Source organism: Zingiber officinale, chromosome 1A (assembly GCF_018446385.1).
Source record: "Zingiber officinale cultivar Zhangliang chromosome 1A, Zo_v1.1, whole genome shotgun sequence".
Lineage (NCBI taxonomy): Eukaryota > Viridiplantae > Streptophyta > Magnoliopsida > Zingiberales > Zingiberaceae > Zingiber > Zingiber officinale.
Window position 1 is genome coordinate 153,354,428 of NC_055987.1, and position 70,518 is coordinate 153,424,945.

A 70,518-nucleotide genomic window follows, 5' to 3' on the forward strand; every position below is an offset into this window, starting at 1 on the left:
ATCTAATATACAATGTGGAACACAAGAAAGTACCTACCGATTTACTCTCCTTGAGCAAGGCAAACAAAAACATAATATACCTTCCTATGCATTGACCAGCAAATTCAAGGTCTTCCTTCATCTTGCAAGATATTGCATCGGCTTACAATGGTTCAAAAATCATCCAAACTTAGCTGTAAGAAAACCAAATCAGACTAAATTAGTCAGCTTGCATATGTTGCATGGCAAAGCCAAATACCTACGAATAGATTAAGTGAATACATTCCAATAAAAGATGGACAGGAAGTTTGTTAAAGTCTACAACCTAAATGATCTACTAAAATGATCATCTAAAACATAATTAGCAACTTAAACAAATTGCACAAGTAACCGTCATTACTTCTTTCAAAAATTATTTTGGATAGAAACTTTCATTTAATGACACCTCCGTCAATATCATCCATAGAACGTAGAAGTAACTATAACCACCTCAATCAAACAAGCATACTAGGGGAAATGATTTGATTATATTAAATTTATGAGCTTCAAAACTAAATCATCATTACTTTTATACACTAAAAATGTTAACTGAAGTTCTTTCTGTTGGGGCAATTTCCCTAGGTCATGTTTGACCAGTTTGACTAAGTTTGAGTTGAGTCAAGTTTGAGTCGGGAATTGAGTTTTGATGTTTGACAATGTATGGAGATTGCTGGAGCAATTGTCCGATTGTGGAGATGATCAAGAGATTGACCAGATTGATGAAAGGACAAGTCAAGTGGTCAGTTTTGACTGGAGACTTGACTGGATAAGTCCTAATTGGAGTTTAGGCAATGGGAAAGTCCTAACTGGAGTTTAGGCATCTGGGAAAGTCCAAACTAGAGGTTAGGCAAGAGAGAAGTCAAGTAGGTCAAGATTGACAGGAGACTTGACTGGGAAAGTCCTAATTGGAGAGTAGGCAAAGGTAAGTCCAACAGGAAGGTTGGCAAGAGTGAAAATCCAAGTAGATCAGTGTTGACCAGACTTGGTGGTGAAAGTCCTGATAAGTGAGATTAGGCAATTGGAAAGTCCTAGTATAGCTAGGCAAAGGGAAAGTCCTGGTGAGGAGCCAGGCAACTGGAAAGTCCAAGTGTGATCTTGGCAAAAGGAAAGTCCTGGTAAGGAGCCAGGCAATTGGAAAGTCCAAGTGTGATCTTGGCAAAAGGAAAGTCCTGGTGAGGAGCCAGACAATTGGAAAGTCCAAGTGTGATCTTGACAAAGGTTGTAAGTCCAAGCATATAGTCTTGGCAAGGTAAGTCCTAGTGTGACTTGGCGAGGAGAACTCGACAACTAGGATGAGGCCGATGGAAGCTCCAGAAGGCAAGGCGTGAAGGATGAGGAGATATCCGAGGGATGCAAGGCTGATGGAGGAGGCTAGAAGGTTAGTTCGAGGTTGGTCAGGAGTGGCCAAATACTAGGCATGGAGACCCAATAGATCACGGTTGACCGAGAGTTTGGTTTGGAAGTTTGGACTTGAGTTTGAGTCAAGTCCAGGCTGGTCAATCGATCAGGCGATCGATTGAACCAGGGACCAATCGATCAGTGGATCGATTTGAGTGTGCTGCGAAGGAAGGAATGACCCAATCGATTGGTTGATCGATTGGGACCATATTTCATGAGCACAGAGTCCTTCCCAATCGATCGGGCGATCGATTGGGGAGCTGCCAATCGATCGGTCGATCGATTGGGCAGAGGTGTTCTCGCGCGATCGCGAGAAGCACAAAATGCTTCTGGATCGATCCACCGATCGATCCAGATGTTTCCAATCGATTGGTCGATTGATTGGGATTCGACCGTTACGCAGGATGCAGGTGGTGGACGACTGGGATTGTCCGGATGTGACGTGGCGATCGATTGGGGATGAATTCAATCGATTGGAGCTACTGTATAAAGCCCAGGCGGAGCTTTTTCTCAGCAGATCTTTTGTGTCGTTCTTCAGCGATTAACAGCGAGCTTCTCCGATCTACTCACTCCAGTTTTTGAAGGCACTTGGGGAGTTTCTCCAATGTTTAAGAGGCGACGACCAGCACAAGTAAGCAAGAAGAGGAGTGTGTTGCATTGTATTTTTGTTTCCTCTTGTTGTATTTGTGTTGTGTTGTGTGTGAGTGTTGTACGAGGCTTCTCCGCCTCCGGCTGCGACTGAGAAGGAGGTTTTCATAGTGGAGTGAGCGTGTCGTGTGGATCCTTGGATTAGTCACCTCATCTTGAGGTGGATACCAAGTAAACCCTAGGTGTTAGCATTGGTTGTTTTTGTCTTTGTATTCCGCTGCATATCATCAAGATGCAACCAACAAACACCCGACGAGATGCTATTCACCCCCCTCTAGCGGACATCAAGGTCCTAACAATTGGTATCAGAGCGTCTACGGACTAACCGCCAAGAGAGCAAGAAGCTAGAGGAAGAAGATGGACTTGGGAGGCCCATTTGGATGGGACATCCGGATTCCTCCTCCATACGACAAGAAAAACTTGGCCTTTTGGAGGAATCGGCTGGAGACATGGTTTCAAATGGATTGGAACCAATAAGTTAGTTTGAGTGACCCATTTGAAGCTCCTACAGACAAGAAGGGTAAATACCTCCGACCTCGGCATTGGACCGAAGAGCAACGAGAGCAATCAGAGGCGGATAAGGAGGTAACGAGAATTTTGCATAATTGACTACCTTCTAATATTTTATTGAGTGTAGGTGAAACCACAAATGCAAGTGATCTTTGGAAAAAGATCATTATGTTGGACCCCGTGGTAGTTTTGATGTGATCAACCAAGTTGGTTAGGTCCTGCTGTGTTTGATCCCTGTGTCTGAGTGTGCAGGAGCTTAGGAACACATGAATTCGAGCGGAAGATGCAGCTAGCGAGAAGGACGGCACGGGGAGGGAGCCGACGAGCTCGGTGCGTCCGAAGGACGAGAGAGCTGCGGAAGAGTACTCCGGTGGACGTGAAGAGCGTGCGCGGCGTTCGAGGGACGTGAAGCCAGGATGAAAGGCTGCTCGAGGAGAAGGCCGGGAATTGGGTTCAGGTGAGCCCTATTCCAGTTGGCCGCAATCACCCAAAAGAACGGAGCGTCGGAAGCTGGAAAAACCAAGCTGGAATCTGTGCTGCCAGCTTGGAGGCGCCTCCAGCAGGATTGGAGGTGCCCTTGAAGGTGCCTTCAACCCTGTTGAAGGCGCCCTCAACAGGTTAGAATTGACCGTTTGCGTGCGGATAAAGTTTTATCCCCTGACCGAGCTGGAGGCGCCTTGAACCTTGTTGGAGGCGCCTTGGACCCTTGGGATAGACTTTCTAGGAGCTATATAAAAGCCCCTGGAGCTAGGAATTTAACAACAACTCAAGCAATCAATCTGTAAGCAATTCCTAGCAGTAGTTCTGAGCAATTAAGAGTGTAAAAGGCTTCTCCGCCTTCAGACAAGGGAATTTTCTTAGTACGTTTTTCACTGCCCTGGATTAACAACCTCTTTGGTTGTAACCAGGTTAAATTTCTGTTTCTGTTTTTAATTTTCTGTCTCTACTTTTTACTACTGCATTTATTCTGATTTGAAATCCGAGGAGGGTATTTTTAATTTTTGTTTTCAGCAATTCACCCCTCTCTTGCCAGTCTCCGCTGCACCGACACATTGCCTATCATGAAGACCCTACATAAGTCCAAGGAGTGGAAGAGCTCATCATTGGTCCAAGAAGAGAAGGACCAATCCAATGTTGACACGAGGTCAACATCCGAAGAAGAGGAGGAAGAAAAAATACAATTCGATGTTGACGAGAGATCAACATTTGAGGATGAAAAGGAAGAGGAGGTAGAGAATGAGAAGGAAGAGGTGGAAGAGGAGAGGTCTTCCATATCCTCAAGAGATGAAGAAGTGGAAGAGTTCACATCCTCAAGTGAAGAGGAAGAAATAGAAGATGATGTCATCTCTACATTGCAAGAAAAATCAAATGGAGGATCAAGCATCAACCCTACAAGCAAAGGTATAAAGATTTTAATTATTAAAGATAAAAATCATATCATTTACTTTAAGTGTAGGGAACATAAGCACTATAAAAGTAAGTGCCCCAAATTGGCTAAGAAGAAGAGCCCAACGACACTAAAGGCTAAGGAGAAGCCTAAAGTGGTTGGTCCCACGAAACACAAGAGCAAGGAGCATATTGTGTTCTTCTCATATAATCAAAGAGAACATTATAGAAGTCAATGTCCTAAAGGGAAGAAGCCAACTAAAGTCAAAGTAGGAAGCACAAGTCTAGGGGGAGCTTCCAAGGTAAAAACTAAGGTATCATTTAATTAACCTATTCCTTTGACACATGATAAGAAGCATGCTAGAAATAATTCTTATTATTTTAATGCTAATTATCATGAAAGTAGGAAGCATGATGGCACTAAGGGTATATACATTCCTCCTCATGCTAGAACTACCATGCCTAAGGTTAAGAAGGTAGATAATAACTTAGGCAATAACTTTAAAGACTTTAGATATATGCCTAAAAATAGAAATGCTCATAGGGGTCAAGAAAAATCCAAATCTATGGATTTAATGACGGAAAACCAAGTCTTGAAATTAAGACTTGATAACTTAGAAAGAACCCTAGCAAGAATGGAAAATATTCTTAAGGGTCAAAATGAGCAAACTCTAGTGAGAACTAGGCAAGTGTCATCCAATGGCTATAGAGGTTTGGGATACAAACCTAAAGTCAAGAAGGATGTGACTTTCTTTCATAGAGTTCCATATAGCTATGGGACCAACCCTAGGTTTAGAGGTCAAGTCAAAGATACAAGGGAAGTTGTCCCTAAGAGTACTTTTGCAAATACTAATGTGACTAAGACTTATAAGAAGTCTAATAATCTCACAAAGAAGGTCACAAGGGAGGCCATCCCTAGAGTTGACCTAGTAAAGGTGACTAAGGCTCCAAAAAGGCTAAACAAAGTCACAAATAAGGTTACAAGGGGAGTTAGCCCTAGGAGTGACCTAGTAGAAGTGGCCAAGGCTTCTAAGAAGCCTAGAAAGGTCCTTAGGAAGGTATCTAGGGAAATTATCCCTAGTGAGTACCTAGAGCATCTAAGGAGCACCAATAGGTTTTGGGTTCCTAGGAGCATATTCTCTACACCCTAAATGAGTTTAGAGAGTGCCAACTCTATTTAGAAGGGTAGTTAACCCAACCTTGTTAAGGTTGACACTTGAGAGCTTTTTCAAGGTTATTGTTAACCTTTGAAAATGAAAAGGATTATAATATTACTCTCTGAAAGAGTAAAATGTGTCACAATTTGAGGAGTTGAATCTAATTTAAATTGACACACTTGAGAGAAGCAAAAGAAATGCCAAATTTGGAATTCGACATTCTCTTATGGAATTAAGGGAAATGTAAACCTTAATCCAAATTGTCACTCTTGGAAAGAGTAACATGTGTCAAATCTTAAGGAATTATGTTTGAATTAAATTGACACAATGTAGAAAAGGATAAGAAATGTCAAGTTGGGGTTTTGACATTTTCTTAGAAGGTTAAAGGCAAATCCAAGCCTTAATTTGATTTCATTTACTCTTTTGGAGGAGTAAAATGTGCCAAGTTTTGAGGATTTGGACTTAGATTTAAATTAGCACAAATGCAAAAAGAAATACCAAGTTAGAAATGTGGTATTTTCTTAAGGGGTTAAGGGAAAATTTAAACCTTAATCAAATTAATTACTCCTTGGAAGAGTAAGTTGTGTCAAACTTTGAGGAATCACATCTAATGTAAGTTGGCACACTTGGAAACAGGATAAGGAATTGTCTAGTTGAGATATTAGTATGTTCTTAAGGGATTAAGGGCAAATTTAAGTCTCAATCTAAACATTTAATCCTTAAAAGGAGTAATATGTGCCAAACAAATACTTGAGTATTGAAGTCTTAATTTCAATTGGCACAAATAGAATAAAGGCAAAAGAAATGCCAAGTTAGGTTTTGACATTCTCTTAAGGAAGGCATAGGCAATCTAGGATTAAATTAAGGCTTAGCTAAGGTTTAAGGATACTTAGATAGATTATCTAGATATATTTTATTTATGCTAAAATGTCATGATTGCTTGCTCTTCATATGTCATGACATCATGTGTTGCATTCATATTTATTATGAAAAATACAAAAATAGCATGTCATGTCATACATATATCATGTAGTTATAGCATGCTTTTCTTTTGAAAATTACTTATTTTGATGTATGCCATGTAGCATCATGCATTAAGTTAATTTTCTTGTGATTAAGGACAAAGACATTTATTATGAATGGTGAATATCTCAACAAGTGGGATTCTACTAAAATGACATTCTAGGTGGATGATCATAAGTCTCATAATGCCTAGATAAATATGCATGATCCCTTAGTTTAGGCCAAAACCAAATTTACATCTCACAAAGAATCATAAGGTGACTTGTATGTGTTTTAGTACACATTAGATACAAGTAAGATGTTAAGATGGTGAACAAAACTCAAGTTGTTGATTTAGTGCATCTTGTTGAGTTTTAGGTTCATCAAAACACATAGTTATGTGTTTTCCAATCATTGGGAAAGCTAATGTACAAGTTATGTGAATTGAGTCCAAAGAATATGATTAGATATTAGTTTTGAAGATGATTTTAAATGTACTTTGGAAAACCTTGATGAAGGTTATCTTTTGATAGTAATCATCATTGAATAGTTGAACACAAACTTAGAAGAAAACACTAGAGTTTCTACAAGTTTCAAAGTTTGTGTCAATCTTTGAAAATAGGAAGTATTTTCATAGAAAACTATTTTTCCTTGATAGTATATACCCTAAGTAGTGTCTACATGAATTTTCATGATTTTTAGATTTTTGGGAAGTTTCTGAAGTTCGCTGAAATTGAATTTCAGGAAATCAGAAACCCAATCGATCAGCCGATCGATTGGATTGGGTTCAATCGATCATCCGATCGATTGGGAAGCCAATTCCCGCGAACAGAAGGGTAGTGAATCGATCAGCCGATCGATTGACCCAGTCTGGATCGATTAGTCGATCGATTCAGAGGAAATTTTTGCGAGCAGTAGCTTGCGGAATCGATTAATGGATCGATTGAAGTGATTTCAATCGATTGAGTCCCAACTTCAATCGATTGGGAAGGCTGATTTTGGCTGGAAAAGCCGGATTTCAGCACTTCAAGTCACTTCGAGTCCCGTTAACCATTCCAAACCCCTTGGAATATATTTGTATACATTTAGGGGGAGTTTTCATGTGAAAACAAGTGTGGATTGGTTAAGAAATACCAAAATAAAGTTTAGGATAAGGTTTAGTTTCAATTCTGAATTTTGGAACCTTAAAACTTCAAGTTTTGATTTTCAAGGGTCATTAACCATTCCCAACCCTTTGGAATATATTTGTATACACTTAGGGGGAGTTTTCATGATGAAAACAAGCTTGGTTTGGTTAATGTCGACTTAGGTGAAGTTTAGGTTGAGGTTAGTTTCATTATTGAATTTTACACCTCAAAACTTTGAGTTTTGATTTTCCTAATTATTTAGGAACCCCAAGTCATTGTTGGTGCAATGATAGAAGTTTGACCATATTTTTAGGGGGGGTTACTCTTTGAGAACATAAAAATATTTTCAAAGACCTTGGAAGGTGGGTTAAACCTTCGTGATGAATTAATACTCAGAGTCGAGTATTGGAGAGCAATGGAAGGTTGGTTATCTTCATTGCTAGGATGTTAAATGCTCTTGGATGAGCATTTTGGAGTAGATGTTTGCTCAAGGGGGAGCATTGGGTTCAATGAAGGGGATCATACCTTCATTGGTAAAGTGAAACATGCTCGTGGATGAGCATTGAGAAGAAGATCACTGCTCAAGGGGTAGCATTGAATACAATGAATAGGGAGTTCATTGGGAAGTTGATGAATGCTCTAGGATGAGCATTGTAAAGTGAAGTAGAGCTCAAGGGGGAGCTTTGGAGACAATGAAGAATATGAGACCTTCATTGTGGGGTTGTTAACAACATATGAGGTTGTAAACAATGAAGAGTTAACTCTTATGGAGAAGAGTTTATTTTCTGATTTGATGTATGACAAAGGGAGAGAATGGAAGGTTAAGTTAGGTCTTCATCCCAAGCAGAGGGAGTTTGCCTTCTAGGAAAGGGAGAGAATGAAGGAAACCTTCATTCATGCTTTGTCATGAGAGGATTAAGGCTATGAGATTTAGCCTTGGTATAGAGAAGAGATTAAGGCTATGAGATTTAGCCTTGGTACAGAGAAGAGATTAAGGCTAAGGGATTTAGCATTGGTATAGAGAAGAGATTAAGGCTATGTGATTTAACCTTGGCACAGAGAAGAGATTAAGACTATGAGATTTAGCCTTGTGATAAAGAAGAGGTTAAGGCTATGAGATTTAGCCTAACTTAGAGGAATTGTCAAACATCAAAAAGGGAGAGATTGTTGGGGTAATTTCCCTAAGTCATGTTTGACTAGTTTGACTAAGCTTGAGTTGAGTCAAGTTTGAGTCGGGAATTGAGTTTTGATGTTTGACAATGTACGGAGATTGCTGGAGCAATCGTCCGATTGTGGAGATGATCAAGGGATTGACCAGGTTGATGAAAAGACAAGTCAAGTGGTTAGTGTTGACCGGAGACTTGACTGGGTAAGTCCTAATTGGAGTTTAGGCAATGGGAAAGTCCTAACTGGAGTTTAGGCATCTGGGAAAGTCCTAACTGGAGGTTAGGCAAGAGAGAAGTCAAGTAGGTCAAGATTGACAGGAGACTTGACTGAGAAAGTCCTAATTGGAGAGTAGGCAAAGGTAAGTCCAACAGGAAGGTTGGCAAGAGTGAAAATCCAAGTAGGTCAGTGTTGACCAGACTTGGTGGTGAAAGTCCTGATAAGTGAGATTAGACAATTGGAAAGTCCTAGTATAGCTAGGCAAAGGGAAAGTCCTGGTGAGGAGCCAGGCAACTGGAAAGTCCAAGTGTGATCTTGGCAAAAGGAAAGTCCTGGTAAGGAGTCAGGCAATTGGAAAGTCCAAGTGTGGTCTTGGCAAAAGGAAAGTCCTAGTGAGGAGCCAGACAATTGGAAAGTCCAAGTGTGATCTTAGCAAAGGTTGTAAGTCCAAGCATGTGGTCTTGGCAAGGTAAGTCCTAGTGTGACTTGGCGAGGAGAACTCGACAACTAGGATGAGGTCGATGGAAGCTCCAGAAGGCAAGGCGTGAAGGATGGGGAGATATCCGAGGGATGCAAGGCTGATGGAGGAGGCTAGAAGGTTAGTTCGAGGTTGGTCAGGAGTGGCCAAATACTAGGCATGGAGACCCAATAGGTCACGGTTAACCGAGAGTTGGATTTGGGAGTTTGGACTTGAGTTTGAGTCAAGTCCAGGCTGGTCAATCGATCAGGCGATCGATTGAACCAGGGATCAATCTATCAGTGGATCGATTTGAGTGTGCTGCGAAGGAAGGAGTGGCCCAATCGATTGGTTGATCGATTGGGACCATATTTCGTGAGCACAGAGCCCTTCCCAATCGATCGGGCGATCGATTGGGGAGCTGCCAATCGATCGGTCGATCGATTGGGCAGAGGTGTTCTCGCACGATCGCGAGAAGCACAGAATGCTTCTGGATCGATCCACCGATCGATCCAGATGTTTCCAATCGATTGGTCGATTGATTGGAATTCGACCGTTACACAGGATACAGGTGGTGGACGACTGGGATTGTCCGGATGTGACGTGGCGATCGATTGGGGATGAATTCAATCGATTGGAGCTACTGTATAAAGCCCAGGCGGAGCTTTTTCTCAGCAGATCTCTTGCGATCTTTTGCGTCGTTCTTCAGCGATTCACAGCGAGCTTCTCTGATCTACTCACGCCAGTTTTTGAAGGCACTTGGGGAGTTTCTCCAAGGTTCAAGAGGCGACGACAAGCACAAGTAAGTAAGAAGAGGAGTGTGTTGCATTGTATTTTTGTTTCCTCTTGATGTATTTGTGTTGTGTTGTGTTGTGTGTGAGTGTTGTACGAGGCTTCTCCGCCTCCGGCTGCGACCGAGAAGGAGGTTTTCATAGTGAAGTGAGCGTGTCGTGTGGATTCTTGGATTAGTCACCTTATCTTGAGGTGGATATCAAGTAAACCCTAGGTGTTAGCATTGGTTGTTTTTGTCATTGTATTCCACTGCATATCATCAAGACACAACCGACGAACACCTGACGAGACGCTATTCACCCCCCCTCTAGCGGACATCAAGGTCCCAACACTTTCTACAATCTATTAGCAAGCATACAAAAAATTTGAAGATAATAGTTTCATGTATGATATTTATACCAAACACAGGAATTGTTATTCCATGCCAGCATTATTATATCCAATAGGAAATCACTCAAGGAATCCCTTTTAGAAAAGTATTGGTCAAATATACTATGATTTTTTGCAAATAAGACAATCAAATTCCCAATTCACATTGGCTATCTTATCCAAGTTTGTTACTTTTCTTTACATGTATACATAACATTGGTTTGTGCAATGTTACTTATCCTCAAAAAATTCAAATGGTTTAAGCAGCTTTTTCATTCCCCATATAAGAAATCTAGGTAGCTCTGATGGCATGACCTGCTATGATTGCTGGAATTGTAGCTCCTAGTAATGACCACCATGCATCCACCATTTTACTCTGAATTGTTTAACATGTTGCTATGACTGCTCTTCTTCCCTTTAGTTACATGAAGCGAAAATGTGGTAAAAAGTTTTATCGTCCTGTACATTTCTCAATAAGTTTAAAAAGCAAGACAGATAATAATTGAGCAAGGATGCATCAAAATTATGCTCAGAATAACTGATCAGAATAATAGATAAAAAGGAATAGAATTATAAATCACATAACCCTCGACCATTGTTACACCAAATCTCATTTAATAGAAATCCAATGATTTTGATGGAACATACCTTGAACATTTCAAAATAGAAATGCATTCAGATGAACTTTTAGGGCTGGGAATCATCCTTGCCACAATGAATTCATTAAGACATAAAGCAGCTTGACAATGAGATTTGGACAAAACTCATTAAGCTAAAGAATGCTATTAGGAATACGATAAACCTCTGAAACATTCATCAATGAATGTACCACAGAGTGATCGAAGACATGAATCAACTTGGAATGACAGAACAAAAGAGAGTTAAGAGTTTTGAGAAACATTTAGATATGATTAGATTTCTAAGCCAAATAGTAGTGAAGCAAGCAATAGAAAGAAATGAGGTTTCAGGTTGTTTGGATTCGACATTAGATGATAATAACATAGTGTTTACTTAGCATAATTTGTTCATTGAGATGAAAATACAAAATAGTAAATACCGACATGTTCTAAACACTCTAAAACCGAGTTCATACATAGGGATTCAACGGAATCACTCTCCTCAACAACCTTTTGAAGTAAAACATCATGTAAACAAACACAAGTTAAATAGAAAAAAAATCAAACCTTTCTCTGCCTACATAGGGCTTCAAAAGGTGACAAAAAATAAAACATTTCTCTACATGCATAGGATCGATGGTAGACAAGGAAAACAAAAGATCCCAACGATATACAATGACAACATAATACAAGAAAAACAAAACAAAATAAAATAAAAGAAGATACAACTTGAGAAAGACAAGGATTGCGAGAGCGCCAAAAAGGGATCCCGACGAAGATGTTCAATTCGGTGGAGACGATTTCGGCAAAGAGGGCTTTGGCAGCGAAGCGAGGGCTTTAGTGGCAAAGCGAGGGCTTCAATGGAGAGGCCTTCAGCGGCGAAGCGAGGGCTTCGGCGGAGAGGGCTTCGCCTGAGAGAGGATGGGCGGAGAGGAGTTTAGGGTTGGCGGCAGAGAGGTTTCGCTGGAGGGAGTTCGCGTGAGGAGGTTGCAATTTTGGTTTCTGCTTCGCGTGAGGGTTTCCACGCGTGAGGAGTATGGTTTGCGGGAGGGTTTGCGGTGCGAGGAGGTTTGGTTGGAAAATAATTACGGTATGCATGAAAATTTTCAGCGAAAAATAATTAGGGAGACTAGGTGTTTTGGTGAGATGTATTAGAAAATTTTGAAGATTATTAACAGCGCACATTGCACGCCTTTAAAATTGTATAATATTTATTGACAACGTATATTTTTGCACGTTGTAATTTATATATGTGTAACAAGTATTAATAGCGCACTCCGCACACCATTACTATTAAGTTTTAACCGCGCACTCTGCATGTCGTAGAAAAGTTTATTGACAGCATATTTTTTTTTGCACGCCATCGTTTGTATAAGTATTATATTATCCACAACGCACATAATTAGGTGTGCCGTAAAAACTATTATTAACGGCGTGCTCTAATTGTGCACCATTAATGATGTACTGCGGAAAGTCACTTTTGTTGTAGTGATTGTCACATCGATTCTAATAGTTACCTATCACATCAGACATTTGGTGGCACGAAAGTGTGACATGTGGTAGTCAATCACAGGTGGTATTAATGAGGAATGGAAATGATCAGTAGGCACATGATGAAAAGGCATGCTCGGCATGCTTTGCATTAATGACAAAAGATTTGAACGATTTCCTAGAAATCAGGATGACGTTAGTAAAAATTAAAAGGCACTATGAGCATGGGAAACCACTCAGGAAAAGGATCAGAAAAGATCTAACAAATAGCTAAATGTCGACCACATTCGATCCGAGCGACGTCAACCTCGGAGTCTCCTGACCGATAAGTAATAAGTTTCCTTAGGATCTGTTAGGGAAGTAATCGTTCAAGCTGAGCAACAGCTCAGATAGCAAAGCGCTCGGTCGGGAAGGAGAGTTACAAAAAATACTAAGTGTTCAGTCAGTCGGACTTACAGCCTCCTTCGACTAGATTTTAGGAGAAAGCTTGTGATATGATGATAAAGAGGGGCCTAGCCAAGAGAGGGGCAAAGCAGCAAGGACCAGTTGATGTGGAAGTCAATGTCAAATGGTCAAAGTCGCAGGGTTGGATGAACGATGAGACTGCAGATTGTGTATCAGACAAGGTTGGCCGAGCAAGCCTTCAGTGACGGTCGGATGTGAAAGGCCAACCAGACCGTCCTTCACAACTTGTAGTTGAGGTTTAAGAGCCAAATACTAAGTTACCCGACCCACCGTCCTTGCTGATCAGACTTTAGATCCGATCGGACACAGTGTGCCTCTCCTACAACATAAAAGTTAAGTGAAGAATAAGTCAGTAGCTTCACTCTATATAGCCGACCTGGCATACCCGCAAGTGGTCGCAGGTCGACCTATAGCGGAACTTAGATACCTGTTATACCAACCCCTTTTGGAAGTTTATGCCGAAAAGGACAGAGAATATCTTGCCTGTTAGGATGTATACTAAAAGCCTAGCTTTTGGTATAAATATTTATCTAGAAATAAGAATGACATTGGTCAAATGTCTACATTTATGATAAATGTAGTTGTTCAATTAATTTATATTGTAGATAACATGATGTGTGGTGTCACACACAGAGGATCATGTTATCAGTACCTTATAAATTATAAACAGTAGCTCACGACCATGATAGAAAGGAGCAAACCATTGGAAGGTCGTAGTGTAATTAGGTATTAGTTTATCTTAACTATATAATTACACTAGTACACTTAGAGTGTATTGAGTAGGACCATTAGAGGTCGTTTCTTTTATACTGATTTTATAAAGGAACAAATACCTCAGTTATTATAGAAGTGTGTGCTCTTAATCCTAATATAATAACAAGCACATATATTTGATATTTATTGCTTTAATTTATCAATGGGTGAGATTTAGTTCGATAAATCAATAAGCCCGATAAGTTGGAAAATGATATCACTTATAGTGTGTGTTGTTGATTATAGAAGGAAACTGTGCCCTAGTGATCTAGGTTGAGAATGCCCCCAAGAGGAGCTCATAAGGATTGTCATGTTAAACCCTGCAGGTGGACTTAGTCCGACATGACGATGAAGTTGAGTGGTACTACTCTTGGACTAAGATATTAATTAAATGAGTTGTCAGTAACTCACTTAATTAGTGGGCATTCGACATCTTAAACACAGGGAGACTAACACACTCATAATAAGAAGGAGCCTAAAATGTAATTTGGGATTGGTGCGGTAGTTCAATAATAGTTCTCTAGTGGAATGAATTGTTATTGATAAAATTAAGTTGTGTGTTCGGGGCGAACACGGGATGCTTAATTTTATCGGGAGACCAAAACCAATTCCTCCTCTCGGTCCTTATCGTAGCCTCTTAATTATAGAGTACTATACCCACCTATACCCACCTTCTTACCCATCCCATAGGGGCCGGCCAAGCTAGCTTGGAGACCAAGCTAGGGCCGGCCAAAGTTTGGTTCATGGGTGCTTCAAGGTGGCCGGCCCTAGCTTGGGTTCAAGCTTGGTGTGGCCGGCCTAAATTAAAATAAAAGGAATTTTATTTTTAAAATTTTTCTTATGTGGATAACATGATTTAAAAGAGAGTTTAAAAATTTAAATCTTTCCTTTTATAAGATTCTACAAAAGATTAAGAGAAGAGTTAAAATATCTTTCCTTATTTGTAGATTAAAAGGTTGATTTTAATTTTGGTAAAAACTTTCCTTTTAAATATGTTCATGATTTAAAAGAAAGTTTAAAAATTAAAAATTCTCTTTTATTAGTTTCTACAAAAGATTAAGAAAAGATTTAATATCTTTCCTTATTTGTAGATTGAAAGGATATTTTAATTTTTAGAGATAACTTTCCTTTTTGGAAATTATCCACATGTTTAAAAGAAAGATTTTAATTTATAAAATTTCTTTTTATTAACCAATCATGAAGGGATTAAAATTATTGGAGAAATTTTTATAAATTTCTAGAAACAAATTAGGAAGTTTTAATTTTTGTTTTAATTAAAACTCTCCTTGTTTTGGGGAAAGAGGTGGCCGGCCAAATAAATTGAAGAGAAAATTATTTTTAATTAAATAAATTTTCCTTTTCATGGCAAAAGAATTAAGGAAGTTTTTATTTAAATTTCCTTATTTGCTAAGGCCAAGAATTATAAAAGAGGGGGTAGAGGAGGCTTCATGGTGAATAACTCTATTCTTTTTCTTCCTCTCTTTTCTTCCTTGGTGTGGTCGGCCCCTAGAGGTTCCCCTTCTCCTTCTCTCTTCTCCTTCTTGTGGCTGAGACTTCATATCTCTTGGAGGCATAGAAGTGGCCGGATCTAGCTTGGAGAAAAGGAGAGAAAGGAGTCTTGTTTCTTGCATCCCTTGGAGCTTGGTTGGTGGAAAAAGATCTTCATCTTTTGGAAGCTTTGTGCTTGGCCGAAACTTGAAGAAAGGAGAAGAAGGTGCTTTGGTGGTTTCTCATCTTGGAAGATTGTTGCCCACACAACGTCCGAGGTTAGAAGAGAATACGGTAGAAGATCAAGATGTTTTTCTAAAAGGTATAACTAGTATTTTTCCTTTTCGCATCATACTAGTTATTTTTTGAAATAATACCAAATACAAGAGGCATACGATTCTAGTATTTCGAATTTGTTTTCGATGTTGTGTTCTTTTGTTTTTTCTTTTCCTTGTGATTTGATTGTTCTTTTCGGTTGACCTAAAGTTATTTAAGGAAATTAAATATTAACTTTCCTTAAAAGGCTTTGTCTAGTCGGTGGTGGTTGTTCCCATATCCAAGAAGGCCATGTGCCTCGCCACGTCAGTACTGGGAGCTAATTTTGGAAACTAATATTTAATGAAATTAATAACCTAGGTAATTTGGATCGAACGTGTTAAGTCCCGAGTCTGAACCTAAAAGAACAAATAGATTAAACTTTGGATCAAATGTGTTAAGTTCCGCAAGCGATCCAAGTTTAATTTAAAAGAACACATGGTAGCTAGGAAAAGGTTCAGACCTTTGTACAAAATTTTTGTACAGTGGAACCATTAGGTTTTCCGAGTAGCAACCAACATTGTCGACAAATAGTCCTTTAAAAGCTTCTAGCTTATCAACTCACAGCGATTTGCGGGCTCATTTAAGAAAAAGTGTCAGAGGCACTTTATGACCTATCCTTTCTTAGGAAAGCTTTGGGAAACATGTTAATACTTTGAGATGCGTGCACAATGCAACAAGGATACTATAAAAATGGTCTCCATCTATAGGTGGATGTATGCGATGCTTCTTATTTTCACACGTCATTCGCTACAGTTCACTACTTCCCTCTCTGAGACTGAGCGTTGACTTGAGTGTCGAAGGGCCAACGTCGGGACCCATTACTTGACCCGGTACTAACACTCTTGTGTTGCAGGTAGGGTTGTAAACGAACCAAATCGAGCTGAATATGTTGAAAAATTTAAGGCTTAAATTCGCCTCGAAATAGGTATATTCGAGTTCGAGCTCGATTCGAAGCTCGAAAAATTTAAAATTTTGTATTCGAGTTTGGTTTGAATTAGAACTTGAGTTCGAGTTCGGCTTGAAAGATTTGAACATGTTCGCGAACTATTCGAATTATTGCTAAAAATTAGGTACTCAAAAGGCTCGAAATTTATTTATTTAATATATATTTAACTTATATTAATAAAATATTAAGGCTCGTGAGTGACTCGTGAACTATCGGATAATATAATTTGGGCTCGAGTTCGGCTAAAAAAAAAGTTCGAACATGTTCGAGTTCGGCTCGAATTCGATAAATTCAAATATGAATCGAATATTTTCAAGTCGGCTTGATTCGTTTGCAGCCCTAGTTGCAGGGTAGCATGGATTTTTCGCTGAGTTAATAGTAGAGCCACATCCTAACTTACCGCCTTCATCGATTTCGGACAAGATCAAATGCTATTAAGTTGGTCTAATCTGATTCTTCTAAGTTTGATTTCAAGGATGACTCTAGGATTTAGACTCAGATTTGATCTCGAATTCGACTTGATCTTCTAGCTTCGACGGGATCTCGTGAAGCTTGATCAACTGAATTCAAAGTTCGTATGCATTCTCGAACTTGTCTAATCTGCACAACACATTGTTAGGTAAAATACAACAAATTAACTCAATTACCTTTCTATTCAACTTTGAGTCCTGAGAAGGTTTTACCAATATTAGAAAATTGTCTATATTTTCACTTTCCAATAACCATTCCATTCCTCGTCTCTAATAATTTAAATCTTCTTAATCGTATGGTGGAGGTTTGTGGATGTTTCACCCTTCTAGATGAGACATCGGCATACTTGCAAGAAATATTTTATAGAAAATTTCCAAGACTAGGTCTTAGGGTCAATAATGTGGGAGAAAAGAAAAAAAAAATAAGGCTTGAGTGGTTTTGCACTAATTACGAGTAATCCGAACAATTCGCAATTTAAAAACTTATCTGTACCAATTCAAATAGATTCGAAAAATTTAAAACTAAAATGAAAAAAAAAAATGAGGTAAAAATAAAAAATTAACCCCCTGCTCTATTAGTGGTTGAACCAAATCAAAGCGGCCTCGCTCTGATACCACTTGTAATATCAGTGTATGTGAGAAAGGGGGTGAATCATGTGTGTTTTAAAATAGAGTCCTTTTTTTAAAATGAGTCGGTTACACATGCTTGGAGTTTACTCCTCCAAGACTTCTCATTACCTAGGGTTACCCCCTCCCCCTAGGGTTGCCTAGCTTCACTCAATAGAACTTTCATTACTTTGCTTCACTCATCAGGAATTCCACCACCTAACTTTATGCACTAGGACCTAGCTTCACTCACAAGGACTTCCATTGACTAGTTTCACTCACTAGGACTTTCACCACCTAATTTCACTTACTAGGACCTGATTTTACTTATTAGAATTTCCATTACCCAGCTTCACTCACTAGAGCCTGACTTCACTTACCAGAACTTTAACCACCTAGCTTCATTCACTAGGGTCTGACTTCACTCAACAGAACTTCAATCACCTAGCTTCACTCATTAGGATCTGACTTCACTCACCAAGACTTCCTCTTACCTAACCTCCAGTTAGGATTAGTCACTTAGTAGGCTTCTCACCTCCCTAACTTTCGGTTAGGATTTATCCTTGCTAGTCATCTAATCCTAACTAAACTTCTCTCTTTTAAATATCAATCCTGTTTAAATTAATCTTTAATCAATCTGACTATACTTGAGTACATTGTAAAATATTAAAATTTTAGAAGTTAATTGCACCCATCCAAATTAGATTTGTCACTGAAAGTTAGAATATGAAGAGAAAACACTAAAGGATAATGCTAACATTGGGAGAAATAGGTGGCATCACATCATTAAATGAGGGATTGAGATAAGAAATTAAAAGGGTGTTATATTTACTCTTTCTAAAGACAAAAACAAAAATATAAAAGATTTGGAAGAGAGATAATAGTTGAAGCGGATGAATAATGATTCTTTGAATAGTTTGTTGTTTTTGGGGGTCAACCCCTATCAAGAATCAGCTAAATCAGATGAAATATATCAGGACCCATATTTTCACTTTTATTTTTAACTAATCCTTTGCTTAATTAGGCCGGCACCAAACCCTCAGAAGTCAGACCTCAAATGAGACAAAGTTGCCTGCACGATCGGTCATGCTGATTCTGCTCTTTTGTCTTTACACCTCCATCAAGGGAAAAGGGTGATGGTGCAGGGTAATTAACCACATGCTCATCCCCCTTGCTGCACAATTTTCTTGGCTTTGCTTCATTCTATCTAAATAAGACAGCACCAGCAGCTAGATCTGATGCATCCCTTTCCAGTATGAAGGCTCCGTAGTTCATTATATACCCCTTTACTTTCCATAGGACAAGACATAATCTGCACTGAGATGCATGAACACAGATCACTCATTGTGTTGTCTTTTCCTTTATTCCAATCTATCTGAAAGATCTCTAGCCATCTCTTCAGACGACTATGCTCTGAGTTATAGAAATTGACGTTATGCATGCTTGCTTCCATGACGAAGACGATGACTGAGCCTGCCTTATTAAGTGATCGACTCCTCAAGTGGACTATAAACTGAATGAGTAGAAACTGGAATGTCTTTGATCAGTGCGACTTCATCTCTGGCTCTTTGTTATCTGTGGATTATATTCATACCCGAAACATGTCGTGAAAGTTGTTTATGCATAGTTTTTGTATAAATATTTGTGTAATATTACTAATAACTAGTACAGAGCGTAAAGTAGAAACTAAAAGAAAAAAATGTGCAAGCTGACATAAGCCTGGTATGAGACGAACGTGATGTAGATAGTCTTTTCTTTCAGTTTTTTCTTTGTGGCTTTTTTAATGCATCCCAAGACCTGTAAAGACTGCTCTTGTATTCATTTTAATGACCTCTCTTCGAATTCACTCATGAAAAGTTAGAGACATCATTAACCAAAAAAGAAAAGGGAGCTAGGCTTCTCAAGATTGAAAGTAAAAGGAGTTAAAGCTGCGTCAGCCTTAGTTTTCTCCTTCTTCTTCTTCACGATTTCTAAAGTTGTAAGACACGAGTTCATATATACAACTAGTTATTTATCACTAGAATTAAGTTGTGGCAATGATTCATTTATGCTTAGGATAACCATTGAAGTAGCTATGCATGATGTTCCTCATCCCTAGCTAAGTGAATTTCTTTTTATCATTAATTACACACAATAAATTATCACACATTAAAAGAATGGTTTGCTTTGTTTTCTTAAAACAAAAGGGCCGGGAACAAAGAGAGAAAAAAATGAGGTTATTACACTAACGTCTAGTGAATTTCTTTTTATCACTAGTTATACATGTTCCGGTCAAATACTGTGAATGACCAAACTACTAGTTAATGAACGGGCTGACACACATTTTTACTCGAAGGTCGTCGGTCCAGAGGATGAAAGAACCTAAGAAGCACTCGAAAAGAGGATTAGACTAGCTAGGGTATGGATCTTGGACCACTCCAACTCTCAAATTAGGATTTTCTTAAGGTAATATGTGAGAAGATGTATAAAGAGAAAACTTGGTGGAGAGTTTAGAATTGGAGATCAGTATCTCTTATTATTACATTCTTGAGTGCTTATATAGTTATCAGGAGAGCATCTCCACGTTAGTTGCAATGTCATCATTGTATGAGCTGGCTAGGAAACTAAATCTGACAATCGTTAATTAGCTGCATTTCCATTCATGATATACACGTGTTTGTAAGAGAACATCTAGGAGATCTATTCTGACAACCTAATAACTGTCTCTCCATTCATTTAGCACCACATGCCCTAGAATATTCACGGACGAATGCTCTTTAATGATGAGGAGGTTACCTTATCTAGGGGTGAGTATTCGGTTAATTCGATTAATTTGATATTAATTTTGTATAAATTCTTTTTATTATTATTTTAAACAAATTTAGTTAATTCAGTGTTAACTGAAATAACTAATTCGGTTAATTCAGTTTTAGTAAAACTTTGATATGATTTGGTTAGCCAACACTAAATCGGTTTTCGGTTAATTCGGTTAATTTATGGATCGAATTAACCGAATGCTCACCCCTAACCTTATCCTTCACATGCTTCAAGCAAGCCACGTGAGGTATACACTGGATCTGAGGATGAGGAAATGAAGTCAGGACCCGAGATTGAGCCACGGGGAGTGCTGGCTATTGAGTTCGAGGTAGACAGACGCAGCCGAGATCAGTCGCTAAGATTGAGATGGAGACGGAGTTTGGGTTAGTCGTTGAGACTGAGATGTAGGAGTCGAAGTTAGAATCAGTCGCTAAGACTGAGATAGAAGGATACTAGTTGCTAAGGCCGAGACTAAGGAAGAATCGGTAGTTGAAACCGAAACTGAGAGAATATTTGAATCCGATACTGATGTAAGGACCCAAGACTGAAATGAGAGGACAACTGTTGTTGAGGCCTAGACTGAGAGGGAGTCAATAGTTGAAATTGAAATTGATAGGACAGCGGGATTCGAGACTAAGATAATGTCAAGACCCAAGACTGAGATGAGAGGACGATGTATGACTATCAAGACTGAGAGGGAGTCGATAGTTGAAACCAAGATTGAGATGGAGTTGAGCCGCGACAAGAGTCATTGCAGTGGACCTGTACTTAATCAAACTTTGAGTCTTTGGGGATGAGTGTATGGGGCTGAGTGGGTTAGCCCTGAGTCCTTAGGATGTGTTTCACCCCCCGTGTATCTCCATCTCATCTTAATTTTAACTGACAACTCAGTGTGATTTTTGACCTATGAGACACGTGAGGATTAAAGGAAACCGCGCGCTGCATCACTACACAATAAATTATCACACATTAGAAAAATGGTTTGCTTTGTTTTCTTAAAACAAAAGGGCCGGGAAAAAAGAGAAAAAAAATGAGGTCATTACGCTAATGTGTGAATGCATGAAACTTTTCAAATAAGACTCAAGTCAAACAAATAGTAAGCTGAGACAAGTAGACATATGAGAAAGCAAAAGTGTAGGAATCCAATAGAGTGTGCTTTGAATCTTCTAAATGTGGACAAAAGGCACAGCCCACAGCATTAATTGAGGGGGAGAGGTGGGCTTAGCTTGCACAAGTCATTGCAGAGGAGCTAGGATAGAGGAATTGAGGCAACTGAGAGGAATAGATAGAGATCCAGGGATGGCTCCAGTGGGTTTACCACCTGGTTTTAGGTTTCACCCGACCGACGAGGAGCTCGTAAACTACTACCTCAAGAGGAAGATCCACGGTCTCAAGATCGAACTCGATATCATCCCTGAGGTGGACTTGTATAAGTGCGAACCCTGGGAACTTGCAGGTTATTTTATATCTGTTCATATCTCTTTATGTGTCCATTTTTATGTGTGTTCTCAACTTAATTATATATCGCCATTTTCATTAATTTCCCACAGAGAAATCATTTTTACCAAGTAGAGATCCTGAATGGTACTTCTTTGGCCCAAGAGATCGAAAGTATCCGAACGGATTTCGCACAAATCGTGCAACTCAAGCAGGCTACTGGAAGTCGACTGGAAAAGATCGACGAGTTTGCCATCAGAATCGAGCTATAGGAATGAAGAAAACCCTAGTCTACTACAGAGGTCGAGCACCACAAGGCAGAAGGACTGACTGGGTCATGCATGAGTATCGCCTCGACGACAAGGAGTGCGAGGATACGATGGGGCTTCAGGTGCATAAATAATTAATGCTCATTCTCCTTAATTCGTATGTTAATCATCATCATCAATCTTAATTACAGGTAGATTTTAGGTATATTAATTAAGAATTTGTTTCTCTAATTTCAGTTTAATGCATTTAATTAAGTGAGAGGGTACGTGGGTTATGCATGAAGTGCATGCAAAGTTAAAGATGGTGCGGTGGTTGCTTGGCTTTGGTCCGTGTCGTATAATATAGAAGACAAGATTTAGCATACTCTTAATCCTAAACTATATGTAATTGTCAGACATTAGATTTACTTTGTCCTAAGTTATCATAATTAATTATATAATAATTCAATCTACATAGAAATTAATGCATTAAAGGAAGGCACAATGTTGTCGGTGCAGGGTGGCTAGCTAGCTTTCCGCTTTATTCCTTGCTGCATTCCAACCAGGCTTCCTTCCTCTTCCCATAACTAAAGCACTTCTATATATTTTAATACTAATAATAATAATAATAATATTTATTTTAATGAAATATATTTTATATTATATTGACTATGGCTCCTGTTGCTCACTTGTTCTTGTCAAGGATTCTTATGCATTATGTCGAGTGTTCAAGAAGAATGTGATAACTGGCGACGTCGAGGAGCCTCATGGCCAGTGCAGCTTAACGAGCATGGCTGAAACCTCCGTCGCCCTCACCGCCGCCGCCGTTGCCGGGTACGAGACTACATCGTCGTCTCCGATCGACATGCCGGTCGGATCGCCCTCGTGCGCCGATGACGACGACAAGGACGATGCCTGGATGCAGTTCATCACCGACGACGCTTGGTGCTCAAATCTATCAACCAACGAGGCGGCCCAAGAACAAACACCCTCTTCCTGCGCGGCTACTGTTAACTAATATAGCGAAATTAATTGCCGCATAAACTCTGATTTTAATTATATTATACTCTATTATTAACTATTAATATCAAGATTTGGGGAACTATTCTAAATAAGTAATGGAATCAGTATAAGTTATTGTATTAAATCTCCTGTGGATTGATGCACTTCAGTACTCAGCTTGTTTTGAGTCTATGGGTCACTTTATTTTCTGTAATTTTCTCTTTTGTTTATTTTTCCCCCCTTTTGTGTAACTAATAAATCCAGTTAAATTCTTCTTTACGGGTTGTGTTTCAAAGAACACTCCACAATTCTAATTAAGGACTAAGACAAAAATAATAAGACATGATTTTATCAAAATTAAAGCAGAAAATTACTTACCAAATTACGGACATAATTAAGCTTAATTGAAGCTGGTTAATCCATGTCGCGTGGCCAAGACTGGTCAAGACTGGTCCGGTTAATCCAAATTACGGACATAATCTCCCTCGGATTTCCATTCTCTTCTTCGATGGCCACCAGGAAGGACCCCACGGGCTGGATCAGCTGGTCAGATGTCTGCAGCTTGCCAATAAAATCGTGGGGTCGAAGATCGCCAGTTGCACTCGACGATAAAACTCTGATCTACTGTGCCAAAAATTCCTTTGACCCCCTACCATCTATCCTACCCAGCATTAATAGCATTAATAGTGATTTACTCCTTCTGGAATCTTGTGGGGCCGAGGCCAAGGGACCACTAGGGTGGCGGTTCCACCTTTATGCGTCCAAGTCGATCTGCAAGCGGAAGCTGGTGGCGAAGGAGGACCAGGAGGACGTGCGGCGGGAGATCCAGATCATGCACCACCTCTCCGGCCACAAGAACGTGGTGGCCATCAAGGGCGCGTACGAGGACGCGCTCTACGTGCACATAGTGATGGAGCTGTCTCTTCGACCGCATTATCCAACGCGGCCAATACAGCGAGCGCAAGGCGGCCGAGCTCACCAGGATCATCGTCGGCGTCGTCGAGGCGTGCCACTCTCTCGGCGTCATGCACAGAGACCTCAAGCCGGAGAACTTCTTGTTGGCCAATGAGGACGATGACTCCTCGCTCAAGGCCATAGATTTTGGCCTCTCAATCTTCTTCAAGACAGGTACTTTCGTCACTGAAACAGATCGATCCCAAACTACAGTTATTTATAAATTTTAAAGTTTGATTGAATTTGTGTGTAATTGTTCTAACTTTCTTACATCTGCATCATTTGGAGGATAAATATATAATTATCTGAGCGGGTATAAATTGGGTTTCTTGCTAGTTCAGGTCAGATTTTCACTGATGTAGTTGGCAGCCCATATTATGTAGCTCCTGAAGTACTAGGGAAGCATTATGGACCAGAAGCTGGTGTTTGGACAGCAGGAGTGATCTTATACATATTACTATGTGGCGTACCACCCTTGTGAGGTACAATTCTGATTTAATTTCCTTCAGTGATCGTGTTAATTCTTATAGTAGTTTCAGTCTTGTTTATTTTCATGCAGAAACACAACAAGGGATATTTGATGCAGTTCTAAAGGGAGTCATGGATTTCGATTCTGATCCATGGCCAATGATCTCTGATAGTGCCAAAGTATCTCATAAGGAGGACGCTTTGTTCCCGTCCCTCAGAACGTCTTATTGTTCACGACGTACTCTGTATGTCATCTTCTAACCCAGATTGTCAATGAATGTTGGTGGCAATCGTTTGATTGCCCTCAGGTCATCCCTAGATTTGAGAAAATGGGGTAGCTAGCTCCAGACCGTGCACTAGATCCTGCTGTACTCTCTCAGACTCAAGCAGTTCTCGGCAATGAAGAAGATGAAGATAGAATTAGATGGCTGGACTTAAAAGAGATTGCTGGACTTAAAGAAGAAGAAGAGATTGCTGGACTTAAAGAAATGTTCCATGCGATGGACACCGACAACAGCGGCGCAATCACATTTGATGAACTAAAAGAAGGTCTAGAAAATACGGTTCGAATTTGAAAGAATGCGAGATTCGTTGCAGCAAGAATGCGAGATTCGTGCTCTCGTGGATGCTGTAAGTGAAATAGCATCCCAAAAATAATAAATGATGCGATGGTAAAAGGGACATATTGAAGACGGGTGGAAAATATGATCGGCGTGAAAGTTAAAGTTAAGTCGATCAAAGGAAGAAAATTGTCGGCTTACTAAAGTCAGCCGACCGGGTGACAATATGCTGAGCGGGCATGAATGTTCTGATCGGCCTGAGGGCTTATCTAAGCAGATCGCTTATCCGACTAGGACGACTATAAGAAGATATTAGATGCTTATAACTGTGACCAAGTGAATGCTAATCCGATCGAATCGCCTGTCCGGTCGAGTAAGGGATGACCTACTGGGTTGAGTGACCGTGGAAAAGAATAACCTTGAGCCATCGGGCGGGGAATCCTGATCAAGCGGCTCTCCTACTCGGCCAAACAGCGGGACCCCTTACATAGATCAACATATCCTTCTCGGAATCAGTGCCGCTGACAATAGGGCATGGTCAATAGACAAATCGTACGACGGAAGATTCCACTGTCATGTCAGGATTTGCACGTTCTATTAAGGAATAGTGTCAGATACATTTTTCGGGTGTGTCTTTTTCATAGAAAAGTTAGGAAAATATGCACGCGCATTGAGAAGCATACACGTTTGATACTGGGAAAAATGATTAACCAGGTTGGGTAACGCCGAGTCTGGGGTGAGCGACCCAGCTCATGGAAATTTCCCATCAGCCACTAGGGTAAATCAGCGTGCCGCCCAGGAGCCCAACAATCCTTTAGTTGCATGCCTCATTTGGAGGAAAAATTTCTGTAAATTTGTCATAACTGAGGCACGAATCGTGGGTACCTGGGTGACAACCTAGATGTCCTACTGCTGCACCATAGCCCCGGGGGTACACGTTTGATACTAGAGCACTATATAAAGAGAGTCAATGAACTAGTAAAAGCATGCGTTATTTATGATTGAGCTCTCATTGTTGCTATATTTCTCCACTATTTTTTTACTATTCCAGTAATTGACTTAAACATCGGAGAACCAACACGGGGGCCCTTCCCCTAATTCGACACTAACGTTCTTTATATTACAAAGTATAACAGAGACTTTATACAATCAACAGAAGAGTCACATATCAACCAACCGTCTTCACTATTTTCAGTCAGCATCAATAAACTTTTGTAACGCTTTCTCATTTGGAATGACATTCTTCTGATAAAACATGCAGATATCGACAACAGTGGCACCATTGACTACAGGGAATTCATAGCTGCTACGATACACCTTAACAAACTGGAGCGGGAAGAGCATTTGGCTGCTGCATTTTCTTACTTTTGACAAGGATGGTAGTCGCTATATCATATCACAGTTGATGAACTTCAGCAAGCTTGCAAGGAGCACAACCTCACTGATGTTCTCATTGATGATATTATCGGAGAAGTTGATCAGGACAATGTGAGCAATCAATTATATCCTGTATATCTCTTTGCGTGTTTAGCTTCCATGGCTAATCTGTTACTGATTTCCTGACCTTCCTGTCTCAGGACGGTCGCATCGACTTCGGCGAGTTTGTCGCCGACTCGCCGTGATGCAGAAAGGGAACATGGGACATTGGAGACTAACCATGAGGAGCATGATAAATAGTTTGAACATGAGCATGAGATTCTCCAGGAGCTCACTGATCACTTCACTACTAACCACACTCAGTTGTTTAGTCCCAAACGGAATATTTTCTAGGGAAAATTAGGATTTTCTATACAAATATGAAGAATGCTGCCAGGGAGAATGATGATCTTCCAGAAGTGAAGTTACAAGAATATCCTTCTCCGTGGAGCAAAAGTTTTATATTTATTTACTCTCCTCAGGATTTTTCAGGCCTTGTTTTTTCTCATTTATGATATCTATTCTCATAAAATCATAAAACTAGATTAAATTTGTTAATGATTGTAAGTTTGTAACATGTTGATATTTGTTGAATATCTGCTGTAGAATTTTATAAATATTATATATACCAATAGAAAACAAAATGATATATTTTTTTATATGATAATAGTCCAATATTTGATATATCTATGTGAAAAAAATAGATTTCTAAAAGATCTCTCGCTGAATTTACCAATTATCCATTAAATTTATTTAATTTAAAAAGCCGCGTGGAAAAGTCTGCCCGACGGTTCCTCTCTTTGCTCAACGGCTATATTTGGTGCATTGATTTCAAATCAAAAGGGTTTCCGTTTGCCCTTGTTGAAACACTTTTCCTTCATCGCCGCTGGCCTTCCTAGGGTTTCTCTTCTCCGCCGCTCCGTCTGCCCGATAGCCGCCGGTAGCTGCGATACCTTCGTCGTTGGTGGGGTTTTATTTCCGTTTCTGGCTCCGCTCTCGCCGAAGACGATGGATCTCTCCCCCCGCACTGAGAATTACATCAAAGAATCCATCGAGAGCTCGCTGGGTCTCCCGGTCTCCGTCAAGAGTCTCAGCCTGAAACTGATCGCCTCGGAGGACGCCCGGCACCGCCTCCAAGATCAAGTATTTGTCTTGGAAGAGCGCCTCAAGGAGTCGGACAAGAGAATGGAGCAGTATAGGGTTTGTATTCTTTGTTACCTGCTCTCATATTTCCTTGATTGGAAACCTTTTTTTTTCGTTGTTTACGCTTTTTATTTTGATCGATAGGCGGAGGCGAGCATGAACGCCCAGGGAGTGAGGAGATGCGTGGAGGAGAAGGAGATGTATGTGGCAAAGTACGGTGATTTGTTGAATCACTCCCGCAAGCTGGAGGAGGAATGCTCTTTATATGAGCGTGACTTGGAGAGAATCATGGATTCGTGCGACGAGTTTGGGAAGGAGAATGAGGAGCTACGATTGAGGCTGCAAGGTGCTTCTAACGTAAGTGTTGAATCCTTGCGCGTTATTTATCTTCTTCAGTAAAAAAATACCTCAGATTACATGTTGCATCATATTCATATGCATTGCCATTCAAGAAAGTTTCTGGAGTACTTATCCCAAAAGAAAAAAAAAGGAATTTTCACTGTGGTATTATGTACTAGGAAAATTAAAGATTTGTTTTTATGGATGTGAAAACTAGAAAACAAAATCTAAGCACTGACGAAATCAAATTTTTTTATTTCATTCAAATACATAAATTTTCTGGGGAAATGTTTTTGCAGATGTTTTCAGATTGTTTTCCAGGTTATGAGAACTAGAGTGGAAAAAACCTAAATATGCACAAAATTACAATTATATCTTCTTTATAAAAAACTCCCATGTGCAATTTTTGGATGGGGTAAATTTTGGTTTGGTCATGTCGTTGAGTATAGTCATAGTGTATTCAACCTATGGTTTGCTTGGTGAAGCTAATGTATCAAACATTGTTGATGAACGAACTTCACACAGACCTTGTATCATAGACTGTTTGGATTGCGCTGCAACTCCAAATAATTGAGGATGACTTGTCACAGAGGAAGCAGATTCATTCTTGATATATTGGAAAAACACTACTAGTATTGCTGGATCTGGACGGGTAATGGGTGCATCATTCAATAATACTGTCCAAAAATATATATGATTAGCTTCAACACTCATCAAATAAGGAGGAAAGAATCAAGTTCTTTTGTTTGACTTCATTCGAGCATTCAATTCCGGGGAAGGGCATGTTTAATCTGTTCAGTTTGAACCTACTTCGTGTTGCCTTCTTCATGTGTGTAGGAAAACATCAAAAGCTTTGAAAAAGAGTATTTTTTTCATAATGGGGATATTAATGTTTATAGGTTGTGATTTTTAGGGAATTTTCTTTGAATTACTAATCTAATCTCATAAAATTAACAAGCATGGATATGTAATGCAACTTAGTATAAGACTGTCATTGGTTCATATCTGCATATATTGACTGGAGCTTGCATGCAATGGTTCAAGTAAAAACTGCAGTTTCATTGTGAAAGCTTGATCATGCTTGGTTAGGCACAATAAAATCATCTGATAGCAATAGTATGTATTTATATTGTTCTCCTTTATGGGCCAATTGTCCAAGCCTTTCTCTGAATCATGTAACATTAACTTGATTTCTGTGTGTGATTTTACTGTCCATAGCCATGCTGACATACAGACAGTTAACTGGTTATAGTATGTATTTATGCAATTCTGCTTGAGAGACCAACTAGTCTATTGTTTCATCTGATCCGTTGTCATTTGTTTCATTTTTATGCAAGAAAAGACCTCCATTGCTTGGCTGCTTTACAGCAACTGATCTTCTATTATTATCTTCAGTTTTGCTTGTAAAAATTTCACAGGATGCTTGATGTTGCTTCTTATGTTACATTCATCTGAAGATTTTGTTCTGTTCATGTTTGTGATTATTATGCTAGTGGACACTTCCTGGCTCTCTTGACAGCCTTTGAAATAGACTTTTTTTTCATAATTAATAATTTCAATATTTTGATTTGAAATGCCATGTTCTCTATTTTGATGATTGCTTTTGTTTTATTGGGGAAAACCCCCTTCAAGTTAAATAAAGAATAATAGGATGTAATTTCGTTCACTAGTTCTTTGCAGCCAGTAAGCTGCCTATCGATTCACTAGATACCATCTGAATTCCTTAAATACAATTCTATTGAAATTTTACTCATCAGTCACTATCTTATCAGTGACCTAATTCTTAATATTTCTGGGTTCTCTGCCCTTGAAATCAATGATTTGTTAAATTAATGTTTGTATGCCTAACATAACTGGTGGCGTCTTGAACCATTTAGAGATATATTGACTCAGTTTCTACATATACGTTTGTTTCTTTTGATAATCTATGTAATCCTTTTTAATAGCTGGAGTCGTTGGCTACCGAAATTGAGTCCCTGAACATGGACAAGGAACATTTAAGGATAAATCTTCACAGAGCTGAAGAGGAGGTTTTAAATCCATTTCATCCTTATTCTGCCTATTCACAGTCTGCATGACAAGTAATCTTGTGTTTTACATATCATTCAAGGTCAAGGTTCTTTTCCAAGAGAACAAAATGCTGGATGAAGAGAACAAGAGGCTGCTAGAATTACTGAAAAGAGAGAGGCAGCAACAAGGATCCAACAGCCACAAGCGTTCCGCAAGCGCTTCTGCTAAAGTGAGGATAACATAAATCAGAATTTTCAGTTATCTTGAGAATAGGCACTGTTTCTTGATTAGAATGCCAATTTGTGAGTCCGGGTGATTCTGTTTTGAGAATAGGCACTGTTTCTTGTCCCAGATAATCCGGAGGATATAATATTATATATAGAGAGAGTTTTGATAGCTTATATATATATCAAGAATGCTAATGCATCTTTTTCGATTTGTTCAGGGTAAACGCAAGTCAAGCGCGAATGATGAAAGTCCTTTCGGACGAAGGATTGATTTTGAATCTGCAGATTCGTCAAGACTGCCTTTGTCACCAATCCATCAGAACTCTCCCGAGTCTAGAATGCATAAGAAGTGAGAAACCACTAGCGTTCTCTTGACCTCATGTTAAAGCAATGTTCTCTAAATTTGACAACCTGCTTGGTGTGCCCTTGTTGAGTTCAACAATTGCTGTTCTTGTCCTACTAAGAACTGATCGTTTTGATTGCTCATATATATCAAGTACAGTAAAATAGTTTGGTAGCTTTGTGGCTGTTAACAAAAGTAAAAGTTCCTTAGAATTTGAGGTCTTTGTAAAGATTGAACAAACGTACTGATTGCATCATGCTAGTCTCCGTTAATTGACTAGATGCTGAACATCCAACATGTATGTGTATTAAGCCAAATATGAGTGAATAAGGCTGTTGAATGTTGACTCGAAGTATTGAGTGTCAAAGCACTAGAGGTTTTGAGAATTGTTATTTACAATACGGTGATCTTACCATATACTTTGTTCGATGATATCCATCCATTCATTAGGTCAAACTATGAATATTTAATTTGTCAACTTATTTCACTAAATAGTTTGATAAACAACATTTTGCGTCAACATTGTTCTAAATTATTTGACAAAACAATTTGAGTAGCTAAAAAATAGTGTGCGAAGGAACTTGAATTAGGTAACTAAATAGGGAACTGGAATTTAGAATTCTAACACTTGTTAGGAGGAATTTGATATGCATGTATTGCTCAACATTGTTTTTTTTTTCAGTTAATAAAATATTTGAAAAATCTTAGTATAAAATGAAAATTCAGAATCATAAAGTCAGAATTTGATTTTACTAAATATTTAAATCTTAAATTCATATTTTTCAAAAGTTACAAAATTAGGATTCATACAATTTTTATGAAAATTTGTTTAAATTCTATCTGTCCTCACAAACTTTAGTAAACTACGAAAAGGATCAAATATCACTGCATCCAAATTTTAGTTGAACTATGCTGGGAAGATCAATTAGTTAACTCTCTATTTCTCTCATTTTTATTTGTTCAAAACATAATCAATAGAAAAACTTTAATAGCTCGAAATGAAACTACCATAACTTTAGCACCAAAAATACTGGATGCCGCCCCCCATTAAGTTCAAGCGATATTGCTTTTACTTAGATCCCGAATGTCTTGAACATGACGGCCATTGATTCCTCTACTGAGATAAGCCTTGATCATGGTGCTGTAGGTGATCTTGTCAGGGGTACAACCTTGGGCCTTCATCATCTCCAGCACTTCCTTCATCTCAGCCAAAAGCCCTGCTCTGCCATATGCATCCACCAAGCAGTTGAAGAACACTACGTCTAGCATCACATCAGAGTTCTCAATGAATCTCACTACAGCCTTTATTTTACTCCCAGCACCTACCCTTCCATATGCTCTGATAAGTGAACATAGCGTAACACAATTTGGCTTGATCCCTTCCGACTTCATTAAACGAAAGATGTATTCCATTTGTTTTAGATCCCCTGCCCTCCCGAATGCATCAATGACAACATTGTAGGTCACCAGTGTCCAGGAAAAGTAGTACTTCTGCATGTACTCCATGACCGCGCCCATCTTCTCATACCTTTTGGATTTGCCATAGGAATCGAGAAGTATGTTGAAGGTTTTGATATCAGGTGATATACCAGAACTTTGAAACTTGTCATAGCACTTCTCCATCATCTCAAGCTGCCCACTGCCTCCAAACGCTCGAAGTGTTGCATTCATCGTCCAAACATCAGGTGTGCATTCTTTGTGGGAGAGCATTCCCATAAGTGTGGATTCCATCTCCACAAACCTATCACGCAAGGGGAAAAGAACCAGAGAGCTGAGTGTTTGTCTTCCTTCTCAAAGACCAAACAAAACTATAAAGAAAAACTGCAGTCAGCTAAATGTGGTGTTAAGTAGTTTTAGTTTTATTTAGCATATTGTTTCTACACCATAATGCTTACAAGCTCTGACACGTTTTCTGATTAAAACAACCAAAGTTCAGTGATAGATAGTCTTTGGCAAAGAGAGAGTTCGCCCAGACAGTCAAGAGCCAACAGCCTCAGGTTAATTAGGGTGATGAAAAGAGAAAGCAAGCATTCAAGTATAGAATTTCTACAGAAGATATGACTGCCTAACAAAACAAAAGCATTTGATGAGTCATTTCACATTCCCTCCAATTTTGATTCCATTCTAGATTACCAAATAGGCCCTAAGTATTTACCTTCCTGCTTTTCCATAAGCATCAATCAGAGTGTTGTATGTTATGGTGTTTGGCTTTATACCCTGGCTCTCCATATCAGATAGAAGAAGCTGAACTTTATCAAATGCAAAGACTTGAAGACACGATTTTATAAGAATGGAATACGTAAAAACATCAGGCTGGCAGCCATCGGTAACCTTCATCTTGTTAAGCAGCGCAAATGCTTGGTCAAGCAGGCCACTTCTACTGTATGCAGATACGAGAGCAGTATATGTCTCATGGTTTATGATGCAACCTTCGTCAACCATATCTTGGAAAAGTGCATGGGCTCTTTCAGGCTGTTTGCATTTCCCTAACATGACAATGAGTTTTATGTATATGCTGGAATTAGGCCTATACCATAATTGCTCGCGAAGAAGTTCAAACACCTATAGCAAATGAAAATTAGTAGTACACTAAGAACTATTGTATTAAGAGAAGAGGAAGTAGAAGAAGTAGAAACTATTGTGATTCTATGAGTTTCAGATTTTGAAGACAAGACCTAGGTCATGTAGCTTCTAGTTTGTCTCATAGTCATCATGAAGCATTAGATGAATAATAAAGGGCAGCCCGGTGCACGAAGCTCCCGCCATACGGGGTCCGGGAAGAATCCATTATACGCAGCCTTACCCTGCTTTTAGCAAGAGGCTATTTCCAAAATTCGAACATGTGACCTTTAGGTCACAAAGCAACAACTTTACTGTTGCGCCAAAGCAACAACTTTCTCATTAGATGGATAATGAGAAAAGATAATGAAATCAATTGAACTACAAGCATACATGGAAAACTACATCTTACACTTAAATTCACAATCAAACTTTAATGTACATAGCAGTCCTCACAAAACCATACTCGAACTATGAAGCCTGGTCGGGTATGAAACTCAATATTTTTTTTAGAGTGGAAATGGGAGAAGGCATCATGTACAACTTTTTCATGCATCAATAACTAAGTCAAGATATACAAAATTAGCATGATTGGCAAAATCCAAAAGACTACTATTTCTTTCCATACAACTCATTTATGGTGATACATGGAGAAAAGTATAATCCTTGATACAAGAATGAATCTACTCGACAACCCTAAAAGCATTTGTTCTTACAACCAGAAGCCTTGTGCTCAGTCACATAACCCACGACAAAATCATGGGAGCGCAAGATTCTTTAAGAGTTCTGAGCTGAAACTTTAGACTATTAAATGATCAACTATCGCACTGTAGACCCAGCATATTTTAGTGCAGAAGAATGGAATAGCACTCACGACAGGTGGGTACAAAGGGGTCTTAGAACTTATAATTTAAAAACATAGTTAATAGGGGCAATCCTAATAAGCACAAATAGCTATATTAGATTTCACCTGAGAAATGATGAACAAAAAGTAGAGGTTCACTAATATCTCAGCAAAATCATGAAACATCCATGAACTCAGTGTTTTCTTGGCAGAAGACTAATAGCACAGCAAAATCATCAATATCGTGAACTCCTTGGAAGATGATTATATAATAAGAACCCGAAATTGTTCGGAGTTTCTTTATCTTCCTGCTCTTAGCTCTTAAGTCTGTATACTGGCCTTTAATTCTCAAAAGCTGTTTCAATCGCGGTGTCGTTGGTAGTCGAGTTGAGAAATGCAAATCTGAGAGCAATGATAGGTGATGACTTCAAGACTAAATTGTGTTCAAACAGTAATAATCATGTTTTATTTATTCATCTTTGTGTGCCTAATACGCCATAGAAGGCAATCTATAGATTACTAATCAAAACCCATCTCCGACAAGAGCACTATAAACAGCCATTAATTAATGAGAAATGCCACGGAAGGAGAAATATTTTCCCTTGTGACACGAACAAAATTGCGATTGTGAATATTTTACACAGGAAAGACCGATCAAAACAAGAGAACAAAGGGGGAAATGGACCTTGAGAGCAGACTCCCATCGGAGGGCAGTGATTCTCTCGTGGATGGCCTCGAGGATGGTACGGGGGAGCAGCTTCCTGGAATTGGTCTTCCCTCGCTTCTTCTCGATGACGGCCTTGGTGGCCTCCCTCCTCAATATGACGGATAAAGCTTTCCTGGAAGCAATCTTACGATTCACCTCCTCCCTCTTCTCTCTATCCATTATGTCCCTCTCCTTCTCCTTCTCGTTTTGGCCTCTGCTTGCGCTGCGCCCGTAGGGCTGCGATTGCGCCGCCGTAACAGCCACAGCGACACTCTTCCTCGGATTCCTCTTCTTATTCAGCTCGAGCGACGGAGAGAGTGAGGAGGTGGATGGAAAGTTCGAGAACGGAGAAGAAGAGGCTATGGCGACGGCCGCCATCGCGGCGGAACTGGAAGAGATTGTGGCTGTGGCGGTCACTGGTGGGCAAGAGAGTTTCGCCGCGACTTAGCCGGACCTGTTCTATTTAGTTTTAATTTACCTCACAGTTTATTTATTTACTTTTTGGCCCTCCAACCTTTAACTGATGCCAAAACACTTCGGCCTCTGGAGTTATATCAAACTGTGAGGGTGCGTTTGGTTCAAGTCATCATGTATAACTTTAGTTATGTGATTATCAGGTAATCACATAACCAAGATTATAGAGAATAAAACATAACCAAATGTTGTTTGGTTCAACTTAGGTAATGCAACAAAAACTTATTTGGTTGAAGGTTTTAATGAATACCCTAATTTAATATTTTACCGTATTACCCTCATTTACAAAACCAACTATACATATTATTATTATTATTATTATTATTTATTTATTTATTTATTTTTTACTTTTCTTTTTCTTGGTATATTTTTTTACTTTTTATGTGTTTTTTTTATTTTTTAATGTTTTAATATTTTTTTATTTTTTTACATTTTTTAAAATTTAATTTTTAAAATTTTTATATATTTTTTTAATTTTTTAAAATTTTTAAAATTTTTTAAAATTTTTAAAAAAATTTTAAAAATTTTAAATTTTTATAATTTTTTTTATTTTTTAAAATTTTTTACATTTTTAATTTTTTTTTATTTTTACAATTTTTATTTTTTATTTTTAAACTTTTTTATTTTTTTTAATTATTTATTTTTTTAAAAAAATAAATTTTTAAATTTTTTAAAACATTTTTTTATATTTTTACATTTTTAATATTTTTTTACATTTTTTCTCTTTTTTTCATGTTTTTTCCTATCGGAGGTTATTTTTGGTAAAAAAAATTCGTTAACCCCGGAATCAACAAAAACTTTAGTTTTCTGAGGTTTTCCGATTCCGGGCTGCATGACCCTTTTGCTGACGTGTCGGGCATGGAACATTACTTGGGAATCATCGAATACCTAAACCAAACAAGATTTTTGTTGATAACCTTGAATGGATAACTAAGGTTATCAAGAATAACCCCGAACCAAACGCACCCTGAGAACCAACTACAATTCTAGATGAATAATAATTTAGTATTTTTAAACTATTATTTTGAGTTTATGATTTTAAAGATTTATCAATTTGTTACTGCAATGGACTCGTCTCGTATAAAATTAACTTAATATTATAGTTAAAAAATTGAAAAAAACATATTTTTTTAATAAGTATTAAAATTATTTTTAATGTAAAGCATTTGAAGCATGAGAAACTCCTCCCAATCAATTGAGTTTTAAGCCCCTTAATAAAAGCCATAATTTTTTTTATTCAATATCACGTAGAAGCAAGGAATAAATGGGATTAATCTCAGCAGACACTCCTCACAACTGTCCTATTTTGTCTCCCATATAACGAGGATCCATTTCTCTTGCACGACATTTTAAATGTGATGTTTAAATTACTCATAATATTGAAGTGTCACATTAAGAGTCATATGTAATTCCTAAATTTACTTAACAGATCGATTCGTCTCTAAAATTAGCTGATTTTTAAAATTAAATATCTGAATTAAAAAAAAACAGAAAACGAGTTGATCGATTTGAAATCTTGACTAGTTCAAATAGATGACTAGTTCAAATAGATAGAGTGAGTAGGCTGGTAGAGCCAAATGGGCTCGCGAGGTTGGTCATGGCCAATCGAACTCAATAGAGAAGCCAGGCTAGGCTAATTAAGTTGAGCGGAGTGAGCTAGTTGGTCGAGTCAATTGTACCAACAGGTTGATTGGATTGGCGAGCCGACCAACAAGTCGTATGAGCAAGATGAATTGAACAAATCAATCAAATCAGGTTGGTCCAAGTAGACAATTGAGTTAAGACAGTGAATAAACATCACCATCACCATCTGTGTTTATCCCAGTTGCCTTCCATTAGCAACAGCATTGAAAGAAATATCCCAGTCCTACAAGACAATTTTGAGTTGGATTTGGCATCTATTTTAAATGATCACATACTAATTTTACAAACATCAACCGAAATCTTACTTAAATAAATATATATATCAAGGTTTATGGACACCAGGTAATTAGATCTCTTCATGCTAAGGAATAAACAAAGTTGAACAAAATAGTTAGCAAAATAACCCCCTTCCAAGCCATAAACGATCAGTCGAGAGAACCACTGCTTCGATCTCCACTGAATTATCTTTGTTCCACAGAAGGCCCCCCTATCTCTTTTCTAGCTTCATTTATCGTACATGGAACTGCTGCAGTGTTCTTCATCGGTACTGAATTGATTTTTCCAGTTGAACTTCACTAAATCCATAGGAGATTGCTGTGGATTTGCCTTCTTTCCCCTAACAAACTGGGGAATAAAAGGAAAACTAAAATGAGAACATACAAAAAAAACTTGAAAATTTTGTAGTGGTTCTAAATTTCTAAACATTATTAGACAGATACAATCCGCACACACGCACAGTGGAAGAAACACATGGATGGGATTTTTATTTTCTTTTGTTAAGATTTGATCAGGTGACTGAATGCTTATTCCTAAAACTTAAGCAATGAGGAAAGTTAGCAGTTTATGTAGTTAGTGGTCCTTATAGTTAAAGATCTGACAAATCCCCCAAAATTGAGCAATTAGGAAAGAACTCAACTTATTTGGCTGCCAGCTTCAAAAATTAGGAAAATTATTCACATTTCATATTTATGATTCACCAAATACAGAAAAAATCTAGTCACTTTCAACACCTAAAATGGACAAAAGGAGAGTTTCAACTTACAAAATTTCCAGAAGTTGAATTTCGGTAAATAATTAAAGAATCTCCTGTTTGAAGACAATGTGCCCTTACAAAATCACCTGAATGCGAAGAAGCCATTATGTGAAATGGAAATTTTAAACAGAAAGAAAAAACGACATGGGATGCAGCATCCACTGCCCGTACCTGTATTTTCCAAAATATACATCCTACTTCTGTTATTTGGCCAAAACCTAGAGACAATTTAAAAAAAACAACTCAAACTAGCAACAGCTGAAGAAAGTAGAATACTGAATATCTAATTTCACCAACAATAATGATTGACTATTACTAACAATATTAAGTGGTTACTCCGAAGTTTATAGCTAATTTCACACCCAGTTCAGAACATCAAAGCCTCAGATTTATACAAGTTAAAAAGAATGATGTAGAATAGTTGAACTAGAGCAAGTTGAAACACACGTAATAATACAGAGAAGGATTGCATTTCACGCACTTAAAATAGTTGTACAATATTTGCACTTAAGGAACAAGCAAGTGGATACATAGGAGGTTGTATTACGAGGCATTGTGTTTATTGCATTAAAAATAGTTGTGCAATATTTGTACTTCAGGAAAGCAAGCTGATCCACAGGAGGTCTGATTATATGAAGCATTGCCTTGAAAATAGTTGTGCAAGATTTGTTTTCTTTTCAGGAAATAATTCAGAAAGTAGTTTAAGATATTTTGAAGTCATTATTCAGAAAGAAGATATTGATAAAATATAATAAATAAATTATCCAAATAGGAGGCATACGGACTAAGAATATTATAAAAGACTGTAGTGTGCCCTGTCAATATTTTATGAATCAAAGTATCGAGTAATTAAGAAAGACAACATATTAAAAATTAATAAAACATATATGAGAATGCTAAGATGGATATGTGAACTAGAAAAGATAAAATCTAGACAAAAACTTCATTCACCCAGAATAATAGCTCTAATAGATGATAAAAGGGGAAAAAAAAGGTTAGGATGATATGGACATTTTAAGGGTGTCCAACATATTTTATAGTTCACAAATGGAATCAATAAGAGTTCAAACTTATGATAGGGCTACAACTAATGAAACTAAAAGAGATTATTTATGACAAATATAGTTGATCCCAGATAGTAGGAACCAATAGAGCTTGCTTTTTGAGGTCAACCTATGGTAGTAGAAGTGTTATAAATGGGCAAACCAAAACTAAAATTGTGTAATTTTTTGGTGGATGCTTTAGAACAAGGAAGCCTTAACTAAAAAGCTCAAGAGAACAATTTTCTTTGAGAAATGAAGTTCAATTTTGCTCAATGAAATGTTATTTTCAAATGAAGAATAGTTTTCTCTGTAGATGAACTAAAGATGTACCTGTACTTAAATTTCCATGAGCATTGAAGTGTCATGTCTTCCATGTGCAATACTATGCCTTCTCTTTCAGATAGAGGAGGAAGACAAGCCTCAGCCTCCCTCTAAACGTAAAAGATATATCAAACTGACAATTCTTTTGGAAGGAATGCCAGGATTCAATCATGTGTGTTGCACATATCATAATTGCTTAATGCACCTCAAGCACTTTTTAAGATTGTTATTTAAATAAACACTAAGCAAGAATGAAAAAAAAGGAGGGGGAAATGGTTCACACCTTTGGCAGTACTATTCTCCCGGTGTTTCCAACATCACTTTTTGTCAATTCTTTGCACAGAGCAACTTGCAAGTCTTTACATCCAAGTTCCTTCTATTTTAAGAAATTTGAAGTCATTTTTTGTATTATGTGAACTGCCTTTTGTTGAACAATTAGAAGTTTCATGCTCCATGACTCCACATAATCAATAAATTGTAAATCTCAAAAATGGACATGTGGATACAAGGTCACCAAAACTAAGAGTTTTTCAGTGGCAGTATAATTGAAAAAAGATATTTTATTTGGGTAATTACCATTTGCCATCTGTTTACATTTCAGATGGCATAGTGAATTTGAAAAACTAGAAGTGCCATAAAAATTATCAAATAAACAATGTTACTTAAATGACGGTGAATGGAGTGAACCTCCATCAAACAGAAAATAAAACATCCAATAATAGAAAGTTAGAAACTATGCACTAAAAGATGACAAACAGATAATCAAGAAAAATAACATTAGAAAAAGAGCATTATAAATGGAAGTATACATCGTCTGCTACTTCTGACTCAGGAGGAAATGTTGATCGATTCCCTATTTGCAGTGTTGCCTGTTCATTGTTTTCCCATGCTTGAAGTGCACCACATCCTCTGTTGCTCATCAACTCCTTGCACAATAGTCTCTATTAAAAATTTACATAGAATCAACAATTCATAATATTTTTATTTAATCAACAACATAGTCATACTTACTTCATTCTTCCCATGCACCACACTCAAATCACTGCTTCTAACAAAACTCGTGCATGGCACTGGGACGGCATAGTTTGAAATCATTTGTGGCAAATACCTACTATTTGGCTGGATGACTGAAAGAAATAGTAGTTCAAGTTAATATGTGTTTCCATCAGCAGTCATGACATCTCACTTCAGGTGTCTCATCTAACAAGTTCTTGACAGTTTTGTACTCCAGTAGGATTGCTGCTATGACTACCCTTACATCAGTGCTTCAAACAGTCGATAATTTAGAGTAGAGAAAGCTTAGCAAAGTTTGGAAAATATAGTCAAATATGTGGCATACTAGACTAAAGCTAATGCATCAATGTACCAACTAAAAATATCCTTCCTATTATTAAGCTAATGCATCAATGTACCAACTAAAAATATCCTTCCTATTATTAAGCTAATGCATCAATGTAGAGGTCTAAGCAACCTGATTTTGCTAAGCATGTGAACATGAGTCCCAAGGGTGAAGAAATGAACAAATACTTCTGTTATGCTTGAGAAGTAATGATAACTTTGCCTTTGGAGCATAGAAGTGCCATAGCAATATTGAGCTGAAATGTCTCATTTCTTATGAACAACTAAAATGGAAAATAACTTTAATATAAAATTCAAACCTGATCCAAGATAAGCATTGCCACTCAGAAGTTCAGAGAAGGAATTCACAGATTGCAACATTTCCAAATCAGCAATAGAAGGATTTTCCATAGCAGCACTAGTGAATTGTATACACGAAGCAATCTCATTACGTGGGGTAGAGTGAGATTTGATCTGTTCATTTATTGCTTTTGTTTGTCCTACATTACCTTTTTCAGAGGCAGAATAGGTAATAGAGTTAAGAGAAACGAATGTAAAAAAAAACACATAAGATTAAAGACCATAATTATCAACATTTTATTATTAAGAAATGGAGAAACAGTATAAAACAAGATCAAGTGATTAGTTGTTAGTAATAGGAAAAAGCTCTATGTTTAGAAAAGAGTCAAACTGATATCCCTTATTCTTCACATGAAAGCCAGACAAACACTGGACATGATTGTGAAGCAAGGATAATGCCAGCACAAAAACTAGAAACTGATATGCAGAAAAATGAAATCTCACATGAACAATGTAATAAGGAAACGTTAGGGAAAGAAATTAAGATGCATTTTTGATCCCATATTGTTGCTTGGTCATTGAACACAAATTGAAATATCAATTAAGACTTGAAGTGTACATTTAATTTTTCATTTTCATCCAAAAAAGGACAGCTTGGCGTACGAAGCTCCCGCTAATGTGGGGTCTGAAGGGTCTATCGTACGCAGCCTTACCTTGCTTTGCAAGAGATTGTTTTTCCGATACTCGAACCCATAACCTCTAGATCACACGGCAGCAACTTTACCATTACGCTATGACTCCTCTTAATTCAAATAATCACATAAAGAAAACTTTAAAAAATATACAATAATCAAGAAAGAGGTTAAGAAAGCAGTGAATGAAACAAAAAAAATGAAACTTTCGAACAATTATATCAAAAATTGGATACAAAAAGAGAAAGATACATTTATAGAATAGCTAAAGTGAGAAAGAGGAAGATAAGAGATCTTATCCAAACAAAATGTATTAAGGTAGAATGCAATAGGGTACTAGTAAATGATAGAGAAATAAAAGAGCGATGGAAGATGTATTTTCAATAACTTTTTAATAAAGGTTTAGGTGGCCAACTTAGTAATTTAAGTAGGTAGTATAAAAATTTAATTTTTATCATAAAATTCAAACTTAGAATAAACTTTAAATGGGATGTAAAATGGATAAATCATTTGACCAGATGATATTCCGATAGAAGTATGGAAGTGTCTAGGAAAACAAAGTGTTGAATGACTTATAAAATTATTTAACATGATATTAAAAAGGTCAAAATGTCTGATCAATGGAGGGTAAGTGTTCTAGTTCTCTTAAATAAAAATAAGGGAGACATAAAATTTTACAAACTATAGAGGTATTAAACTAATGAGTCATACCATGAAACTTTGGAAAAGAGTAATAAAAAAAAGATTAGGGAAAGAGACCAGGGTGTCCAAAAGTCAATTTGAGCTCATGCATGGAAGGTCGATAATAGAAGTTATACATTTTCTTAAACAACTAATTGAAAAGTATTGGGAGCAAAAGCAAAATCTACACATGATATTTATTGACTTAGAAAAAACTTATGATGGAGTCTCAAGAAAAATTATATGAAAAATTCTAGAAAAGAGAGATGTTAGCGTAGCATATATTGAACTAAATAAGGATATGTATGAGGATATAATGACCAGAGTGAAGACTTCAGGCAGATTAACCGAAATATTTCTAATAAAAATAAAATTACATCAAGAATCAACTAGACCCTATCTTTTTACACTAATCATGGACAAACTTATCCAAAACACCGTGGTAAATGTTATTTGCAGATGATATTGTTTTGGTAGATGAGACACGTGAGGGAGTAAATGCTAAACTAGAATCTTAACGGGAAATACTAGAAGTGAAAAGTTTTAGGTTTAGTAGAGTAAAGATAAAATATATGAAATTTAAATTTAGCAATATTAGACGTAATGAGATAATTGTTAAGATAGGAGATAACGAGTTGTCTATTGAAGGTTTTAAATATTTAGAATCATTTTTGCAAAATGATGAAAGGATTAAGAGAGATGTCTTACATATAATACAAGCAGGATGGTTGAAATGGAGAGTATCAGGTGTTTTATGTGATCACAAATACCTCTAAAACGTAAAGGAAAGTTCTACAAAACGGCGATTAAACTTGCTATGTTATATGACGTTGAATGTTGGACTATGACTCGAGCACATGAGCAAAAATTGAGAGTTGCCGAGATGAGGATGTTAAGATAGATGTGTGGACATACGAGGATAGACAAAATAAGAAATAAGAGCATTAGAGAGAAAGTCGGAGTTGCATCTATTTAGTGAAAACTCTAAGAGACATGGTACGAACGTGTACTTAAACCGCTAATAAATGCTCCGATTAGGCGATGTGAAACTATGACAAATATACATATCAAATAAGCAAGAGGAAGACCAAAAAAGGCTTAGTTAGCAATAATAAAATAAGATAAAATTTATTTAAGAATAGATGACGATATAGTAGGGGATAGAGCCTAATGGCGAGAATGATCCATATAATCGACCCCACCTAGTGGGATAAGGATTGGTGGTTGCTGTCATGGTTTAAAGTGTCGTGCCGAGATGGTCAAAACGGGCGAAACATCTCGTTCCACTCGGCGACTAGCACCGACACAACCTAGGCACCAGACTTGCAATAGCTGTGACATGTTGCGCGACCCCATGGCCACAACGGAAGGGTTGCTCGACCCTGCAACAACAGCGGAGGGGTCGCATAACCCTTCCGCTGTCTCCGCGGAGGCATCACGCGACCCTGCGACCGCTACAATGGGACCACCGTGGTCGTGCCAGAGGAGTCACGCAATCCCCGTAGCCATGGTTGAGGGGTCATGCAACCCTTCGGCAGCGCCGAAATTGCACAAGCTCGAGAGTCGTGTCGAATTTCGGATTTTTTTAATTAAACTTAAGTTAATTACTTTTAATCAACTCTTAGCTATGATAGAGATAATCTAAAAAGGCTTTATTAAACCATAATAAAATTATCTAATTAATTTTATTTTTCATTTATTTTAATTTAAAAATTATAATAAAATTTTTATTTATTTATTTATCTATTTTCATATCGTTTCCTTTTTTAAAGATTATTTTTTATATTGTTTATTTTTAAATATTTATGTTAAATATTTTATTTTTAATTAATATATTTTATATTTAGAAAATACCAAAACTATATCGGCACGACACGATACGATACCGAAACCGTATTGTTTAGGTCCAGAACCGAAACCTTGACACGAGTCGAAATTTTAAACCTTAGTTGTTGTTCTATTTGTTCTTACGATCCAAATCTATAAGCTGTGACATCCTATTCCTACAATAGATACTCAGCCAATGCCACCAAGAACTTCTCGTCTTAAGGGTGAGGCAAAGTTGCTTGAGTGACAATCAAGTCACTCGTAAGGGTGATGAAATGTTAATCCTTTTTTCCAAGATGATCCAAGTTGAATTCAAAACCTCAGGACAATCATCCTTCAATTTGAACATGCTATTGGACTTAAAGATCAGCTGATCACTTGTCACATGTTCTAAATTGGATTCTTAGAAGACCCAGGGGTAATTGGCAAGAAGAACCACAACCTTGCCCTTCCATCCGAGTGATGAAAAATATAGCATGCTGATATTACTATGGAGCAAACTTTCAGGAATTACTTCTTCGCTGTTTCTCACTGGTTTGCATCACCCCTAAAAAACAGTGGCGTTGGCTACTTCACAGATCCTTCACGAATATTATAGGGCATTTCAGTTGGTAGAAACCTAGCAGGAATGAAAAAACATACTTGGACGATTAGTCCTTATGAAAGTTATTCCCTGACCTATAAGCTTTCAGCATTGTTTTCTAGTTGGCAAATTGCTGAACAAATTATAATAAAAACACCATACAGATAGAGTCATCCAGAATAAGCTAAAACTATCTCATAAAATTTAGGGACCGAATTCAAGATGAGTGATCGAACAATCAAACTTAATCCACCGATCTTAAACTCAGTGTTACAAAAGTATAATAATCAATTGGTACAATAAGGATTAAACCAAATAAAAAAAAATATAGGGGCTAGCATGAAGTTTTCTAAAATTCAAGAGAGGAAGTGTTAAGCTAATCAAACATGAGTTGCGAGATACAACATTATGATTGAAAACTTTCTGCATTCATATCCGTTGAATTAATTGAAATCAATTTAAAAAAAGGAGGCCATAGAGTGAAGCTTTCTGAAATTCAAGGGAAAAAGGTAACAGGATCAAACTTGAAACCAAAATGCAATTTCACAACCTGCCCAAATGCAAGTATAATATCATTAACTTTTTATATACAGCCACTAGCTCCAACATTAATGTCAAGTAACTATTAGTTAATTCATCAAAATCTATAAACTCCCCTCACTAGCTCACAACTATCGATGCGAGACTAAATTTGAATATAGTACACACTTAAGGCTAAGACATCTTGGCAAGATCCAAAGTTCAATTCCTTAGTGTAGAATTACTGCTACTGGCACTGTACAAAGCCCAATGGCAGCACCAAATACCTTATGCCCACTTGGATACCAATAACACATATCATCCAAATAAGAGGATCAATCTATTAATTGTTACAACCCAACTAATGGTTTCGAACAACTATACCAAACTAAAAATTACTTCCTCACATAAGCTATTAATTACTTTCATTATCTCACAAATGTAAATCCTAGACGTGAAAATAGGCATAAGTCTCCACGTGAGAATAGAGTAACGAAATAACATACATTATTTAGAGGCTAATATGAGGTTTGCTGAAATCCAAGAGGCAAAGTGATAAAAAAGAGCAAATTTGAGGAAACAACTCGAAATTCAATTCATAATTAATAATTCAACAATTTATTGACCAATTTTTCAACCCCCCACTGCCCCTCAACCATCTACCAATAAAACAATCTACGAGTCAGAAACAGTATGCTACTGCAGGCCCATAGTAAAAAAATACTTTAAAATGAACAGAGATATATATTATTTCCAGGAACAGGCATCAAAAGAATTGGTAGCATTATAAAATTTTTTCTAGAAAAACTAACCTCTGTCACAATAAGAACCAGGAAACAAGAACTCGCCAAGCTCAACCACCTTGTCACTGCTCCGACCACGATTGTAGTACTCCTCAGATTCACGATACCTGCTACTCCCATCCATTCCAAGATCACAAGCGCAACTCTAAACCCTCAATTATGTGCAAGGAAATAAAGACCATGCTTCAATTTACAGAAAATGAAGACCCTGAGTCACAAGAAGTGGAGATCCCGGAACACTTAACCTAAACTCGAAAATGGTGTGCTAGGCGAAGAGAGAGAGGTCGGGAAATGAAGACGGAAACGAGGATTTCGAGGTCGAGGAGGGAGGCGAAACGGCAACCCTTAGCGCCGTTCTTTTCCCGCGCCCCCGCCGCCATTAATGCCCACAATATTCCACGGAGTTAACCAGCTCGAAGAAAGGGCGAGAGATGAAGGAAAGGAAACTCCGATCAGCTGGTATCAAGCAACTATCAAACAGATTTCCGTCGCTTGGCAAGAAGACGCGTGTAATTTAAGAGAATAGTTGGACTGATTGGACGCGTGCCAGGTGACGGACCGCGCAATTTCGAGTTTGGTAATTTAGCGAGTAGACGCTTTTTCAGAAACTAATGAGTTAGTGGCAGTGGTGAGGTGAATTAGGTGATGACTCTTTAAAAATCATTATTTAATAAAAGAATTTTTCTTTCCATTTTTTTGGGGGAAATTCAAAACTTGTGCAGTTCATTTATTTCCCAATAATCAATCTAATAAATGAGTCACTGGTCCAATCATGGGCCATTTTGCACAGGCCTACCAACTCAATTTAAATAAAATAATAATAGTTGACTTGATTTGATTTGGATTTAGTTTTAAATGATATAAAAATAAAGGGCCAAAAGGAATATTTCTTCCGGACTTGCTGTCCCCAGCCGGTGAGTGGTATCGTGACGCTCGCCGACGCCGAGGCTCGTCCACTGTAACGGAATTGTTCGCATCTCCCTCACTGTACGATTCTTGCAAAGCTGGGGAAGGGTCTGAGCGGATGTTATTATTATTTTTTAATTATTATTTTCTAATTTGGATCGCAGTTCTTCCATAGGCTACGCGTTCCTTCACGTGCCTATTTATAGGCAGAACACGGTCTCCAACTCAAAACCTAAACCCGAAAAAGGCTGAACGAGAAAGGGGAGGAGGATATGCTTCAGATCCGGCTGAGCAAAGGACCGTCGGCAGACGGCGGGGGAGGGCCGGTAGCCAAGTCTCCTCCTGCGTTTGATACGGTGACGGTGGCGTGCCCCGACCACCTTGTCATCGCTGATCTCCCGGTGGCTAAGAGCGTCGGCGCCGTTACCTCCTCTGCCGCCGTCGTTCGGACGGTTGGCCGTCGTTCCCGAAGAAACCTCGGTGATCGGGTCCACTTCTGCGTCCGCTGCGATTTTCCCATCGCTATATACGGCCGCTTGGTGAGGTTTCCCCCTTTCCTCTACTTTTTTCTTTTTTTCGTTTTAATGTTGCATCAATCGAATAGGATAGGTTTATCTATTCTATTATTTCTTTCTGGTGGCCTTCTAAATATGACCGAAAGAAGTCCTTGATTTCGGTATTTTTTACTTACCGAGCTTAGATTTTCCTGAGAAGGAATTCATTGAATAACACATGGGTGGAAATGTCCACAAAATTATGTTGAGATTTGAAATTGGAAACAAAGATTTTGTCCCTTTGGAACGAAGAGAGGATACTATGTTGTGGATCCCAGACTTGTGCGTAATTTATTCTTGATCAATAGTGGAATCCGGTGCCGCATGTCATGCAGAAAGATCATGTGTATCAACTAGGTTGCTATTTGATCTCGATTCATGAGAGGACTCAATCACATAGACAAAATATTCTTTGCACAAAAAGGCTGGAAGAACACATTTTCATGTCCTAATGGCATGTCAGCTATGCTTTGCAAGGATGACCAGATTGTTGAAGCAATCATAATTTTGAAGTAGGAAGTCTTATGTGACCTCAATCCTTCCTTTCCATCTCTGTTTCCTCTTTGACCTATCTTGTAGGTATATATATTGGGCAAAAATCAAAAGGGCGCCTCTTATTTTCAATATCATAAAAGGGCATCTCTTGTTAAATAAATGCCAAAATGACATACTCTTCCTTACCAGATTGATCAGTACTGTTGGAGTAATTTTAGTCAAAACTGATCCAACCTCAGTAAAAATTATTTCAACAAAGGTCAAAATTATTTCAATGCAGGTCAAAATTATTTCAACGTTGGTCAAAACTGCCTCAATGCCCATCAAAACAGGTCCAATGCAAAACCAGTCCAACACTGGTTAAAACAAGTCCAATGTAAGTCAAAAGAGGTCCAACATTGTCAAAACTGAACCAATACTGGTCAAGACTACTCCAAATGGTTAAAATCGTTTCAACTTGGTCAAAACTACTCTAGCTTGGTCAAAACTGCTACAACATTGGTGTAGCATGCACTCTTTTAAATTTTGCCCTATTATTTGATATTGTTGTCTTCCTCTTGCATTATAGTGGGGTCCAAGAGGGAACAAAGGCAAAAATTGAAGTGAAGGATTGAGATTGTCGTAAGAAACTAAGATCTCATAAACATGAGTGCATTTCTGTTGTTAGGTGTTTTCAAGGAAGAAAGAGTGGTTGCCACTTAAATGTGATACAATTGGAGCCGCACATATATCGTGCAACCTGTGCCTAAGCATCCAATGAATGAGCAAGGTTGTGTTGTTGCAATAAGGTGAATTTATTATCATTACTATCACATCAAAGCCTCAATCTGAGTTCAGATGATTCTTAGGTTGAAGTGCTCTAATTCTACTTTATGCACTTGATACAAAGATCGTGATCATGTGCAAAGGGCTACTATTATCAAATTACTCAAGACTCGGCCACATTGACTTCTGTTTAGATTTATTCCTCTTCTTTTTGAGACCTTTAGTGGGAGCTAAGAAGGATCAAAGATGGAAGAGAGATATATATTAAGCTCTTTGGAGTAAACTTGAACGCAATGTATTAATGTAACTAGATGATGCCTCTGCATTATACGACATTACATCAAATCAAATAATCCACACTATTGGCATAATGAAACTGTGTTAGCTTGGATGGGAAATTGATAGGCGCTCTTTACAAACTTTAGGATAGTTTGGTCCTCCTGCAAAAAAATCCTCCTGTGTCTTAGTTCAGAATTAATGCTTTTTTTGTTTGAATATCTCCGCGAATGTGACTACTTCTGTATGTTGGTCTCCTTTGCGAGCCACAACTAGTTCCAATAAGAGATGTGACCCACTTAGGCTTTCTGCTTAAACTCCATTTTGTTCACCCATGTATGTGACCATTTCATAAGCCTCAACCAGTCCATGGTTATTTGAGTAGGCGATGTGAACTCTGGCCTATGGCTCTTTGTGCAGTCATAATCATATCTGCAAATCAGGCCCTCATATCAGTACTAGTTGGAAGACTTGATCTTTCTGTGCAACATGATTAGCCATGTTCTTTCATTTCGTATGAGTAAATTTCAATATACATGGCCTCCATTCAAGGGATTAAAAAGCAGTTCCAAGTGATAGGTGGTAGGTCAACTGCATAGTGCTTAGGTGGTCAACATTAGAATGTTATAATAAAAAAGAGAAATATATTAAATTAAGAATCACTAATATAATATATTATATGTAACAACTATAACAGTCAAAACAAAACAATTTCACAATTACGAATAAATAAGTCGTAATTTATAAGTAAATATTAAACACCCAACAATAACACATTTAATATTTCACATTGCAACCCAAAAAAAATATAAACTTTAATAATTTATATTATAGCTTCAAATTTTAAGATAACGTTGAATGAACCAACAACTTTAATAACAAACGTTAGTTATTTTATCTATATCAATATCGAAATATAGATAAAATAACTAACGTTGAATGAACCAACAACTTTTCCCTAGACCTGCTTGGGTTTCCAATGTAGCTTTTTAAAAGGACACCAAATTGGGATTGCCTAGCCAATAGAAGTGACTCCTTATCAAAATTGCCTAGGTGATTGCCTAGGCAGGCACCTAAGCTGCGTTTTAGAATAATGCCTTCATCTGCAGTTTTGGAATTCCAACATACTAGTTTGAAATGGTTATCACTGATCCGTCTTTCCATTTCTCTACAAATTTCAAATCACAAGAAATTTTGTGAAACTGTCATTTTTGCTTCATACATATATTCACTCGACTTGATGTATTGTGTTCTCAAGGTGAATCCAAGGATACAGATAAATGAATATCAATTACTTATCATATAATCTCTTGCACGTATGCAAATTAACAATTGTTTTATGGATTTTAGGACTGTAAAAGTTCCTTCCTTGTTGTCATTCTCTACTCAATGGTGAAACCTCTAGAAATCTCAAACATTGTATCTTGTATGTGAAGAATCTATGTAGTGTGATGGTTTACATTATTCTGGAATTGGCGCTGGCCACTGCCTTTTTTTGTCAAATTTTCTGCTTTCACTGTTGACATTCAAATATTTCTCTGGTACTTGTCATCCAACAAGTATCTGGAGTTGTGCATTTCACTGCATAAATCTATTATATTTCGGACAGAAATTTGACCATTCAAATTTTAGATGTAGGCTTCATGGTTATAGATGTAATTCATTATCTCTTGCATTCATTGTTTTCATTAACTATGATGTGTGCACCCAACGGATTAGCTTTTGGTTGAGGTGCATCTATTTTGTCATTTGGTTTAATATGTATCATTTGTAATTCTTCTAAAATGTATGCAGGCACCATGTGAACACGCTTTTTGTTTGACGTGTGCAAGAAGTGATGCTAGCTGCTACCTGTAAGAACTCTTGTTTTTGCTCAGTATTTTTTTCACCAATCATCTATACTTGGAGTCGTTTATGTCTTTTCAGTATTAAAATCTTTCTTGCATCTAACTAGAGATTTGATTGTACCTGCTTGATTGTTTTCCCTCACTATTGTCACTGTTTCAACGAGTTTTTTTTATTGGACGAGTCACTCAGTGGTGGGCATGCATCAAAAAGCTGAATGGCTTCCTAATCTATGTAAATGTTTCCGATGTGAAGTATTTTCTTTTGGAATTTTATTGTCACTGGTTTATTGTCGTGGTTTCTTTGCAATAAAGTTTAACTGGCTTTTCATTGTTCTTTTGGATCCTGACCCTTATGTATTTTGCTTATTAGTATGATTGCCTCTAAATATTTGTTTTGCCTAATATTCTATTAATATGGCTCATATTTTTAGCAAAGTTATGTCCTGAACTATACAAGTTTACTGAAAATCTGAAATGGTGGGCCTACAAAACTTGCAGCTTGATAGATTTTCCTGTTCTTACAGCATGCTTTAGTATTGAAGTTTCTCTGCAGTTAATTTTATCTGCAGTTTGAACTTCCCTTGTTGGATAGATATGAACATACAACTGCTCCATCTTTAATACAGTATCAGGCATATCCTCGTTGGTTTTTGGATTTTGGACATTCACTTGGAAATAGGAAGGATTTCTGGCCTAGATGAGACAAATCTCTCACAGTAAAAAATATTAATGAAAAAAATCCCTTTGATTGGCTTCATTGGTTGCATAATATATTTATAGTATTCCTTGAATTTTTTACATGATTTTGTTTGATGTTCTTGCTATCTTATGTTTTTTAGCTGTGATGAACGTATTCAGAAGATCCAGTCCATAAAAATGATGGAGGGTATATTTATATGTGCTGCTCCTCACTGTTTCAAATCCTTCATTAAACAAGCTGATTTTGTGACTCATATCCATGAAATTCATTATGATCTTGTTCAATCTAATATCAAGAAAGAAGATGGCTCTGAGAAGGAGGCCAGAGCCTCATCGACAGACACTCATAAACAATCATTGCTGCAAGAGACATCCACTGCACGTGCCCCACCCAAGCCAGGGTTCTCATCCAGTACAAATTTGCAGCCACATGATCGAGAAGAACTTGCTCAACACCACCAGTCTACCGATTATTCTTCCTCAATAATGTCAGCGCCTCCAACATCCATGCTGTTTGAGAATAACCTTCCTCAATGCTCTGATAAGTCCAATGCGTGGATGAATCAACCTCAAGGTTACATGACGCAGGCTGGTTCTCAGAGTCAGCAAGTCTCGGATCAATCCCTTGCTGACAAACATTCATTGAATCCTTTGCAACCACCCATGCCGCCAAACTATCAATTACCTGTGAACCTTAACCAGGCCATGCTTCCCCCAACAGCATTTAGTTATCCTGTCTCGGTGGATGGCTCTCAGCAATATTATGGCATACCATATGAAGCTTTCCGCCCAGAACAATTGCAGGCAGGAGGGCCTGCACAAGGATCAGTACTGGGTTTTTCACCTGGTCCAACAGGGATCGCAACTTTTGCAGGCAATGCTCAACGGCCTTGGGTTACTGGTCAGATGGTTGTACCTCTGGATCCTTCACTCATGCTAACTCAAGGCAGTCTACAAGGATTCGTGAATGTAACTGATGCACATGGAAACAATCAGATCTCTGGTGGATGGCTGCTGAATCAAACTCATATTGGCCAGGACTCAAAGTTCCAAGGTGTTTCATCTGTTAATAATGACAGCAGCAAGGGTATCTTTGCTCAACTTCAGCAACCAGGATCCTTGCAAATGTCACTTCCACCGCCACCTCCACTGCCTTTACAGATGCCGCAACAACTCAACATGGGGAATTTCTCTGGCTTTAGTTCTGTGAATCAGGAAGGCCAAGGCTATGGTTAGCTGATGTTTTGCCAATGCAGCATTATGTAGACAACTTGTATCAGGGTTTTGCCATTGTTAAATGTTATGGTATCAATTCTGGCAATCCACTCGTCATTTTGTTCAATTTTAGCATCTTATCGAATGAAGAAAACGTAATTCCTGCGCGTCAAGTTTAAGAAGGAATGCAATCTTGGTTGTGAATTCTGTGTGGCGTTAATTACGGCTGATTCCTTTTCTTATCTTAAGCTCTATGATTTTTCCTGTTTGTTCAATCAATTATAATCTCTTATTTGTTTCACTCCCTTTCTTTGTATTATGTGACAAAAGATGATTCATTCGTCTCCGGTGTTTTCGTCAATCCATCTCTAGTTCAACACGGAAGAAATAAATCACGAATGATTATTAATTATTAGTACAGATGGTAAAATATGAAGAAAGGTATACTCGAATACTATAAGCCTATATCTTAACTATTGTACCGCCTTGAGGGGACTCCCTTTGCATTATGCTCGGGGTGGAAGAAGGTATAGATAATATCAGCTATTTACTTTACCTACAGTTTGTCTTTTTTAGATTAAACCAATTCTTTTTATCATGAAATGGTCATATACAGTAGGTTTCTAAATATTTGTGACCAAAAGGTACAGTGCCCGATCTGAGATTTTTCCAAATTAAGGGCTTATTATAGAAATTTGCAAGGACATCGGCAACAAAGCGAGAAAGGAGTTTGTAAGCGTGTTTCAGCAAGATCCTTGCCATGAAGTCCAGTCCGCAGCACTTCCAACCCTGGGCATGGAGTTGATCCTGGAGTAAGTGTCCACCTTGAAGCTCGCCCCGCATATCACCCCCTCGCTGTCCACCCTCGGCATTGCCTTCATCTTGTTCAGCGGATGCTCGAAGCTCCTCAACCCTCCCTCACTGTGGAACATGCACCCTGCAACATTTCCCAACAAAACCGAGCCCAAGATTGAAGCTAATTTCCCACAGCAAGCAGCGTTTGGCGTAGATTTAACAACTTAATTCGAAGAATACCGGTCGGAAATGGAGCATATGATTTCCCACAGCTCGCCTTGACGACGTCCAGGTCATCGCAGATCACCACGGATCCATCAGCCGCAATGCCCCAAAATAGAGGAACTCCTCCATCCGAGCTCTGTTTCGGAGTTAGAACAGAATGAGATGAGACCTCAAAAGCAGAATATCTGAATGTATTTCTAGAAATGTACCAGAGCGGCAAAGACGGAGCCGGCCTTGTCGTCGTAGACGATGAAGGCGAAGGAGCCACTGAGGTCCTTGACGACCTGGTCCGCGGGGTAAGGCCCGCGGTCGCGCAGCGTGCGATAGGCTTCGATTACCAGCAACGCGTCGTTGGTGGTCTTGCTGCACAGGCCGTACTGCCGAATTAGCGAGCTCAGGTTGTGTAGGCTCCCCGCGAACGTACAGTACACATCGTCGAAGCCACAGAACAACCTGCAAGACCGCAAAGAACGCTATCAGGTACGCTGACCCAGCAAACGAGGTGCGTACAATACTGCACTAAAGAAGTTCGACGTCACTCTTTTACCTACCTCTGGCGGAAGGAGGTGCGAGGGGAGTGAATGGAAACGAAGGAAAGTGCGGCGCCAGCAGCGAAGGAGACGGAGAAGGAGTGGCCGGAGTGGGCGGCATGGAAGTCCTTTAGAATGTCGTCTTGGTTCTTAGGCCGCCGGAGGGAGGCGCCGAGACTCGGCGGCACGGCCGGGCTGTGGAGCTCCTCCGGGGCCTGGGCCACGGCGGTGTGGAAAATCCCTAGCATCCTTGCCTTCGTCGATTACAGTAGTCAATAAACTAGAGCGATCGATGAGTCGAAATAAGCAGAGATGGGTCGGTATTTATAACTATATCGGGGAGCCATGGGAATGGCGGCCGTAGCGGACAGAGGCAGATGATAAATGACGTTACTTCTTTGGACTTGATTCTGCGATCTGCACACCCAAGGTACGATTACCTTCCATCTCAAACACGAGTCCAGAATAATGAACAGGAAGTAACGATCTATAAATAACTGGGCGGCGCGTGCACAGGCGGTGAGCGGTTAGTTCACGTTAAAGGAACCGGTTGGCTTATCCGTCTAGGGAGCCGAAAGCCACGTCAGAGCCCACAGGTAGCAGCCGACAAACCCGTGTGCCGTCCGCTGCCACGTGAGACGACTAGGGAAAGTATTAGCGAGTCGGGTCGGAATGATTGAGCAGAAATTATAATTTATTCAGATTACTTAGGATGATAAAAACTAGATAGGTATATAAAAATATTAGATTGATCAAGAATTTGATTTAAAAATTAAGATTACTTTGAGTGAAATTTTTAAATATATGATTTCTTTCCTAAATTTTAAAATGACCTCCGATCTATAGCTCAAGTAGACTAACAAATGTCTTCGTCTTTTGGATGTTAATAGTCGAGCACTCCTTGCGTTCTCCGTATCAAGTAGAAAGATTTGTTTCTTATCCAAGATTAACATATAGTCAGAGGATACCCGTCTTGTCCATATAAGACTATTACAATGTTTAACTGAGATTTTGAGAGTAGAAAATAATGAAATGAAAAAGGTTATTGTATAAGAGCGAGCATATCTTTTTCTGAATAATCACCCATTTGTTTTTTTAGTTCTCTTCGTAACAGTATGATTTTGCACCTTGTTCCTGAATGCCTTATGAAATTTGAATTCAATTTTCAAGCCATGTATGACTCCTCATCCTGTCCCGAGCACTACACGACTCCGAAACTTATTTCTGAGCGCTCCCGAGCTCCTGACTCTCGAGCTCTAACTTACCAGGCCCAAATACCAACAATTCAAATTGCACAAGTTCATCGAAAATCCACCGATCCCAGAAATTTCAACAAAATTTCAAACAAATCTATATACAAATGCAAACAAGGGCGGAGCCAGGTTGAAGGCTACCCGGGCTGTAGCCCGGGTAACCTTCAACCTTGACAAAAGGATTTGCCATAGATTTACTATGGGAGAAGTAAAAATAATGGCAGAGAAACGAAAAATAGCCCGGAGGATGGTGTTGTCGTTGACGCTTGTAGCCCACCTCCCACGATCAGCCCAGGTAAATTATCCGAGCTGGCTCCGCCATTGAATGCAAATCACTGTAATCAAACAAGTCATTGCTTTGATCTTTTTGTATATTCAAATTGATGGGACCCAACACGACTTCAGAATTTTCAAGCTGCCACGTCTAATACATCAATGGTTATGATTTTCTAGTAAAAATATGATATCCTCTTAGTGGTCCTAAACCCGAGGGAGATTAGATATTTAATAAAATATTTTATATCTATTAAAAATTAATCTTAAAATATATTAATGTAACTATCTATGTGGGATTATGATTTCCTACTATTAACCTAGTTGAGTATTACAATATCACTTTATTAAAAAATAAGTTTCTTTCACTTAACAGGTCATTCAATATTATAATTTATCTCTTTTATGATAAAGTCTAGGATAAACAGAAAAGAATCCACTAATCTGAAAACTAATTTATAATTCAAAGGAATCGACATACAAGTGCATCATTTAAAAAGTAATTATTTTGATTTTATTATGTTGATCTATTATGTTAATCTATTCTATTGTACTAAACAAAAGACTTATAGTGATCTTTTGGAGGAGAATAACTCGGAGAAGATGCTAACGACGCATTTTTCTTAACATCGTATAAATTTCGATCTATATGTTGATTTTCTCTTTACTAAAAAAAGCATATATTTTTCTTAAAATTTAACATTGTATAGATTTCGATCTAGATATACCTAATGTCTAATCCTAAATTCAACATATGAATTTCAATCTTGTCTTAAGCAGATTTAGTAAAAGGTGGGTTTATTTAATCTAATTATTACATAAATGATCTCATCTTGATGCAATTATCAAGGTTACATTAACTTATAGGTATGTTTCTATTCACAGCTATATAAGCTGACTCATAAGTAATAGTCTTACTTCTATTTATACTTAACAAATAGAGATGATTGTTCATGTGTGTGGACAAATCTCAACCTGCCAACATATTTATCGAAACTTTATTCAAATGTAACATAGACATACACTGAATAGATTATGGTATTTTTCATATATCTAATTGTCTTTTACAAGATGTTATATTCTTTGAAGTCTCAACCACTTCACATGTCCTTGAAATGACTCTTTAGTTAATGACTTAATAAAAAGATCTATAAGCATATTACGTGTAGGGATATACTCAAGAACTATTTTTTTCTTGTCAACAATATAACTTATAAAATTATACTTAATTTATATTTGCTTGCCTTTGCTGTGATATTTAAGATCTTTGGAAAAAGCTATAGCAACTTGACTGCCACATTACACTATAACAAGACTTCCACTGTTCTCTGTAATTTTCAGATACTTCATGAACCTTCTTAACCAGGCAGTCTCTTGCATAACCATTGCACAAGCCATAAACTTAGCTTTCATTGTCGATAGAGCTGTCAGACGGGCCAACCCGTGGCGGGGCGGGTTGGCCAGTGGCGGGCTAACCATTTGGCGGGGCGGGGTGGGCCAACCCGCCAACTTGGCGGGTTGAAAAATTTCCAAGCTAACCCATTTTAAGGCGAGTTGCGGGTTTGGCCGGCCAACCCGCGGGCCTATCAAAAATTTTTAAAAAAAATTAAAAAAATTTATATCTTCAACATTTTACTTCGAAAAAGTTTTTTACAATTAAATGTATACATAAACATGTATTTTAAATATAAATGAACACAAACGAGTACTTATGTTGGATAAAATGTACTATTTTTATTTCAAAATTATAACAAAGAAAGATAATAAATTGGCCTAAAACTTAGTTTATATGTGTTTTTCAACCTGCGGGCTAACCCAAGCCCGAGCGAGCCGACCCGCGCGGATCGCGGGCCTAGGCGGGTCGGCCCACGACGAACTTGGGTTGATAAAATGTCAACCCAACCCGCTTAAATTATTTGACGGGGCGGGCCAACCCGACGGGCCCAACCCAAATTGACGATTCAAATTGTCGACAACACTACACAAGCATATTTCTTATTATTCTATGAGATGACGCCACCATTTAGTAAGAAGGTATATAGCCAGATGTGGATTTTCTATCATTAAGTTCTCCCACACAATCTACATTTGTGTAGCCACTCAAGCTCATATCTGATTCTTAGAAACAGAGAAAATAATATGATGTCCCTTAAAGATATCTAAATATCCTCTTCACTGCTTTCAGTGTCTCGATTCTAGGTTTGACTGGAAACGACTAACTAAGTCAACAACATAACTTATATCAGGATGAATACATAACATAATGTACATTAAACTACCAATAGTATCAGCATATTATATTTTCTTCATTTTGGCTATTTCTTCAAGGGTCTTGGGATATATACTTTTATTCAGAATAGTACATTTGGCTGCAGGTATTTGTTCAATGTTGAAATCTAAAATATTGAAGTGTTGTAGTATCTTAGTGATATAAGCCTCTTGAGACAGACCCAAAAGCCTTTTTGATCGATCTCTAATGATCTTCACTCCTAAAATGTACATAGCTTCTCCCATATCTATTATATCAAGGTGTGATGAAAGCCACGATTTGACTTCTATCACACACTTTATGTCACTTCCATCTATTAACATATAATGATAAGTTGATAAACTTTCCTTTTTTCCTTTATTAGATAAATACAATGATCCTAGCTCATTAATCATTTTGAAATCATAAGATAAAATAATTTCATTAAATGTTATGTTCCTTTGTCTTGACTCTTGTTTTAGCCCATATATAGACTTCTTAAGTTTGCATATTCTATTCTCATGGCCTTTAGCAATGTAACATTCTGGTTGTGCCATATAGATTTCTTCGTTAAGATTATCACTAAGGAAGTCCATTTTTACATCCATCAGATGTAATTCCATGTCAAATTATGCTACTAAAGATAGGATGACACGTATTGACACAAACTTTACAATTGGGGAGAATATCTCTTCAAAATCAATACTCTTTGTTTGGGTATATCCTTTTGCAACTAATCGAGCTTTGTATCGATTAATCAATTCATCTGCTTTCTTCTTAATTTTGAGAATCCACTTATTCCCAATAGTCATTCGGCCTGGAGGAAGATCAATTAAATCCCAAACCTGATTCTTTCTCATAGATTTCATTTCCTCATCCATTATAATTTTCCATTCTTCTCTAACTAATTATCTCAAAACTTCCTCAATCGTTCGAGGTTTCTCATCGTCAACTAGGAGAATCATCAATGCCTCATTCTAAATGTCAAACCTTCTCTGAGGAATAATCTGATGACTACTTCTTTGTACGTTCAACTGTTGAGAAACTAACTTATTCATTGGTAAATCACTCCCACTAGGTTGACTAGATTCAGACATCTCTCGTGATATTTAATTTTTTGATAAAGAAACATTATCCTCCTCTTCTATTGCAAATAGAGGAATCATCTTATCAACTATTCCTCGTGTTGGGAACTCAATTTATAGAAAAGTTGCATATCTTGGCTCCATTTAAGAGATAGTTTCATCTTGTTGCTCACCAATGAAGACATAACTCCAAGAAGTCTCAGAATATCTTATAAAGATATACTTCTTACTTCTGGATCCTAATTTTCTATATTTGTAAGTCTTATCATGGACATAGCAGTTGACCCCGGCCCCAAGGTCTCAGATTACTCAAAACTAATTTTCTACCTATCCAACATTCATATGGAATGGATGGAACATATTTAGAAGGCACTCAGTTAAGTATATAGGTTGCAGCAAATAACGCATCTCCCCAATAGGAAATTGGCAAATTAGCGTGAGTCATCATAGACCTAATCATATCTAGAAGAGTTCGATTTCTTCTTTCAATAACCTCATTTTACTGTGGAGTTCTAGGGAAAGTGAGTTGTCGTATAATCCCTTTTTCATTATATATTGTCTTGAACTGATTAAACAAATATTCACATCCACGGTCAGTGCACAAGGTTTTAACCTTATGTTATAATTGATTCTCAACTTCGTTCAAGTAACGATTGAAGCAATCTAATGCCTCAAATTTGTGAGAAATCAAATACACATTACCAAAATGTGTAAAATCATCAATAAATATAATGAAATAAGAACTTTCATTTCTAGTATTCATATTCATTGGACCAAAAATATCTGAATGAATTAATTGCAATGGTGATTCAGTTCTAATAGCCTTACCAAATGGTTTCCTAGTTACTTTTCCAGTAAGACAATGCTCACATACAAACAAGTTAATCTTAGCATGAGTGTCTAACAGACCCCTTTTAGCTAATCTATTCATTCATTTTGTCTTATATGTCTTAGTCTAGCATGCCAAATTTCATCATTCATATCAACATCACTAGTAAGACCAATGTTTGAAAAACAACCATCATTTCTATAATTATTATTTGGTTTTACATTAAGAATCATAAAATCATTTGTTACATAATCATACCCAATTAACACAGAGTTAATCTGAAATTTCACACAACGACTATAAAAGTTTACACAATAACCTAAATCAAGAAGACTAGTAATGGAAACCAAATTATGTCGAATCTCCGGAGCATATAGGACATCATATAGAAACAAAATACGTTCACCATGTAGGTTGAGTTTGCAAGTGTCAATGCTTTTGACTTCAATCCTTGCATTGTTTCCCACATATATTCATTTGTTGCCAGTTGGTACCCGATAATACTCCATGTATGTACCTCGATCACAAGCTATATGGTTCGTTGCTCCTGAATCTATAATTCATAAAGGATAAAAATTAGCTAACAATACTAAACTTGCAACATAATACTCATGGAAAGAAGATAAACACTACAAGAAAATCTACAATCAACAATTAAAAGACAACGATTTGAACAAAAATCGTTATTTTTTTACAATTTTTTAAACAAAGACAACGGTTTTATAAAAACCGTTGTCTTTTAGTGTTGTTTGGAGGGACTACGACAACGAATTTTTAAAATTGTTGTGTTTAACTAATGTTACAAGGGCTGCGATAATGATTTTTCTGATTATTATCTTTTTTCTCTTTTTTTTTTTTTGTTACAAGACAACCGATATTTTGGTTAAAATATTAATTTACTTAAACCTAAATATTTCACAAAGTCCCAAGCGTGAAAAAACCCTCCCTTCATCAAAGACTCGCCTCTTTCGTCAAATACTCACCTCCATCGCCCCCAACAACTTGACGGTGAGACGTTCAACTCTCGCAACTTGACAGTGAGGTGTTCGACCCTTCACTAGGACTCCTTTCACGTTCGACTCCCATTGTGACATGACTCGCTTCCTTCGTCAAATACTCGCCTCTATCTCCCTTGATTCTTCTCCGACAACTCAATGGTGAGGCATTTGACTCCCGCACCTCGACGGTGGGGTGTTCGATCCTTCACTGCGACTACTCTCACGTTTGACTCCCACTATGACATGTTTTGATTTGTTTATTATGGTGGTAATTTGAAAGGTTATGATTGCACAAATATCCATTTTTGTTGGGTTTAGTTTCTACAAATCTAAATCTTGAGTAATCTTCGCTTTTTTTTCTTTGTCAATGGCATCATTGCTGAGAGTGCATCACTAGAGGCTTGTTGTCTACAACCTAGGTCATGTTATTTCACCTTATTTTTCATGTGGAGAAGAGATTTAGAGGAAAAAGAGACATCTTTGGCTTTTGGGTGGGTTCTAGTTAGATTTAGTGCCGTAAAATCTAAATCTTGCAATATCTTGGCTTTGCAGTTGTTCTTTGACCTGGAGTAAAAGATGACGAAGTATGGATGGTAGCTTCCTTAATTAGCATCCTCTCTAGGTTTTTATATAATTTCTTTTATTTTTTCTCTTATTATTTATTTCCTTATGGTTTAGTTGCGATTCATCTCCCTTCATTTTTTTTGCTGGACTATGTGCAGGTGGTAGCGATAGCTATTTTTCTTGCTCTCGAGTTTGCTTTCTACATGTTATTTGTTCCTTTCATTGGGAAGAAGTTAGCTATTTCAGTTTGTGATAATAAGGCATTACACTCCTCTAGTATGTTATTCTTCTCATGACGTATTCATTTCTTTGTCTTCTCACCTCGTGATAGATCTCTCAAATCTCACATCTCTGTCTATTTTTTTGTAGTCATGTTGTTTCAATCAATTGTATTATTAAAATTAGTTACGAGCAATGTTGATCCTCATTTTCTAATTATAACAAAAAACTTTTCAGTTTATTCATAAACATTAAGTTACAAGCTACATTTTTAATCATTAATTGTTACGAGATTCCCTCCATATTCTAAAATGATTAATTTGATAGTAGCAACTACAATATTAATAGAAGGATGATGTTTGTTGCTGCGTTTCGTTTCCGAGCTATCAAATTAAGATATGGCATTGGCAAGTTCATCTATTGGAACTAAAATTATCATTGAATTAATTTTAGGTATGTTGATCAGATTTGTCACAAAACATCATTAGGAGAAGTTTCTAATGAAGTGGTTTTCAAGTTGCCGAGGGTGAGTCCTAATTCTTTTACTAATATCTTATCTTCCACTTTACTAACTACTTTTTATTTTGCTATCTTTATTTATATTGCATTTTGTATAAGAGATTTGTTTGTAGCTTTTCCCTTTCATATTTAGATGAATAGCTTCTTCACTTTTTCAAGAATTTCTTTTCTAATTCTGGTTGTTTATTCTGTATGCTCCCCTTCAGTTGTGCTTTGTAACTTTGAATCATTTCAGTAGCCTTGACTACAATTAAGATTCTAATGGTATTAATTATATTCTGTCTAGTAGATGGCAAGGACGCATAAGAATAAAACAACAACTCACCATCTTGGCCTGCTGAAGGTTATTTCCCTTATCTTCCTATCTTCTTGAACTTGATTATTCCCCTTAGTTCGTCTTTCACTTTATTAATGTCATTAATTTTGCCTGGCCATTTATGGCTACTCTTGACAATTTTCATGTTTGTATGTGCTGGCCACTTTAAAAGTTGGGTTCATTTTGAAGCCTGAGATTGCATATTTTTTGGTTGAACAAGATAATGAGTGGAAGTAGCACCCAATGCACTTGTCTTTTTGCTGAAACCATCTCAATTCATTAAATCTTAATTAAACGAACCTGATAATTACACAACATAATAGTTAGGCTATAAGGAGGAAGTAGCACTTGCGGATATAAATATTTTACTTGTAAAACATGATATTTTTGCCATCAATGAATCTCACTTTTTTTTGTCATCGATATCTTAGTTCTTGGAAAAAAAATATTATTGTTCATGACAAAAAATGTAGAACCTTGAATTGAGTGAGAGAGGTTAGTATCATAAAGATATGAGCTCAAAATAGATGCACAGATGGTTCTCTCTTAGTATAGGCGAATGAAATGTGAATTTATATCATTACTTTTTTCAAATAAAAAAATGGTAATGATATATTCATGTGTAAAGTAGTTAAAATCTCTCTTTGTTAAAATGATAGTCCCTGGATATGATCCCCTAGACATGTATTAACTTAGTAACTTTTTTGCTATACATCATCAATTTCAATGCTAATGCCATGTGTACTGGCTTAAAGCTCCACTTGAATTGGATGATAGTTCTCAAATAATATCCTATGAGCTATGGATGATAGTTCTCAAATAATATCACAACTCCAAATTTATGTAAGTAGGATAAGATTTATTTACTAAGCTATCTTTTGTTTTCTCTCTATACATCTGATCATGTATAGTTGTTTGCTTATAAATTTTCCTTTTTATATTCCTATCCTATCTAGTTTTACACATCTAGTGCTATGGTTTTCAATGGTCTGGAGTTGGAGAAGGACACTTGCACAGGATTGGAGTTGCAGTTGGAGTTCACTGGAGTTTGTACACTTGAGTTGGATATACAGACGTTGTTATATTTCTGGAGTTGAACTGCAATCATAGACTTTTATTCTATAACTTTGTAGGCTAGAGTTTGTAGACTAGAGTTGAACTTCAAACTCTGTTGTAGACTAGAGTTTCTATATTGTACTTTATTTGGAGCTTGACACTTTATGTTTTATGAAATTATTAGTGTACATTTGTGTGTTTGTGAAATTATTAGTGTCTGATTATGTATTGGTGAGGTTTAAATGTTATCAATACTTTAAAAATTATTATGAATTTGTTGTCTTTGATAAAGGACAATGGTTTTTAAATATTGTGAAACTATTGTCTTAGGTATAAATCGACAAGAGTTTAAAATCGTTGCAAAACCATTATCTATCGCGATAAAGGACAATAGTTTTTAAACATTGCAAAACGGTTGTTGTTAGTATTAAAAGACAACGGTTTAAAAATTGTTGTCATTGAGGGAGTTTTTAATAACACCATCAGTTATAACGATTTTCGAAGGACAAAGATAACGGATAAAATCCGTTGTCTTTTAGCTTTTTATTATAGTGAAAGATGGATATGTTAGAGTGTATACTAAAAGCCTAAGCTTTTGTAAACATTTATTTTGAATAAAAAATCACATTTGGTCAAATTATCTACATTTGTTTGTAGTTGTTCAATTAATTTATATTGTAGATAACATAGTATGTGGTGTCGCATACAGAAGATGATGTTATCAGTACCTTATAAATTATAAACAGCAGCTCACGACCAAAATGGAAAGGAACAAACCATTGGAAGGTCGTAGTGTAATTAGGAATTAGTTTATCTTAACTATATAATTACACTAGTACACTTAGAGTGTATTGAGTAGGACCATTAGAAGTCGTTTCTTTTATACTGACTTTATAAAGGAACAAAGACCTCAGTTATTATGGAAGTGTGTGCTCTTAATCCTAATATAATAACAAGCACATATATTTGATATTTATTTCTTTAATTTATCAATGAGTAAGATTTAGTTCGATAAATCAATAAGCCCGATAAGTTGGGAAATGATATCACTTATAGTGTGTGTTGTTAATTATAGAAGGAAACTGTGTCCTAGAGATTTAGGTTAATAATGTCCCCAAGATGAGCTCATAAGGATTGTCATGTTAAACCCTGCAGGTGGACTTAGTCCGACATGATGATAAGGTTGAGTGGTACTATTCTTGGACTAAGATATTAATTAAATGAGTTGTCAGTAACTCACTTAATTAGTGGACATTCGACATCTTAAACACAGGGAGACTAACACACTCATAATAAGAAGGAGCCAAAAATGTAATTTGGGATTGGTGCGGTAGTTCAATAATAGTTCTCTAGTGGAATGAATTATTATTGATAAAATTAAGTTGTGTGTTCGGGGCGAACACGGGATGCTTAATTTTATCGGGAGACCAAAACCAATTCTGTTGATGCAACCTTAGGTCAAGGTTGACCTGGTTGACCCGACTCGAGTTGATCTGACTCGAGGTGTATTTTGATGTTTGACGAGAATAGAAAAGTTGTATCTTGATGTTTGACAAGAATACAAACTTGGGAGATTGTGGGTGCAACCTTTGGTCAAGGTTGACCTGGTTGACCCGACTTGAGTTGACCTGATTCGGGAAAAGTCCAAGTATGGAGACTTGGCACGGAAAAGTCCAAGCAGGGAGCTTGGCACGGGAAAAGTCCAAGTATGGAGACTTGGCACGGAAAAGTCCAAGCAGGGAGCTTGGCACGAGGAAAAGTCCAAGTATGGAGACTTGGCACGGAAAAGTCCAAGCAGGGAGCTTGGCAGGGGAAAAGTCCAAGTATGGAGACTTGGCACGGAAAAGTCCAAGCAGGGAGCTTGGCACGAGAGAAGTCAAAGTATGGAAGCTTGGCATGGGAAGTCGGAGAGGGCTCGGCAGCTCGTTCTCCGGACTAGGTCAGAGAGGGCTCGGGAGCTCGTTCTCTGGACCGGATGAAGTCGGAGAGGGCTCGGTAGCTCGTTCTCCGGACTAGGTCAGAGAGGGCTCGGTAGCTCGTTCTCTGGACCGGATGAAGTCAGAGAGGGCTCGGTAGCTCGTTCTCCGGACTAGGTCAGAGAGGGCTCGGTAGCTCGTTCTCTGGAGCAAATGAAGTCGGAGAGGGCTCCGTAGCTCGTTCTCTAGACTAGGTCAGAGAGGGCTCGGTAGCTCGTTCTCTGGACCAGGACGTGGAAGTCGGAGAGGGCTCGGTAGCTCGTTCTCCGGACTAGGTCAGAGAGGGCTCGGTAGCTCGTTCTCTGGACCGGACATGGAAGTCGGAGATGGCTCGGTAGCTCGTTCTCCGGACTAGGTCAGAGAGGGCTCGGTAGCTCGTTTTCTAGACCGGGAAGGCTTTAGGGTTTAGGGCTGGGAAGCTCTAAAACCTACATAAGCATTGGATCGGTCTGTTGACCGATCCAGTGATACTTTGGTTTATCTGATCGGTCTAGTGACCGATCAGTAACCAAACAGAAGCATACTGTGGGTTATCTGATCGGTCTGTAGACCGATCAGGAAGCGATGTTATCTGAGGAAGCGAGGGGATTCAGAGAAGGGGGGATCGGTCTGTGGACCGATCCATCTGTATCCTGATCGGTCCACAGACCGATCAGGGATACAGGACCGATGCCTGATCGGTCTGTGGACCGATCAGGTACCTCCTGGACCGATCAGGATGGAGCTTGATCGGTCCAGGCTTAGCCGTTATGACTCAACGGCTAGATTTCTGGATTCTTCCTTGTCTTCTTCGCAGGGTATATGGCCGCTACAGTAGAAGAAGGTACAAGAACTCTTCTTCTTGTTCCTCACTCTTGCGATCTGAGCTTTGCTGAGCTCTGTGTTTCTGAAGCTTCGTGTGAGCTTCCCTCGGCTGGTTTGCTGATCAGTTGCTGCTGGCATCGTGAAGTTGTTGCTTCATCGAACTCCAGTCGACAAGAAGGCAAGCAAAGTATTGTTACATTCATATTCTTCTTGTTTTCTTGCTCTATCTTGTACTCCTTTATTGTTGTTGCAAAAGAGTTTGTGGCGAGGTTTCTCCACCCAGAAGGAGTTGTTGTTAGCCGGTTTTCCGGGGTCTCATCCACCGATAGATTGATAGGCTTCGTCCACCTTACGGACACGCCGAGGAGTAGGAGTATCATCTCCGAACCTCGTTACATCATCGTGTTTGAGGTTTGATCTTTTCCACTTTTTCTTCTACATTGTATTTCCGCTGCGCTAACCTAAATTGTAGGAAGAAACGATAATTTGAGGTCGGCTATTCACACCCCCCCCTCTCTAGCCGCTATCCGAAGGTCCTAACAAGTGGTATCAGAGCAAGGTTGCTCTTCGACGGATTAACACCCGGGGGAGCACAAGCCAGAGAATGGATCGACTTGGAGAATACATCACGATTCCACCCTTCTACGATCGCGACGACTTCGCGTATTGGAAGGTAAGAATGAAGTATTTTCTTATGACTAACCTAGTAAATTGGAATTGTGTACAAGTAGGTTTTATTCCTCCGGTAGATAAAGAAGGAGAACCTCTTGAGAAGGAGAAGTGGATGAAGGAACAAATCCACCGATCCATGATCAACGACGAGGTAACGAAAATCTTTGAATTTTCATTACCTAATGATGTCTTGCGTAAGATAGGTGGATACAACGATGCCAAGGAGTTGTGGAACAACTTGGCTAAGTTCCATGAGGAGAGCTCCAATTCAAGTCATGAAGAGGAGTCAAGTGAGCCAAGTAGCTCACATCATGGAGGTATGGAATTAGAAGTTGAGGGCTACTCAACATCTAAGGAAGAAGAGGAGGAGAGTTCTTCATCAAGATTGGTGCAAGAAGAAACCTCTACCTCCGGAAGGGATGAAGAAGAGAGCGTATATCCATCCTCAACCCTAGGTAACTCAAGCAACTTAATTTCAAATAAATTACATATAATGTGCTTTGAGTGTAGGGAATATGGGCATTACAAGAGTAAATGTCCAAAGAGGATTAGGAAGACTCCACCGGCGCCAAAGGTCAAGGAAGCCGGAGTCCCGATACGCAAGGGCAAGGAGCACGTGGTGTGCTTCCAATGCAAGCAAAGGGGACATTATAGGAGCCAATGTCCGAGGGGGAGGCAACCTCACAAGGACAAAAGACCAAACACATCTATGGGGGGAGCTAAGGCAAACCCTAAGGTACCCTTTAAGGCATATCCTTGCAATTCTAATAAGACACATGCTAGTAGCTTTATTGCATTTGTCAATAATGATAAGCATGATAACCATAGAAACTGATACATGTCCTTAGGTGCCAAACATGTTAGCCTAGATAAGGACAATGCTAGAAATGCCAACCCTAGAGTTAACTCATCTAAGGTTAAGGAAAACCTAGATAGGAATCCCAAAACAACTAGACATATGCCTAGGAATACCTCAAAGAAAAATGGAAAATTAAAACTTGAGGTATTAGAGAAGGAAAATCAAGTCTTAAGGTCAAGACTTGACACTTTAGAAAAGGCCCTTAAGAATTTGGAGAAGTCAACTCTAGGGTCTAAGGGTCAAAAACAAAAGCCCAAGGACATGAGAGGTTTGAGTCACAAACCTAAGTCTCAAGTGGTCAAGCCCACTTATCATAATGTTCCATTCGATTATGGAACAAGACCTAGGGCTAGGAAGACCATCACCAAGGTCACAAGGGGAGTCACCCCTAGAGTTGATCTTGATGAGTCCCAAATGACCAAGGCTTTAAAGCCTAGGAGGGTCATTAGGAGGGTTGCTAGGGAAGTCATCCCTAGTGAATATTTAGTGAACCCAATGAGCTCAAATAGGTTTTGGGTTCCTAGGAGCGTGATTCCATCACGCTAGATGGGTTAGGGTGTGTCAACCTTAATTGGATAGGTAGTTAACCTAATCATGGCAAAAGGTGGTATTTTAGGAATTTTCAAGGTGTAATCAAGCCTTGAAAATGAAATTTAAAATTTTTCTCATTCCTAAGGTGATTAGGATGTACCAACCACACTTGAGGAATTTTCTAGGGTCAATCTAATTGACACATAGTGATCTAAAAATCTTTAGTATATGATTTTAGATCTATTACACTTAGGAATATAGAATTTATGGCAAAATGATCAAAATTATAAAAAATGCCAACTAAAGCTAGAATTAGGTATTTTCTATACCTTTATATGTTATTTGCCATATATTGTTTGCCATATGTCATATCATGACATCATATCTAATTTATTATCATTTGAAATGTCATGATAATGCTTAGGTTAGTCATATGTCATGTCTTATTTAAGTTTCATACTTTATGCCATGACATCAAGACATTGGCACATGTTTCCACTTATAATATTATTTTATGCCATGTCATCATCTCTTGCATGTATGATCAATTAAATTAATTTAATGATAAAAACACAATTTGATATGGAGATCAAATTGTTGTTTAGAAAATACATGAGAACTTAGCTTAAGATGACCTAAACCCATATCTCACATCAAAATTGACTTGGATGTGTTTGATACACCTTAGATGTGTGTGAGATATTAGGATTATGAGTTAGGATCACTACAACAAAAACCTTCATAGACATCGGTTTTCCACCGGTGTCTATTTCATTTTCGACCGATGTCTATGAAGCCGATGTTAAAAGTCTGCCATTTTAGACATCGGGTTAAAACCGGTGTAGTATCACTTAACGACACCGGTCTTCGAATCGGTTATTAACCGGTGTAGTATCACTTAACGACACTGTTTCATCAATGGTGTAAAACCGATGTAATATTGTATGTTAATAACACCAGTTTTGGCAGCGGTAAATGACCGATGTAATATTAGTTAATAACACCGGTTTTGCAGCGGTGGAAAACCGATGTAATATGTATATTTTTTAACAGCACAAATTTAATTTCCAAAACAATGAAAAACCGACAATAAAAAAAAATACACAAATATTCACAAATTATACAAATATTCTTCATTCAATAATATCCATAAAATACACAAATATTCACAAATTATATAAATAATCTTCTTACAACAATATCCATAAAATACCCAAACATTCTTTTTACATCAAAAGCTAGCTAATAGATATCAAAATCAAGGTAGAACATTCTTTTAACACATCAAGGTAGAACCACACTTCAAATGTAATCTAGCATGCATTCAGTCCACCAGAACCGTACTTCATCAATTTCAACTCTGGAGTACTTGAGATTTGTAAACTGTAAAAACACATAAATAATATATTAGTAAACCAAGACTACAAAGGATACAACATGCAGAGTATAAGTAGTACAAGATGTTAGCAGTTCCTGCTAACAGAATTATATGCAAAACTATATAAAGAATATTAGGCAGTAAGAGTATGGATAACAATGAGTCTGTCACATACTGATGCTTATATGGACAACTTAATGTCTATCCCATTAGATAAACTTTCATACACTCGAGCAAACTATTATCCTAGGCATGCATTCCATGCATAAATTTGTAGATATATATGATTCTATCTTATATGCGTTTGCAGCAGATGAAAGAAGGGGTAACAAAATATGTTGCACAAACAAGAAACAAGGAACAAAGTTTAACAATAGAGCATTGCCTGCAAACTTGGCTATGAACAAAAAAAGGGAAGATAGTCTACATAGAAATAGATACTTAGAGAACAAGAAGATCCAGAAGGTATGGTCACTTTCACACATCAGTACTTTAACAAACAGAATATTACAAAGGTCAATCATAGGAAAGAGAATTTTACCTAGAAAATAAAGTTGTATCCCATTTCGAGAATAACACGCAGAAATTCTATCCTTCTCCACATCATTGACAAATATCCAGCAGTCATGTAAATCTTCTCATCTGAGAAATCCATTCCCTCAGTATAAAGAGCAAAACAGTGAGTATGCAAGGATATGCACCTTATGTACGCTTTCTTGTCCAAGGCAATGATTACCAAATGGTCCAGGAGTCTGCATGTTCCATCTCCTGTCCGAAAACTTTGAAAAAACAAATCTATAATAGAACCAGGAGAAGCCTAGGCAGCATTCAAAGTTGTTAATATTAGTGTTTTGTTTTCCATAGCTGCTTCCTTTAGAACTTTCTCAAGCTTAACATCGTTCTTTTCCTGCAAGCAGATA

At 37.8% G+C, this 70,518-nt stretch overlaps 6 protein-coding genes and 1 pseudogene across 12 annotated transcripts; 4 read left to right on the plus strand and 3 right to left on the minus strand.

The window, feature by feature from the left end:
• Positions 1–21,409: 21,409 nt before the first annotated feature.
• Positions 21,410–23,077, plus strand: LOC122011366 (NAC domain-containing protein 86-like). The gene is made up of 3 exons (XM_042567752.1): positions 21,410–21,653; positions 21,748–22,025; positions 22,586–23,077. Exons 1-3 carry the CDS (start codon positions 21,497–21,499, stop codon positions 22,898–22,900), a joined length of 750 nt encoding a protein of 249 aa, XP_042423686.1. The 5' UTR covers positions 21,410–21,496; the 3' UTR covers positions 22,901–23,077.
• A 315-nt stretch (positions 23,078–23,392) lies between these two features.
• LOC122005273 lies at positions 23,393–26,543 on the plus strand (annotated as a pseudogene).
• Positions 26,544–27,130: 587 nt separating this feature from the next.
• On the plus strand, positions 27,131–30,696 carry LOC122011377. Its single transcript, XM_042567764.1, has 5 exons — positions 27,131–27,482; positions 27,570–27,782; positions 29,711–29,794; positions 29,875–30,003; positions 30,220–30,696. Exons 1-5 carry the CDS (start codon positions 27,291–27,293, stop codon positions 30,352–30,354), a joined length of 753 nt encoding a protein of 250 aa, XP_042423698.1. The 5' UTR covers positions 27,131–27,290; the 3' UTR covers positions 30,355–30,696.
• A 558-nt stretch (positions 30,697–31,254) lies between these two features.
• Positions 31,255–34,908, minus strand: LOC122038039 (pentatricopeptide repeat-containing protein At5g48730, chloroplastic-like). Of its 2 annotated transcripts, XM_042597587.1 has the most exons (4): positions 34,433–34,908; positions 32,676–32,906; positions 32,500–32,588; positions 31,255–32,085 (listed from the first exon to the last, which is right to left on the minus strand). In XM_042597587.1, the coding sequence occupies exons 1-4, from the start codon at positions 34,829–34,831 to the stop codon at positions 31,398–31,400; spliced, it is 1,407 nt and encodes a 468-aa protein (XP_042453521.1). In that variant the 5' UTR covers positions 34,832–34,908; the 3' UTR covers positions 31,255–31,397. The 2 variants fall into 2 exon arrangements, with proteins under 2 accessions (XP_042453521.1, XP_042453520.1); XM_042597586.1 differs by having other exon boundaries at positions 32,500–32,906.
• Positions 34,909–37,070: 2,162 nt separating this feature from the next.
• Positions 37,071–46,148, minus strand: LOC122038040 (B3 domain-containing transcription factor LEC2-like). 6 transcript variants are annotated; one of them, XM_042597588.1, is made up of 10 exons: positions 45,957–46,144; positions 45,721–45,856; positions 40,627–40,815; positions 39,980–40,095; positions 39,778–39,909; positions 39,252–39,344; positions 38,978–39,078; positions 37,776–37,822; positions 37,614–37,690; positions 37,071–37,195 (listed from the first exon to the last, which is right to left on the minus strand). In XM_042597588.1, exons 2-10 carry the CDS (start codon positions 45,833–45,835, stop codon positions 37,076–37,078), a joined length of 990 nt encoding a protein of 329 aa, XP_042453522.1. In that variant the 5' UTR covers positions 45,836–45,856; positions 45,957–46,144; the 3' UTR covers positions 37,071–37,075. The 6 variants fall into 6 exon arrangements, with proteins under 6 accessions (XP_042453522.1, XP_042453527.1, XP_042453528.1 ...); XM_042597593.1 differs by having other exon boundaries at positions 39,252–39,341; positions 39,778–39,894; positions 45,721–46,148; XM_042597594.1 differs by having other exon boundaries at positions 39,252–39,341; positions 39,778–39,891; positions 45,721–46,146.
• Positions 46,149–46,807: 659 nt separating this feature from the next.
• On the plus strand, positions 46,808–52,688 carry LOC122038041 (E3 ubiquitin-protein ligase HAKAI homolog). The gene is made up of 3 exons (XM_042597595.1): positions 46,808–47,156; positions 50,502–50,560; positions 51,394–52,688. The coding sequence occupies exons 1-3, from the start codon at positions 46,890–46,892 to the stop codon at positions 52,487–52,489; spliced, it is 1,422 nt and encodes a 473-aa protein (XP_042453529.1). The 5' UTR covers positions 46,808–46,889; the 3' UTR covers positions 52,490–52,688.
• A 325-nt stretch (positions 52,689–53,013) lies between these two features.
• Positions 53,014–54,327, minus strand: LOC122011386 (stem-specific protein TSJT1-like). Its single transcript, XM_042567777.1, has 4 exons — positions 54,040–54,327; positions 53,698–53,941; positions 53,504–53,624; positions 53,014–53,405 (listed from the first exon to the last, which is right to left on the minus strand). The coding sequence occupies exons 1-4, from the start codon at positions 54,264–54,266 to the stop codon at positions 53,212–53,214; spliced, it is 786 nt and encodes a 261-aa protein (XP_042423711.1). The 5' UTR covers positions 54,267–54,327; the 3' UTR covers positions 53,014–53,211.
• Positions 54,328–70,518: the final 16,191 nt, after the last annotated feature.

Coding starts and splice junctions, on each gene's coding strand:
- LOC122011366 (XM_042567752.1), top strand. CDS start 21,497: ATGGCTCCAGTGGGTTTACCACCTGGTTTTAGGTTTCACCCGACCGAC. Junction 21,654..21,747: donor CGAACCCTGGGAACTTGCAG/GTTATTTTATAT, acceptor AATTTCCCACAG/AGAAATCATTTTTACCAAGT. Junction 22,026..22,585: donor AGGATACGATGGGGCTTCAG/GTGCATAAATAA, acceptor GTTCTTGTCAAG/GATTCTTATGCATTATGTCG.
- LOC122011377 (XM_042567764.1), top strand. CDS start 27,291: ATGGATCTCTCCCCCCGCACTGAGAATTACATCAAAGAATCCATCGAG. Junction 27,483..27,569: donor AGAGAATGGAGCAGTATAGG/GTTTGTATTCTT, acceptor TTTGATCGATAG/GCGGAGGCGAGCATGAACGC. Junction 27,783..29,710: donor GGCTGCAAGGTGCTTCTAAC/GTAAGTGTTGAA, acceptor CCTTTTTAATAG/CTGGAGTCGTTGGCTACCGA.
- LOC122038039 (XM_042597586.1), bottom strand. CDS start 34,831: ATGGCGGCCGTCGCCATAGCCTCTTCTTCTCCGTTCTCGAACTTTCCA. Junction 32,907..34,432: donor GATGGGAGTCTGCTCTCAAG/GTCCATTTCCCC, acceptor CATTTGCTATAG/GTGTTTGAACTTCTTCGCGA. Junction 32,086..32,499: donor GCTTATGGAAAAGCAGGAAG/GTAAATACTTAG, acceptor CTTGCGTGATAG/GTTTGTGGAGATGGAATCCA.
- LOC122038040 (XM_042597588.1), bottom strand. CDS start 45,835: ATGGATGGGAGTAGCAGGTATCGTGAATCTGAGGAGTACTACAATCGT. Junction 39,910..39,979: donor TGGTGCATGGGAAGAATGAA/GTAAGTATGACT, acceptor AATTTTTAATAG/AGACTATTGTGCAAGGAGTT. Junction 39,345..39,777: donor AGTCAGAAGTAGCAGACGAT/GTATACTTCCAT, acceptor TTCTTAAAATAG/AAGGAACTTGGATGTAAAGA.
- LOC122038041 (XM_042597595.1), top strand. CDS start 46,890: ATGCTTCAGATCCGGCTGAGCAAAGGACCGTCGGCAGACGGCGGGGGA. Junction 47,157..50,501: donor TCGCTATATACGGCCGCTTG/GTGAGGTTTCCC, acceptor AAATGTATGCAG/GCACCATGTGAACACGCTTT. Junction 50,561..51,393: donor AGTGATGCTAGCTGCTACCT/GTAAGAACTCTT, acceptor TATGTTTTTTAG/CTGTGATGAACGTATTCAGA.
- LOC122011386 (XM_042567777.1), bottom strand. CDS start 54,266: ATGCTAGGGATTTTCCACACCGCCGTGGCCCAGGCCCCGGAGGAGCTC. Junction 53,625..53,697: donor GCTCCGTCTTTGCCGCTCTG/GTACATTTCTAG, acceptor ACTCCGAAACAG/AGCTCGGATGGAGGAGTTCC. Junction 53,406..53,503: donor ATATGCTCCATTTCCGACCG/GTATTCTTCGAA, acceptor GAAATGTTGCAG/GGTGCATGTTCCACAGTGAG.